At 40.9% G+C, this 72089-nt stretch overlaps 2 protein-coding genes across 2 annotated transcripts; one reads left to right on the forward strand and one right to left on the reverse strand.

Moving 5' to 3' along the window:
- The first annotated feature begins 11278 nt into the window (after nucleotides 1-11278).
- Nucleotides 11279-29041, forward strand: LOC149314625 (astacin-like metalloendopeptidase). Its single transcript, XM_089523124.1, has 11 exons — nucleotides 11279-11362; nucleotides 11766-11790; nucleotides 14084-14143; nucleotides 15590-15730; nucleotides 18639-18756; nucleotides 21908-22086; nucleotides 23616-23700; nucleotides 25233-25360; nucleotides 25698-25822; nucleotides 26364-26589; nucleotides 29007-29041. The coding sequence occupies exons 1-11, from the start codon at nucleotides 11279-11281 to the stop codon at nucleotides 29039-29041; spliced, it is 1206 nt and encodes a 401-aa protein (XP_089379250.1).
- A 3309-nt stretch (nucleotides 29042-32350) lies between these two features.
- On the reverse strand, nucleotides 32351-55319 carry LOC149314626 (astacin-like metalloendopeptidase). Its single transcript, XM_089523126.1, has 11 exons — nucleotides 55245-55319; nucleotides 55091-55115; nucleotides 52046-52186; nucleotides 50536-50653; nucleotides 46363-46541; nucleotides 43536-43617; nucleotides 42587-42714; nucleotides 41746-41861; nucleotides 37718-37943; nucleotides 37157-37275; nucleotides 32351-32578 (listed from the first exon to the last, which is right to left on the reverse strand). The coding sequence occupies exons 1-11, from the start codon at nucleotides 55317-55319 to the stop codon at nucleotides 32351-32353; spliced, it is 1437 nt and encodes a 478-aa protein (XP_089379252.1).
- Nucleotides 55320-72089: the final 16770 nt, after the last annotated feature.

The following is a 72089-nucleotide window of genomic DNA, read 5'->3' on the forward strand; positions in this document are numbered from 1 at the left end:
ATGCAGTCTGATACTACTTTAAAGGTCATGGCTCCACCCTAAGGAATCCTGTGATTTGTAGTTTGTTGTGACACCAACAACTGATATCTCACAGAACAACAAATCCAAGAATTCAATATCACTGAGTCATGGCTCAATATCCCTGAGGACAGGATCAAAATTCAAAGTGACCTTAATAGATTAGAAAGCTGGGCCAAAGCTAACAAAATGAATTTCAACACGGAGAAATGTAAGGTACTGCACTTAGGGCAGAAAAATGAAATGCACAGATATAGGATGGGCGATACCTGGCTGAACGAGACTACGTGTGAAAGGGATCTGGGAGTCCAAGTAGACCACAAATTGAACATGTGTCAACAGTGCGATGCAGCAGCTAACAAGACCAATGCGATTTTAGGCTGCATCAATAGACGTATAGTGTCTAGATCAAGGGAAGTAATAGTGCCACTCTATTCTGCTCTGGTCAGGCCCTACCTGGAATATTGTGTCCAGGTCTGGGCACCACAATTTAAAAAGGATGTTGAGAAACTGGAGTGTGTCCAAAGGAGGGCAACTACAAGCTGGGGGGCTGGGGATGTTTAGCCTGAAGAAGAGAAGGTTAAGGGATGATATGATAGCCCTGTTTAAATACTTGAAGGGATGTCATATTGAAGAGGGAGCTAACTTGTTTTCTGCTGCTCCAGAGACTAGGACCTGGAGCAATGGATGCAAGCTCCAGGAAAAGAGATTCCACCTCAACATTAGGAGGAACTTCCTGACAGTAAAGGCTGTTTGACAGTGGAACAAACTCCCTCAGAGTGTAGTGGAATCTCCTTCCTTAGAGGTTTTTAAACATTGGCTGAATGGCCCTCTGTCGGGGATTCTTTGATTTAGATTTCCTGCATGGCAGGGAGTTGGACTGGATGGCCCTTGTGGTCTCTTCCAGCACTATGATTCTATGGCAGTTAAAGCAGTGTCAAACTGCATTAATTCTGCAGCATAGATGTAGCCATAGCTTGCCATGTTGGGGAAGACTTCCACCTGTGGCCAGATGATCTGTGAGTGTGGTCAAGTGCTGACACTTGTTTTGCAACTTCCAGCTACTTGCTCCCCCTTTTCATTTTTTAAAAAGTCTTTCAACATTCCCCAGCATATATAGCCATTCAAACAGAGACACTATAGAACTGCTGTTGCTGTTAATTTTATATATACACCATCTTTGCTCTAAAGACAAGACTCGGTGCTTCTTGTGAAAGCCCTTGAGATGTTTTTTAAAACCACAACCTGTCCTTGGTGAAGAAGAAGATATGGCCACCCTATCCTCAGTGGCATCACTAGCTGGGACCAATGTGGAGGGTGTCACCCAGGAAAGGCATGTGTTTGGCCCTCTTACACTTCTTTTGCCAGGTTTTCTCCCCAGGGAGAAAGTGTGGCAACAGAACAGCCAGAAAGGTTGCAATCTGATTCCTTCTGCACTGAAGAAAGAAGAGGGCCCAACTAGCCACCTCCTCTGGTGTGTCATCCAGTGTTGTCTGCACCCCCCACATCTCCCCCCCAGTGATGCCACTGCCTCTATTTGCTTGTGCATCTCTGAACCCAGTTGTCACAACATCCTGTGGGAAGAGAGGGGAAAGGCAAAGCTTAGTGCTTCTTCTCCTTCAAAGTCAGCATTGAGGGGGGCAGTATGATTCTCAGAATTCCCTTGGGAATATTTGCATTCTTTTTTCATTTTCTTGGGGATCCTGTGTTCCTAACCCCAGCCAATGACATCATTTTTGTTCCATCATTCTAGAATAGGAGACAGTTGTAAAAGCATTTCTTTTAACTTCCAGAAATAATCTGGTAATGATCTCCATTAATGCTTATGTTATGCTCTAAAAGTGGAGAAGTTCAGTAGCACTGTTTTGCTGATTTTGGTTGGCGTGGTCAGTGGACATGCTTTTGGTGGGGAAAATATGTAGTGTTTTAATGCCTTATTCAGTTTACCACTGCTTTAACCACCAGAGTTCGACTCCCTGCTCAATCATGGAAACTTACTTGGTCTGCACATGTATTGGAGAAATAATCCAATTTAACACTACTGTAACTGCCATGGCTCAAATGTTATGGAATTCTGGGAGTTTTGTGAGATTTTAGCCTGGTGCCACAACAAACTACAAACCCCAGGATTCCATAGCATTGAGCCATAGCAGTAAAAGCAGTGTAAATTATGCAGACCATTTTTTAGCTGCTGCAGCTCAGTACTATGGAATCCTGGAATTTGTAGTCTGTTGGCAATAGAGCTCTTTGACAGGGAAGGCTAAATAGCTCACAAAATTACAATGCAATTAATGGGTATTAAGAACATCAAAACAAAATCTTTTTTGGTGGCTGCTTCCCCTACGGCAAGACTATTTGATATAATTAACAGGGAGAGAAAAAAGATTGCCTTAGATGCTGCTGCAAAAAACCACACAACACCAACTTGGAAGAAAGGCCACAACTTTATTAGCAAGCCATTGGTATGGGTTGGCACAAAGCATGAGGTCAGGATCTGCGAAATCAAACAACCCGATGTTGTCTGATTAACCAACCTGGCACCCACCAGGCGCTTGGGATGACCTAGGGGCTAAGGAACACAAATTGACCGCAAACCATGCCATGCGTTCACATATTCACTAAGCCCCTAGTCACCGGGAGGCGCACCCGCGTTATGGTCCCCACAATGGCCATACGCCTGCCCAATTCGCCCCCGGGTACCTAGTGACTCCCAGACCAGAGCACCATGGCCCTGGTACCTACACCGTGCCGATCCTGGCCTATGCTGCCGCCCAAAGTTGTGACAAAAAACCCACAAGACAGCGGTGGGTGGGCGGGGGAAGCTACTCCAGTCTTCCTCCCTTCCTTCTTGGCTCCGCTCCATGCGAAGCCAAGCGCCGACTGAGGGGACAGGGCCAACAACACGGCCTAAAAAAGGCCTAGGCCCCGCCCCCTCCAACGTGCAGTGCGGGGCTCCTCCTCCAGGGCAGCCCAACCAATGAGCTGCCCTGGAGGACCGGAAGTCCCGCACCACAAAGTCCGGCTCCCAGAGCGTCGCGGGGCGGAAGGGCCGCCCCTTCCGCCCCGCGCACCAATAGGGAGCCGGGCAAGCCCCAGAGCATTCTGGGGCTTGTAGTTTCTTGCCGATTCTTCGGCAAAACGGCCTGCCCCGCAGCGAGGCGGCCGTGATTTGTCAAGCAATGGCTCACCAAAAAGGTGCTAGCAGCAAGTCACATATACACTTTTTCTGAGGTATGTATGGCCCATAAAATCATAATGGGTTCTGTGTTCCTTTAATACCAGAATGCAATCTCTTTTCTACACTGCTGGCCACCTCTTTCAAAATTGCAAATACATTGTAATCAGAATTACAATGCACCTCTTTCTGAATTACAGTTACATTGCAGCACAGCATATGAGCTATTTGTCTCAATTGACCAGCTATTATCAGAATCAAGAAGGTGAAGGGAATAATTTGATTTCAATCTACCAAACTATATTACTTTGACCCTATTTTTAACACCAACCCTTCCTCTGTATATCAGCCTCCCATATCTCAAAGTGTTAGAAGAGAGCTGTGGCATAGTTATGTACAGAGGTGAGATACCCAGTAGATTATTATTTTATTTTTATTATTTTATTTATTTATATCCTGCCTTTCTCCCAGTATAGAGACTCAAGTTGGCTAACAAAATTTAAAACAGTACAAGTTAAAAACAATACAAAGCATTAAAATGTAAATACAAAGTTTAAAAAACAATTAATCAATTTTAAAAGTTAAAAACATTGTACATTAAAGTTGAAAATGTTAAGGAAAATGCAACATGGGATATACAGTGAATGAAATAAAACATGTATGTGAGAGTCAGGGTGACTCAGCAGAAGCAAATTAAGAGCCACACAGGTGTAAAAGGTAATGGAATTAGCAAGTCCTAAATGCCAAGGACAGAAATGTAAAGTGGATAATTGAACACACCTGAGAATTGTTAAGTGGTCAAGGCTGAAATGATGAAATCATTAATTGTGGGTTGAACCAAGAGAACCAATGAGAGTGGATGTACACGCCCACTGGGTGGAAACAGACAACAGTGGGTGGGATTTTGCAATGACTATAATAAGTGCTATGAATCCCAATGTATTTTGTGGGTAGTATTATTGGAGTTGTGTTGGATAGTTTTGGAGCTGTATATAGTAGAATAAAGTAGATCTTTTATATAAGACTACTGAGTTGTCTGGTGTCTTGGGTGAAGATACAAGAGCCAGCTGGATCCTGAAGAAGTGTGAAGACTTCTGTGGAAGCAAGAGTGAGAAGGCTTGGAGAGTTTGTCAGGGTCTTCAGCCTATTCTCTGTAACTCTGCTGCTTTAGAGCAAAGCTTTAACCACTGGCCAAAACTGGTCAGCGCCGGTGCGTAACAAGGTGGTGAGTTCGAGCCAGAGGTGAAGAGCTACAACTCCCATCATCCCTGACAGAAAATACATAAAAGAAACAAAGAATTCAAACAACATTTGGTCAGGAATGCTTTACTGAATGTTTGGACCAAATATAAGAAATATTTGTATATGCAACTGCCTAGAATGGACCTCTTCACAAGAGGCATTCCATAAAGGAGAAAAAAAGTTAACAACCTAGTGGTTGAGGTACGATGATATCTTTAAAAAATCTGCTCAGACTGATGATTTATAATTAAAAGAGGAATTATCGGAACTGGATCCCCAAATTAATTGGTTCACATATTGGCAAATCAGGGAGGATTGGAAAAGAGATTTAGCTAAAGTTGGTATAGAACCAAATGAGACAGAATTTGATAAAATTATAAAGGGGAGCAGGAAAAAGATGATTAAAAAACTTTGCCAATTTCTATTAAGCATGGAAATGATAGAAAAGACAATAAAAACAAACATGATAAAATGGTCCCAAAATATTGGAAAGGAAATAGCTTTGACCAGCTGGGAAACGGTTTGGAAAAGGAACCTTTGTTTTACTAAATGTAATGATTTGAAAGAAAACCACTATAAATTGTTTTTCAGGTGGTACATGACTCCAACTAGACTTGCAAAAATAAGCAATCATAATAATTCAAACTGTTGGAAGTGCAATCAAAAAGGTGCCTCTCTATACCATACCTGGTGGCAGTGTAATGGTGTTAAAAAGTTTTGGAAACAGATACATAAAAATATAACACTCACATTAAAAAAGAATATACCATTGAATCCTGAATTGTTTCTGTTAAACATAACTGATGCAATATCCGATAATTTAGTGCAAGATGAGTTGAGTGTTTTACTTTATATGATTACAACTGCTAGAGTCCTATATGGTAAATATTGGAGATCCCCAACTGTTCCAACTACAGAGGAATGGAGTGTGAAACTGATTAGACAGGATTTCTTTGTCAAGAAATGAAAGCTCTGTACAGCAGGGGTAGGCAACCTTTTTGAGCCGGGGGCCGGGTTGCTGTCCTTCAGACAAATGGGGGGCCGGAGGCAAAAAAATATATAATTAAATGGTTTTTGTTTAAATTAAATAAATAAATAAACCAGGACAAATGTAGGACAAAATTTTCAATTGGAGGACACTTTTAAAAATGGAGGACATAAGAAAAAATTTGTTGATTTTTTTAAAAAAATGTTAATATAAATGCATGTTTCTGAGGCTTCTATAGACAATTGCCCCCTCGCGTGAGAGGCCAAAGGCCCCAGCGGCAATCGGCGGCAGGACCGGGCTGGGGCCGGTCCCAAGACCTCGCCAGGCCGGATTCGGCCCGCGGGCCGTAGGTTGCCTACCCCTGCTGTACAGCAATATGATGAAATGTGTAAAAAGTATATTTGAATTATGGGAAGTTAAGAGTAAGAGATAATGTGGCAATGATGGAGACTACATGACTGTATGTTTGTATGTTTTTCCAACTGTAAATATAATTTTTTTAAAAAAAAGCACAAAAATAATTGAAAATACATTTAAAACCCTATACAGTGCACCCTATTCTGAAAGCTGTACTGCATGCGCCGGAAGAAGTAACGGCGTGCTCACCACACCATGCCACAGGCACAAGTCCCATGTTTTTAATGGGGCTCCATCATACATGGTGTTTCCCTTACACAGGTGGGGTGTGTGTGCAGAACAAATCCCCCACATAAGGGAAGGGCCCACTGTATAAAACTTTATACAAATCTTGCACAGCATTTAAAGTCCAACACTTGTCAGTCTGAGAAAGCCTGGGAGCATAAGAATGTTTTCATCAGCTATACAAATTCAAAACTGTATACAAATATGTAAGGGAAGTAATTGTTGTTATTGTTGTTGTTGTGTGCCGTCAAGTCTTTTCCATTTATTTTTGTCAAGATTAGTTCAGAGGGGGTTTGTATTGCCTTCCTCTGAGGCTGAGAGGATGTGCTTGCCAAAGATCACACAGTATGTCCTAGGCCTAGAGGGAATTTGAAACCTGGTTTCCAGAGCTCTACTTCAATGCTCAAACTAGTACACCACACTGGCTCTCAAAGGAAGTAATAGTCCTGCTATTTTCTGTAATAATAATAATAATAATAATAATAATAATAATAATTTATTTATAGCCCGCCCAATCACAAGGAATCTGGGCAGGTTACATCAATAAAAATATAGAGAATACAATAAGATAAAATACAAAAAAATAAATACAATACAATACAATAAAATAAAATAAAATAGAGAGCGACATGAGTTACAGTAATTCACAGTTAGGCCTGATGGAAATTGGGCCTGTCTTTTTTCACTCCCTCCCAGGTCTGATGATGACAGTTGGGATGAAAGGAGGGCTTTTCTTCTTGAGACAAGAATATAAGTATTTTAAGTATTAGTCTGGTCTTATCTGGAGCACTGCATTTAGTTCTGGGTACCTTATTTTGAACAGGGCACCTCATTTTTGAGAAACATACAAACATATTGGAGTGGGAAATCAAAGGCTTTCATGGCCGGCATCCATAGTTTTTTGTGGGTTTTTTGGGCCACGTGGCCATGTTCTAGAAGAGTTTATTCCTGACGTTTCACCAGCATCTGTGGCTGGCATCTTCAGAGAATGAAATATCAGGAATAAACTCTTCTAGAACATGGCCATATAACCCAAAAACCCCACAAAAAATTGGAGTGGATTTAGAGATGTGCAACAAAGATAAGAGGTATGGAGAAAGGCTGAGGGAGCTGGACATTTTTAGCCTGGTGAAGAGAACACTGAGGAGGTGACATGACTGTACCCTTTAAATATTTAAAGTGCTATCAAATGGAGGAGGGGGCAGGTTTGTTCTGTGCTGCCTCAGAAGATAGGACCAGGTCTAATGGTTTTGTGTTACAGGAGGGCAGATTTTGATTGAACATTAGAAGGAACTTTTTGATAGTAAGAGCTCTTTGACAGTGGACCAATTGCCTAGAGAGATGATGGGGTTTCTGGACATCTTCAAAAAGAAGCTAGATGGCTATCTGCTGGGATGCTGTAGCTGGATTTCTAGTATTGAGCTGGGTTGTTGGACTTGATGGGGACACTATGAGGTTGTCTGCACTGGCAAAATCAAATGGCTTTAAACTGACTTGAAGCCATGCTGTGAGTGGAAATTGGATGGAAGCCATGCTCCTGCGCTAAAAATCAGATAAAAAAGAAGCTCGAATACTCCACCTTAACATGGAAAATATGCATCATCGCATATACATATAAACAGCATGGTGCCAGTATGGGACTGCGGGAAAGCAAAAATGAGAAAGTATGACAGAGTCATGCAATAGATGTAATTACAACATACATGAACCAGACAGTCCAACAGGGGGCATTGGGTGAAGGGGGAAAGAGGGCATGGATGGGAGGCCTCCATGATTGCGCTTTGTCAATGTGTTACTGTGCACACTGATGCACTCTACAGGTGGTGTATCACAGCTGTGCAACCGGTCACATGGGTGTCCAATGCCATGGCAGCTGGGTGGGAGGGGGAGATAATTGGCAGTCATAGATGGTGTGTTTGTGCAATGGTGCACATGCATGGGGGGAGGCAGAAAGAAAATAACTGAGTGGCATGGCTTGATGCCGCATGGTGCAAACAGCCTGTGGATGTTGAACACATCTTCGGAGTTGGCCGTGTGTACAGCAGGGCTTCCACCCACTTCCATAAAAATCAGTATCAGCTCAGCTCTTTGTGCCTGACTGCTCAGGCCCTATAATTCTATGATTCCTGAGCTTTTATACAAATATCTCCTGACTTCAAAGAATGGCTTACATGATGTCTGGCTTCTAGAAGAGAGAATTTGTACACAGGATTTGTACATATATGCAGCCCCTTTCTGGACCATTGAAAGAACTTCTGATTTCCCCCCTGTGTATATGTAGATGTAAGAGTTAAAATTTGTCCTAATCAAGGTATTGCCCAACTGTTTTTTTTTTTTTTGAAGCAAGAAAACTCACATATGTATGAATACCACAAAGAACATTTGCTTGTGAGCAGCATATCCTTGGTGTAATACTACCACCAAGAGGTGATAAATAGTAAATAACTATTCTGCATTTATTTAACACTGGCATCCTCTAGTTATAAAGCAGAAGTAACTATTCTGAATCCTTGTAGTAAGTCAAACAGGAAAACTGAATTTTATTGTTTCAGGAAACACCTGCCTTGGTTTCTGAAGCCCCTAAAGCTTGCATGAAGACTTTGTGCTACCTGATTCTCTCTCTCTTTCTCTCTCATGAACACACACATATGCACACATACAGAGAGATATGAAGCAGGAGATGATTTCATAAATGAACGAAACAATCATAATCATAACAATCTATACTGAGGCTGCATCTGCAGCAATGAAATGCAGTTTGACAGCACTTTACTGGACATGGCTCCATGCTATGGAATCCTAGGATTTGTAGTTTGCTGTGGCACCAGAGTTCTTTAACAGAGAAGGATAAATATCTCACAAAACTGCTAACCTTAGAATTCTATAGCACTGAGCCATGACAGTTAAAGTGGTGTCAAACTGCATTATTTCTGCAGTGCAAGTGTAGCCATAGATCTAAGAAAGACAAATGGAGAAAATACCAGGAGCTGCCTATTGTGCCTAAGGCCCAGTATAGACCGTGGAAAGGGGCAGTCTACAGCCTCCCCTTTCCACGGAGGATTGGGGCCAGGGCAGCCATACAGTAGCCCAGAGGCCCCAATCTGGTACTTTTCCAAAATGCCGCTTCCCCGTGGCCTGGAAAAGGGGTCTATTTGGGGCTTCATGCCCCTGGACACCCCGGGAGCCAGAGCCATGGGACAAAGGGGCCGCTCAGCCCCTGTCTCCCTGGTGTCATGCGGGAACCATGTGTGCACCCAGAAGGAGCACCATTTTGGAGCTCCTTCTTGGGTTGCAGCCAGGCTGCCATAAGTGGCTTGGAGCGGTGCGAAGACGTCACACACATGCCGTGCCATTTGAACATGGCATGTGCATGACATCATAATGGCGCCACCTATGTACACAGGGTGCCGCCATTATCACACCACTGGCATGTATTAGGATTAAGGAGCATGTATGTAGTGCATGCTCCCTAACCCTAATACCAGTACTGGTACACCGCTTGTTGACAGTCTGTACTGTGCCAAACTTATTGATTTGTACCAATCACACCAGCATTTATTGTACTTCTATCATGACTAATACCTCCTGAAGCATCCTATATCCTTACAACAGATTCATTTTCCAATGCAGATTCTTACATGCAAGGGTATAAGCAAGCTCAGTAGAACCTCAAGTCTGGTAGAAATTAAAAATCAAATCAAAACAAAAAAAATTTCCCTACAGTGGAGAATCTCCCAAGAGCCCAATAAGTATGCTTAGCAGCCATGAAAATTCCTTGGAGGCACACAACAACAACAAATGCTGCTTTTCAGGTTCAAACCTTATTCATTCCCTACTCCTGTGCTTAAGGCCATAATGATTGCATGACAATGACTTGAAGATAAAACAACACATAAATCAAAGAGCCTCCAGTCTGGAAAATGCTCCAGGCTCAGTGTGGCTGGTGGGAGCCAGAAGGGCTGTGGAATGGATGCTCCAGAACTGCACTTTTAACCTGATTAGCAATGACTCTGTTATATATGTATTCACGGCATTAGCTCTGATATTCATGCCCTCAAACAAAACCCCTGCCTTCATTTCGCCCAGCTGCATAAGTAACAATAGCTACAGGACTTTTTAGATTAGAGATTGGCTGGGAACGTGAAGTCAAACTTACTCCTTTATCTTGAAGTATGAACCTTTTATCTCAAGCTTTTCCTCTTTGGGTTTGAACTTTTTCATCCTTGATCTAAAGTTCCCTCATAGTTGCCACACTGAAAAAAACAGGTGAGTCTACAGCCAGTGCTTCTAAAATACTAATTCAACATAAATAATAATAATCAAACACAATGGATTGCTAAAGGGGTACTAGCTGGATCTGTAGCTGCCTGGATGGTGAACAAAGTCTTGGTTTTACTTGGTTTTACTCCCTACAGCTACTTTGAATTGAACCAGAGGTTTTCAATTGTGAACTTCTGAATGATAGGCATGTAACACTGTGCTGGAGAGTTTATTTGAACAAAGGGTCCATGAGACTAAGTATTTTATCATTACTCCGATATCATTTTAATGAAATAAGAATTTGTCCTTATCCATGCTATGAAATGTAGACATTTACATAGTTATAATTTAGAATCTAAATTATAGCCATCCATTTCACACTGTAATTACTACATAAATCTGTGTTTGCTGAGCTGGTTTAATATTTGGGCATTGCGATGAATGCCAGATTCATGGTTTTCTCCTTTATACAACTGAACAATTTGAGTTAATTTAGTAATGATACATTGTTCAGTTCTTTAAAATTGCAGCCCCGAAGCCTTATAATAATTCAGAAAGGAATTATTTACCCATGCAAAATTTGGCTTTATTTCTATAGTCTAGCACCAATGCAATTTCAGTATGTAAATATACAGAGTATGGGAACCTTCCTTTCTTCTGTCAAAAGTGGTGCATTCCCCCAGGGAGAATCCATCAGGGGATACATGGTGCCAGTAGGTAGAGCCAAAGTGTCCCTCTACATCTGTATGTCTCCCCCTCCTCACTAATTTCCCACCTGGTGGGTGGCCAGAGGCAGAACAGGTTGCTCTTGCAAGGGGCTTGGTTTTATAGTTTTGGAGGGCTTTTGAAGTTAAACCAAGGAAATTAGTCCAAAGGCCATAGGTAACCAGCTCCTGATATAGAGGGAGCAGCTGAAAAATCTCTTGGTAAAAAGAAGACTGCAAGCAAGAGCAATGGCAAACCTGGAGATGCATCTTAAAACTGCACTTGCCCTTTTTGTATTCCATCTTTATTTCACTCAGGGGAATCCTGTTCAGGTAAAAGGAACATGTTATATTTGGGGGACAACTGAACCCGGAGTGATGATTTGGCTTTCAAATGAGCAAGGTCTTACTGGGAAGAAGGAAATAATGAAGAATGACAATAGTGATAGACTAGCTAGTATTGAGATTCCTACTTGACACACAAATTATTAAATGGATTAGTTTCATATTATTGATGTTCACCCATCAGATTATACTTTCACACTTTTACATGTTCAGCCCAACACAGAAATTTTAGGTACTAATGAGATGCAGAAGCATTTCTTTGCATATGAAATTGATTGTTCTTTTTTTCTTTTGTGAGTAGGGAATTTGAATGGCTGTGAATTTATGTTTGTCCTAAAATTTTTCCAATTGTATGAATATGTATTAGTTTGATTTTTTATTATTCCTACAGATCTCTGAAGAGGAGGGTGAAAATGGTATGTAAATTTATTAAGTCTGCTATAAATACAATGTAGATTATTACATATATTATAGATTATTATACAGTGGACCCTTGTTATATGCTGGGGTTCGGTTCCAAGATCCCCCACGGATAACAAAATCTGTGGATGCTCAAGTCCCATTAAATATAATGACATAGCAAAATGGTGTCCCTTATAAAAAGTGGAAAATCAAGGTTTGATATTTGAAATTTATACTTTTTTTGAACATTTTCAAAAATCCGTGTATAAAAAATCCGTGTATAAGAAGGGCTGACTGTATATAGGAGCTCAAAGAGGTATCAGTTTAAATGTATGGATAAATAATAAGATTATTATTATTATTATTAATAATAAAGATATAAGATGTATCTCTTCCATTTTCAAGATTAACACAGATGAAGCCCCACATGTTACAGCCCTGTATAAAATGCTTCTTGAAGTTCAGGACTGCATTGATAATGATGACACCTCTCCAAGACTTCCCCAACTTCTTGGCTTGTAATCTCTTTCATCCCAGTTCATGTGTCATAGTGGATGATAGGACTTTTAGTCAAAAATATCTGTAGGGCACCAGGATGGGAAGGGTGTCCTGTATGATTTTATTAGGATAGCTGGGATGCATCCAGAATGACATTAATCAGTTCACTCATACTGTATGTTGTTGGGCTAAATTATGTATGGAAACAGCACAACACGAGGTTATCCTAAGAGATAGTGCTTGCCTTGTGGGAATGATTTGCATTAATCCCTGATACTAGTTGCTCCAATGTCTAATATTTTGTATGTGAAATGTAAGGTAGTCCATTTGTGGGGATGCCTCTAATTACTAAGAAATACAAAACAAAATAATGATCACAGTTCCCCTTTTTTTCATAAAAGTCATAATGATGTAGTTTCCAAAACTGGAAGCTCCACAATGAAACAATATAAAAACAGAATACTGTATGTTAACAAGAACATACAAAAATGGAAGAGGCAAAATTTAAAACCCAACAGAGCAAACTGATTAGACAAAATAATTAGTGAAAAGATAAAAGTTTTCAATCAATATCTGAAAAGAACATCAGATATGAACAGAGAAACTGGTGTCACCAGTCACCCCAATACAGTTTGGGTTTTAAAACAGGGGTAGGAATCATTGATTCCCCCAGATATTGTTGAATTGCAAGTTCTAGGAGTTCTATCCAGCATAGTCAATAGTGAAGGATGCTGGGAATTGCAGTCCAGGAACATCTGAAGGGTCACATGATTCCTGCCTCTGCATTATAAAAGTTGCTGTTGTGTGCCTTCAAGTTGTTCCCAATTTATAGTGAAACTATCATGGGGTTTTCTTGGCAGGTTTCTTCAGAAGGATTTGCCACTGCCATCCTCTGAGGCTGAGAGAGTGTGACTTGCCCAAGATCAGCCAGTGGGTTTACTTGTCCCAGCCAGGATTCAAACTGTGGTCTGAGGGTGTGTGTATACCCTGAGAAATGTGTTCCAGGCAGTGGGCACAACATTTTGGATCAACTGAAGCTTTTCAACTGCCTTTAAAGGCACTGCTCACATTTTTAAAGCCATAGACAGCATTGTTATTATTCCATCTGGAAGAAAGTAGGACATAAACAATTGGAAGCTAGGCCTGTTATCTCTAGTTAACATCTGTCAAACCAACTGAAGACCTAACTTCAGTTGTTACTTTCAATCAGAGTAGACATACTAAATTAATGGAAACTTAATAAGGTCAACACTTATATAACTGTATATAAATGTTTTTTTTTTTTTTTTTAGCTGGAAGTAACAATCTGTTTCAGGCTGAAGTTGGTCAAGGCATTCCATCTTTGCTACCCACCATAATCTAGAACATGAAATAAAATCTGGTTTCAGAGACATTGCCCCAAACGCACCCCCTGAAGCCCTGGTGCCACAGTGGTTAAATGCCGGTACTGCAGCAACAAGGTTGTGAGTTTGATCCTAGAGGCTGCAAGGTTGACTCAGCCTTCCATCCTTTCATAGGTTGGTAAAATGAGTATCTAGCTTGTTGGGGGCAATTGGCATACACATTGTAAACTGCTTAGAGAGCAAGGAGTTCACTATTAAGTATTATAGAAATTAAATATTTGCTGTGGCAGTTAAAGTGTGATCATAGTGCTATAATTATTTAATATGAAAATTTCCCCAGTGTGGTCAACTTGTGTAAGCAGAATGCAGACCAGGCAGTAAAATATCTTCCATTACCTTAGTGTGGGTCTTCCATATGTTCACTGAACATAATGAATTGAGCTGACAGCCATTGATTTTTGTGCAGAACCAGAACCAGATGATGAAATGGAGACTGCTTTTGACCTGATTCTGAAAGCTAATAAAGGTAAGGTGGCAGAACTTTCCCATCTTCAGCATGTTTACTGGGTTTATTAAATGCTGTCATGTGAATGCAATTTATCAGTTCCTCTAGGCAATCTCTGAACAAGCCGCAGGGACTTAGGAGTGTTATGTTCATGCCCATTAAAATGTGACCTGCTTCCATATCCCCAGACATTCTAAAATGGTAATATTCTGCAGACGTTGAAAAAAATGACACTTTCAGCAATGATGCAGTGTGCCTTCATTTGTCCTTATTGTTGTTGTGTGCCTTCAAGTAGTTTCTGACTTATGGTGACCCCATATTATGGAATTTTTTGGCAATTTTTTTCAGAGGCAGTTTGCTGTTGTCATCCCCTGAGTCTGAGAAAGTGTGAAATGTCCAAAGTAACCAAGTGGGTGTATATGGCAGAGATGGAATTAAAACCCTGCTCTCCAGAATCATAGTCCAATGTTCAAACCACTGTGCACAATCATTAAAAAAAACACTAATATTTTACTTTAGCCAACTAAAACCTATTTGCTGAAATGCCATGGATATACCAATCACCAGGAAGGCGTTTTTACATGTATTCATATTAAGAGCCAAACTGGACATGATATTAAGAGCCAAACTCATCCATTGTATGAAAAGCATTTAAGTAAGTGCTTCTCCATGTGGAAATTGCTACTCAAAAGCAAATAAATACCAGAAGACAATTTCAGAAGACAGATTTTCCTTAGTAACACAGAATGGGAAGAAGTGATACATTTCCGGTAATCATCACTATATCTCACAGCTGCTATTTCCATTTTTAAAGGAATATTATATACAGCTAAGTATATAACATCACATCTAGTCTAGCCCAGCTCAGCATTGTTCTCCACAACTTCCCCTTCCTATTCCTTTTCTTGTAGCTCAGACTTCCCCAATCAGATGTGTTATACTACAACTCCCAATATCCTCAACCAGAAGGTTCTCTGAACTTGCTGGCAGGGGGGATGAAACTTGTAGTACAATAGATCAGGTGAATGTCAGGTTAGAGAAGGCTGCTGTAAATAAAAAAAAAAACTATTTCTCTCATAACTGTTTCCAGCTGTTATTCAAAGATATAGCCATGTTAGTCTGTAGAAGCAGTATGTAGAGAGATCTTGCAGCACCTTTGAGACTAACTGAAAGAAAGAAGTTGGCAGCATGAGCTTTTATAGACTTCAGTCTACATCCTCAGATGTGTTTAGTGGAGTGGAAACCAGGAACAGACATACCTCATTTCATTTTTGCAGACAGCAAAGGACTTTATAGTCCAGCTTGTATGGAATCACTCTAGTCTGAGATCTCTGTCACTGAACCCTTTCTCCTGTGTTCAGTTTTCCCTTTGTCTGTTTGCTCTTGGTGGACAAAACATCTATCTTTTTCTCATTCCTTCCATTTCACAGTCACATTTTGTGGCTTCTTTCTCCTGTATGCACCCAGGGAACCGCCAGAAATTGATGGAAGGTGATATTGCAGTGAAATTCAGCCGCAGTGCAATCGTCTGTGCTGCTAACCCTTGCTACTGGCCACAATCCAGCGATGGAATAGTACGAATCCCCTATACCATCTCCTCTGATTTTGGTGGGTTTACCTTCCTTTGTCTTCCTTTTTCCTCTAAAGGGATTATTTCTGGATTTTTCTGGTTAAACATAACTGATAGCCACATGTACTCTTCATTCTTTCTCATAGGTACATATTGGGTTGGATCCAGACTTAGGGGTTTGACAGACCGCCCCAAAGGGGCCGTCTGGAGCTGCCCATTTTTCCTCTACAGGGAGCCCGCAGCAACCAAACTGCATGGGCTCCCTCCACACCAAAAAGAACTCGCTAAAAGCGGGTTCTTTTTGGCAGACACAGGTACCGCCATCAGTGTGCCATTGCACACTGTGTTGCGTCAATAATGCCAGCCTAGTGTCCCGTTGTGTGGACGTACCACCACCCTTGCATCATCACGGCGGCCCCCATATGGATGTGAGGCCGTCATGATGGCGACATCTGTGCGGACTAGGGTTCGGGAGCGTGTGGTTGCTGTGTGCTCCCGAGCCCTACAGCATGGACATGCCCCTTCCAGCCCATCTGTCTCAGGCCTTAGTTATATTTGTTATGTGCCTTCAAGTGAATGTCAACTTGTGGCACCCCTATCATGAGGTTTTCTTGGCACAATTTAGTCAGAGGAGGTTTCCTATTGCTTTCCAATAATAATAATAATAATAATAATAATAATAATAATAATAATAATAAATAGTTTTTATTTATATATTTCCTGCCTCTCCCTGCAGATCAAGGTTGGAGTACAACATTAAATTTAAAATTACAGTTCTGTTAAAATTCATTTATGTAACATAGAATCCATAAAAACACAACAATAAATTTGTGGGCTGAGAGCAGTGGTTCTCAACTTTCCTACCACTATCAAAAATATGTGTTTTCTGATGGTCTTTGGCAACCCCTGTGAAAGGGTCATTTGACCCCCAAAGGGGTCGCGACCCACAGGTTGAGAACCACTGGGCTGAGAGTGTCTGACTTATCCAAGGTCATCCAGTGGGTTTCTGTGTCTGACCAAAGATTTGAACTCTAGTCTCCTGAAGTCCTAGTCCAAGACTTACTACTATAATGTATTCATGCTGGCTCAAAGGAACAATCATACTTTGATCACTGGGTCAGTTCTCAGCCTAGGAGTCATGGATCCTTCCCATGAAATGAAAAGCAACAGTTTTTACATATGAATATATTTATAATGATCAATGGCTTAGAAATGCCAGCAGCAGCCTGCAGGCTTTTCCTCATTTTAAAGCCATCAATATGTCTGGCCACCAGCATAGAATGAGAAATGGGTGGAAGATGGGATAGAATAATATAGAGCAATTCACCTTTTTTTATTTCTATTAAGGCTGTGTAACTAATTAACCATAGTTAGGAAATAACTCATCGTTCTTCTAATGAACTATTTTAGTGACAAGTTACTTTTTCAGAGCTGCTTTTTCCAAGAGTGGCTTTTTTGTTGGAACAGGAACATGTTGCCTACCTGCTCCTTATTGTTGGGGGAATGTGGTGACTCAGTGTGGCATAGAAAGGGCCTCATGTGTGGCTGTAGGCTGAAGGGATTGTTTTGTCATGTCTTGCATTTTTCTCAGAATTTCCAAGTTGCAAAGTTGATTTGCAAAGAACATTTCTCTGTATTTTCCAAAATAGCACTGTAACAGCAACTTCTTAGTAATGAGTAACTTGGTGTGCTACCTTTCTGGACTGCAGTAGCAGTGATTAACAATGACTTTTTGTGTTATAAGACTAATTAGTAAAATGAAGTTTGTTGTTGTTGTGGGCCTTCACGTTGTTTCTGATTTATGGCGACCCTAAGGCAAACCTATCATAGGATTTTCTTGGCAAGTTTCTTCAGAGGGGGTTTGCTATTGTCATCCTGTGAAGCTGAGAGAGTGTGACTTACCCAAGGTCACCCAGTGGGTTTCCATGACCAAGCCAGGATTTGGACCTTGGTCTCCCAATGTCCTACACACTCCCTCAGAGAGTGGTGGAGTCTCCTTCCTTGGAGGTCTTCAAACAGAGCCTGGATGGTCATCTGTCGGGGGTTGCTTTGATTGGGATTTCCCCCATGGTTGGACTGGATGCCCCTTGTGGTCTCTTCCAACTCTATCATTCTATGATTATATGATTTTATGATTCTATGTCCTAGTCCAATGTCCAAACCATTACACTATGGTGGACTTTTTAAATGCTGTAAAGTAAGCTAAGTGAAGTAACTCCTTTTGTAAAGTAACCTTTCAAGTGCTATAATTAACAACTGGAATGTTTTTATCTTTGGCTCAGGCTGCTGCCACACTGCAGAAATAAAACAATTTGATGACACTTTTACCTTCATGGCTCAATGTTACGGAATTCTGAGATTTGTACTTTGGTGCGGCACCAGAGGTCTCTCACAGGGAAGACTAAACTATAATCCCAGAATTCTTTAGCATTAAGTCATGTCAGTTAAAATGATCTCAGTCTGGATTATTTCTGCTATGTGGATACACTCTAAGGCATCTAGCTAAACAGATAGACAGCTAAACTGAATGTTATACTAGTGTCGATCCACTGTAGAAGAACTGCAAATGGTGGGGAGAATCACCTACTTCACAGATCTGTTAATAGAAGCAATTCGAGTAGTGCTGGAGTGAAATCATGTTGTTGAACTGAAATTATCACAATGCCTCACCATTGGCTGTGCTGGCTAAGGCTGGTTGGAGTTGCAATTCAATAAAGTCTGGAGGGCTGAACAATTCCCATTCCTGCATTAGTGGAAATACTTGTTGGATCCTGGCCCTGTCTGTCTTTCTGTCTGTCTGTCCATCCATCCCATTTAGACTGAAGTTCTCAATCAATCTTTTGGGGAAAAAAGTCTCTACATCTAACTAAGCATATTTCAGATTAAATTGAAATGGTTCTTCTTGGGAGAAATCTAAAATAATGTAATTTCTTTTGTTAACCCCAGAACAATGGCATAGAGATTTAATTCAAGAAGCCATGACTGAATTTGAAACATTGACTTGCATCAATTTTGTGGAGCGAAAAGAAGAAAATGACTATTTAAATATTGTGCCTGGTTATGGGTAAGTCCCACTACAATATTACCTTCATGCATATTTATGTAGGCATATTTATGAAGGTCAAGAACATTGGTTAACATTAAAATACTGATTCTACTAGAGCATTCCAAGCACAATTAATATTAAACATTTAAAAGTCAGACACATCGTACCAAAATTATTGCCTTCCTGCTTTAACAAAATTGTTGCTTTCTCCACTCATACCGTGGAGTGGACATACTTTGCATTACATGTACAATATTTGGTTTCTTTGTTCAGTTTCCATAGACTGTTCTGTTCGCTTCTCAGAATGATGGAATGACTCATCCAGACAATGGGATTGTGTGCTGCTGTTTTTTGCCCTTGCATGCATCTTTTCCAGTGACTCCATTCTCTTCCTCTCATTCGATTGCCATATCCCTCCCACAAGAGCATATCTGCTACTACTTTAACTACCATGACTTCATCACATGGAATCCTGGTATTCATATTTTGGAAAGGTATTTAGAATTTCTTGCTAGAAACTAGAAACACAAGAGCAGAGGATTCTAAGTGCCACACGAAACTACAGAGACCTGGATACTGTAGATGGAGCCGTGATACCTAAAGTGGTATCAGGCTGATATACCGATGTAGTGTAGATAAATTTTCAGCCTCTTTGTATTTCATTCCAGTTCTTATTGGCCATGGGAGAAGGAGCCCACTATGTTTACAGTTTTTACTTCTGAAAAGTAAAGGGGAGTGAGGGGGAGATGTTGTTTTGACTCTTATGTGCCCTGAATGTGGGTAGATATGAATAAGGATTAGAAGGAATGTTTGCTTACATCAAACCTAGACTAAAAATAGCAGTTTAGAGACATCCCTACTTTGATCTATCAAATCGGAGCTTTAATCTATCTAGCTCAGTATTGCCCACACTGGCAGCACTACATTTTCTAGGGTTTCTGACATGAGCCTTTTCTGGACGTACTTATGATGTTGAGAATAGAGGCTGAGATCTTCTGTAGGCAGATATTCTTGGCTATTGTTCTGTGGCCCTTCCAAGAGACACACAGGATTATAATGTGTGGCGTTTTGTTTTGTTTATTGGTATGACTTGAAGTGAAAAGAGGGACATATAGATGCACCTGCTCTGGCATGAAGCTTACTGCCCATTAAGATTAACCCCTGAAGCTGTGGTCTGATAGTCTGTTCCTTCTGAAATGAGTGTCCAGAACTTAGGTGTCCTGGGACAGGGGCTTTTCTGTGGTAGTGCCCTATTTGTGAACTATTCTTTCTAGAGGCTTTCATTTAATGTAGACTTCTTTCTTTTAAGCACAAGGATGAGTTTTTGCAAATCTGGCTGAACAGTTAATACTTCATGCATTTAATATTTCTCTCTGTCTTTCATTCTGTTCCTTAAGGACTATATTTTACTACAGTGTCAATTAAATTTTAACAGTTTGATTTAATATTTGATTGTTTTAGCCCTTTGTAAGCCACTTGGGAGGCTTTCAAAGGAGCAATATCCTATATCAATAATTTAAATAGATGATATGAACCTTGTGGCAGATGCTACTGAAAACTTCTTTTAGCTCCATGCTTGTACCAAGTACTAATTAGTTTTGGTGTTGTTGTTGTATGCCTTCAAGTCATTTCTAACTTATGGTGACCCTAAGGTGAACATATCATGGGCTTGGCAAGATTTGTTCAGAGGAGGTTTGCCATTGCCATCCCCTGAAGCTGAGAGAGTTTAACTCACCCAATATTACCAGGTGGATTTCTCTGGCCAAACTGGGATTTGAATTCTGATCTTCAGAGTCCTTTTCTAATGCTCAAACCACTGCACCATGCTATATCTCATAATTAGCACTAATCATGCAGACTACTGCCTTCCAGATAATCCTTGACGTCAGGTTCTTTCACACTTCACAATTGTATCGCTATAATTCCACTTTTGATGGCCATGGCCACACCCTATGGAATCTTGAGGTTTGTTGTTTGGTCATGGACTAGGACTGTCTGTCTGACGATTCTACATACCTAAAGTACAAATCCCAGCATTCCATAGAATGGAACTATGGCAGTAAAAGATGAATCATAGTCCTATAACTGTATAGTGTGAAAGGGTTGATCATTTTCATATTATTATTAAAGACCTCTATTCCTAGGAGTATATCAAACAGGAGGAATTTCTTTTAAATTCAAATGAAAAGAAAGTGGGGCCAAAACACATTCACTTAAAGTCACTAGTTTCACGCAATTACGTGAATACGCACTGCACTCGAACTGGCTCCCCATTGCCTGCATGTGGCAGTCTATCACGCAATAACGTGAAGCCACATGATTGTGTTCGGACCGATTTCTCATTACCCGAATTTGTGTGTAGTGGGTTATCACGCAATAACGTTAAACACCATGATTGTGTTCAGATTGCCATTGGATTATACTTCCAATTCCCCTTGTCTGATAAACTCCATACTCTCATAAAGAGTAAAAAGGAAGAAATAAGGGGCAGAAAAAAGACTAACTCGTTTTTATTTTAGTATGAGCTTTTCTGGATATAAACCCACTTCTTCAGATGCTGTACAGAGTGAGTCTCATACTCTCTTGAATACAGGTTGGAATAGATAAGTTTTTTGAAACAAAGGGGCTTTCTACATTGCCATTTGGGACGTCCTCCGGACGTCCCATTTTAAAAAAGGGGCGTCTCTTTTAGACGCCCCATGGCCTAGTACGGACTCCGTCCGTACAAGATGGCGGCGCCCCTTCTACATGGGCGCCGCCATCTTTACGTATCGGACGCACAGCGTCCAGACGCGTCGCGCCGCTGCTGACGTAGCGAGCGCGCCCCTGGCGCCTCGCTACGTCGCAAACGCGACGCAAAAAGAAGCTCCATTTTGGAGCTTCTTTTTTCGGTCCGCGCAGGAGTCGGGCCGTCTGAAGGCTCCGGCTCCCCCGCGGACCTTCTGGCGGCGGCGGCAGACCGCCGCAAAGCGGCGGTCTGTACCCCGCCAAAGTCTCACAATCCCCTACCCAATATAGACAGTTGTGTTGACTGGTTTTTGGGAGTATTTGTAATCCAAAAGAGTAATTTTTCCCAGTTTCGGGTTTAAAATTATGTTGAAAGCAACAACAAAAAATTTCACTGTTATCATTATTTTCTGCTTTCTTTAACAAACTATATCTTTTTCAGCTGCTCATCTTTTCCTGGAAAGATTGGAGGTGCTCAGACAATATTTCTTTCAAAGACACTGTGCATGTGGAAGGGAGTTGTTGAGCATGAACTGGAACATGCACTAGGTTTAATCCATGAGCACAGCAGAAGTGACAGAGACAAATATGTGAAAATCATGTGGCAATACATTAGTCCTAGTAAGTACTTCTAAATTATTCTGTAATTTAGGACTTATTTTATTCACAATTTAACTATTTTATTTGTATAAGCATAAATCATGTGTTGTGGTTAATTAGCAAGTGTCTGTTTCTTCCTGGATTCCATAAAATGGTTGAACTGGGGGTTAGGCAAATAGCCTGTGTCCATGAAATGTGGTATAAATAGTGATAAAGGGCTGAAATGAATAGTCATAGGGAAAAGGAAGAGCCTAAGGATATCGATGCGTCCTTCCCATATGATTTGTTAAGACTTCTCTATGAAAAAGAAAAGCCCAAGAAAGCTTCTTTTACATTTTGCAGAAAACTAGTAAGAGTCTAGGGGATATGTACACTGCATACTTGATCTCACTCCCCCCCCCCCCCCCCAGGAATGAGCAACTGTACCTACCACCCAACTGTCCCAGTTTGGCAAGGATCATCTCAGTGAATCTTTTGTTGCCCCACTTTTTCAGTTGCTTTAAAATGCCCCAGTTTTTCCTCTCATCCTCGCACTTCCCCCCTTGTCCCAACTTATTTCAATTGCTGCAAATTGAGTTCAAAGTGCAAAAGTAGTATACAGTTAATTAACTCAGCAGTGGGAGAAGAGAAGAGGGAAAGAATCTTGGCTTTCCCTGTAGGCTCAGGCAAAAGCAAACTGCTGCACCATCTCTTAGCTTTTCTATTTTCCTCATTAATGTCTTTTGCCATCTTGACTGCACTCTGATATTGCTTTGTCACTGATATCCCAATTTTCAGCTGTGAAATGTTTGTGCCTATGACTGTGTGGGAAATATGGTCAATTTTTCATATACATCCATGGATCATGGCCACCCATCATGTCTCCAATAGCCTCTATATTCATCTGTATAATGGCCAAAATGACTATGAGCAGTAACATGACTTCCAGTCTATGTTCTAGATCAGGGGTAAGCAAGCTTTTTGAGCCAGGGGCCAGATTGCTGTCCCTCAGACAACTGGGGGGCCGAAGCCAATAATTAAATAATTTTTTTAAAAAAATTAATTAAATAAATAAACTGGGACAAATATAGGACAAAATTTTCAAATGGAGGACACTTTTTTCTAAAAAATGGAGGACACGCAAAAAAATTGCTGATTTTTTAAAAAATGTTAATATAAATGCATGTTTTGGAGGCTTCGATAGACAATTGCCCCCCTTGCCCGCCTCCTCCTGATAGGCCAAACGCCCCACGCCCTCATGCAAGAGGCCAAAGGCTCCGGCGGCAATCGGTGGCAGGACCAGGCGGGGGCCGGTCCCAAGGCCTTGCCGGGCCGCATCCGGCCTGCGGGCCGCAGGTTGCCTACCCCTGTTCTAGATGAATACAGAAGTACTTTGCGGAAGAGTCTAGGGAAGTTCTGGGGTGTGTGGGAAAGTGTTTCGTATCCATTTCTGTATGATTTGGCACACAAAAATTGTACCAGAAATAAAAATGGGGGACTTGTGGAGCCACAGAACTGGGACTCTAGAGCCATATGCCCCTGACTCAGAGATTTTACATTTTATTTCACAGACCATAGAAAGAACTTTGAGCTTAATCCAAATTCCAACAACTTGGGTCTTGAATATGACTATGCTTCAATAATGCATTATGGGCGGTAAGATGGCATGAAATCTTATTCTTTCAAACTAAAGATGGTTAGTCGAAGGCTTTCATGGTGGGCATTCATAGTTTTTTGTGAGTTTTCGGGCTATGTGGCTGTGGTCTAGAAGAGCTTCTTCCTGATGTTTTGCCAGCATCTGTGGCTGGCATCTTCAGAGAATCAATTCTCTGAAGATGCCAGCCAGATACTGGCGAGACGTCAGGAAGAAACCCTTTCTAGAACATGGCCACATAGCCTGAAAAAGCCACAAAAAACTAGAGATGGTTAGATAGCTTGTCTTTTGAATTATATATTGTTAGAAGATTACTAGAGCAGTAGGAACTGGTGGTTGCAATGTCAATTGGGTAGTTAATTTATTCCAGGTTTTAGTGCAAAAATTAAAGGAGCTATCCAAAGTGCCCAGTCTATTTAGGGTTTAGCATTCAGAACCTTAGATAGCTCCTGTAAATGAATTCACCAACATGCTGACCTCAGGGCTGCCAGCTGCCATTATATCTGAGTAGTGCAAAAAGAACTGTCTTAGAAGGTCTGATCCAAAACAGTGTTGCATCAGAGTTTGGGATGTGAACACAAAAGAGTTGTGGGCAATGAATGACAGGTTTATGTTGATGGTTTTGGTTCTAAAACCAACCTGAAACTTAAAAAGTTGACAGCTTTGATTCTAAAATCTCTCTGGAATCTTGTTTCTTTCTTTCTTGAAAAAAAAGTGATACATCTTTCCTGAGGCCTCCTTATTTGAACTGTACAACTCTGACAGAGCAGGAGGGGAGATATAATTAAAAGGAGGAAGTGTGAGAGAAAGTAAGTGTGAGACAAGGCCAAAGAAAACAGGAGGATATCCTAGTGGAAGTGTGCAAAAAATGATATAAGAGAAGACAAATTATTAGTTAGCTTTATATCATTCATGACAGAAAACAAGAGAGGAAGAAGGCAAACTGCATTGCCAGTCATAATTTACATCAGTTATCTTTTAAAAAAACACATACACAAACTGAAAAATAGATGGAAGCTATCTTGCCACAAATGCTGACCCAATCTGAATGTCTGCTAATTTCCCCACACTCGCCATTTCACCTTAAATCTACACATTCTAACCAACTTGACTTCAAAAATGTTTTCCTCCCTTTTTCCACCCCCACTACCGTTTTGTAAACTTTAGCTTGAGGAAAAGATCTGGACATTCCAACTTGTTATGCCTAAGATACATATTGCACTAATGTGGATTTTGGAACTATTCTTTGGCTGCTGCCACACTGCAGAGGTGATGCAGTTTCACAGTGCTTTAACTGTCATGACTCCATCGTATGGGATCCTGGGATTTTTAGTTTGTAGAAGGCTGAATCTTGTAGAAGGCTGCAGAGAACTCTCTGACAGAGAAGGCTAAATAAAACTGCAGCCCCCAGAATTCCACAGCATTGAGCCGTGGCAGTTAGAGTGGCGTCAAACTGTATTACATCTGCAGTGTAGATGTAGCCTTCTTCGTCTTCTAAGAAACCATTTGCGGAATTATTTTCTTGTTTCTGCAGGAGAACTTTATCTAATACTTCTGGTGAGGCAACTATTATTCCAATTCCAGATGACTCTATAAGGATTGGACAGTTTAGTGGAATCAGTAACCTTGATGTGGCCAAAATTAACCAGCTGCATAACTGCAGTAAGTAGCACACCCTCAACGGGAATGTTTGTTTCCACAGAGAAAATCAATTGAACAACCAATCACTTTATTTATACCTCAGCTTTTTCCTAAGACTAGGATTCTTTTCAAAAAATCCCACAATAATTTCTGAGCCTGGTTTAGGAAAACTCTTAACATCCTTCTATAGGTACTAGAATGAGAAACCCATGCATATACTTGAAGGTGGTGTATATCCAGCCATGAATATATGGCAATTCTTAAAAAGGCAAACTGAAGAACTGAAAACAAGTGCAACTGCTATTGCACTGCTGATGTGCTGAGAGACTGTAATAATACAACTGCAATTCTTCCATAGGTCGCTGCAGTAGCGTGCTAGTTGCTTCAAACGGATCACTGACTTCTGCCAATTATCCGTCAAAGTACCCCAATGGTGTGAACTGTCTTTGGCTTATTCGAATACAAGGACCCAGCTATAGAAAGGTGATTTTGAACGCAACAGTGCTTGCATAATTAAAATGCAGACTTTGCACTCAATTCTCCTATGTTTTTTGGTTTGTTTTCCCCTCTTACCATCTTGAGGAGTTTGTAGATGGTAAGCATCAGGCTATTCTTTTGGTATATGAAAGTTACTTTTTGAAATTGAAGGTGGCTTATGTAGGGCTATCCTCTTTTATGGTCAAAACTGTCCTAAAGTGAAAATCCTGGGGCCAATCAGGATGTTTCATGGACGGATACAAGTTTGAACTCATTTCCAATATAATTCCCATTTGGGATTCAATCACATACCAAATCAGCAATTTAACTACTACCTCCTCACAGCCACTGGAGCACAAGCAAGTGAATCATTCTGCACACTACAAGGAAAAGGAAAGAACATCTCTGAGACTCCAAAGATAACTTAGATTAATCTCCTACCCACTTCTACATTTTAGGATTGCCTAGGCCTTATTCTAATAGAGAATATCAATCAAAGAATGGTGAAATGCACTGAAAGCACCCATTTCTTCTACCCATTAAACAGGTACAGCTGAGGTTTGAGGTGTTTGACCTGCAGTCCTCTAAGGACTGTACAGCTGACTATGTGAAGGTATATGATGGCATCAGCAAATCAGACAAGATGCTACTGGACAAGACATGTGGGGCAACAGTGCCCCCATCTGTAATATCTTCTAAAAGCACCATGTTGGTAGAATTTGTCAGTGACCATCATATAGCAGGCATTGGCTTCAAGGCATCTTATACAACAGGTATGTCTGAACATCAGAATATCCTAATAAAACAGAGCCCTTTCAGGAGCAGATAGTGGGGTTGGACATAATTTAGTAGTGACAAAAACAAATTATTAATTCTCATTTGTAATATTTAAAACATAGCTAAGTTAACACTGTAACTTAATGTAAAATAATGAAGGATCACTTCCCTTTTGCACTGTAACTGTTTTAGCTACTTTTATAGTAGCAGGGTTTATAGCCTCAATACTTTAGATATGCTCTGTACCACAGCATGGCAGGTTGTAGCATTTTTATTGTTTTCAATACAAATGGAAAACTAACAATTTTAGTTGCATTTCATTATAAGAACATAGTTACTTTTAAAATTGTAATTATAAAGGCTCTGGGGCTTTGAAATAGTAACTAATTGCTTGTGAAAATTAATTTTCTACACCCTGATCCATTATATGAAGAAAACCTATTTTAAAAAGCAAAGAACATCCCCAAGTTCTTTGAAGGGAAAACAAATTTTAACTGAGTTTTATCAAATTTGAACTCAAAAAGACAGGTGCCAAATTCAGGTGTCTTTAAAAGGCTTGCAACTGATGTGGACTGTTTAAATAATTTGCTTGAAAAAGTATTTTGAAGCATCTGACAAAAGCAGATTTTGAGTTCTTTGTTAAAGCAGCTCCCATGCATCTTAAATAAATATATAACAAAGCAATAGCAATGCTTTCAGGTAGCTGTTTGGTCGGTAGCTATGGAAGATTACTTCCAGATCCTATCTGCTCCTGAAGTGTTGATTGAACAGGGTATTATTATTATTATTAACCTTTATTTATGAAGTGCTGTAAATTTACACAGCGCTGTACATGCAATCTTTTTAGTTAGATGGAGCCCTGCCCTCGGGCTTACAATCTAAAAAGACATGACACAGAAGGAGAAGGGAGTGGTGGAGGGAAAGGGTAAGAGGTCCAGCAGTTCCTCTCTACCTCCGAGGCCTGGACCAAGGAAGATGGACTGGAGGGAGGGCTTGGATTCATAATGGATGGTTAATCTTCTTCCAGGGAAAATACATACTCTCAAGTAGGATAATGCATATACAGTACATAGCAATACAGGAAATGGTTTGATAAACAGGCACCAAAAGAACATCAAGTAGTAAGTGACAGTTATGCAATGCCTGGGAAGGCTTCTCTGAACAGGATGGTTTTCAACTCCGTTTTGAAGCTGGTTAAAGAAGTGATGGCTCTGGTACACAACTATGAATGCATAGTCCAGACTGTCTTACTAGGCAGGGAGATCATATACATCATATTAATTTGTGTATCTAGATAGGAACATAAAAGGGGTTTTTAAATTGTAATTTTTAATTGTTTGATGTTTTATTTATACTGTTGGAATCTGCTCTGATTCCTCTGTGAAAAAGCATAATAATAATAATAATAATAATAATAATAATAATAATAATAATAGCATAACCTTTCTTCCATATGTATATACCCAATTGCATTGGGAGAAGTGTTCATAGTTTCGAGATATATATGTCTTCTCATGTTTTCTGCAGCACACACAGAGCATGCATTTAGGTGGGCCACATTACATGCAGTGCTAAACATGTACACACATCTAAATATAGCTTTTGAAACTACAAGGGAACTGTGTCCAGCACTGAGCAGGAACAGTGCCAACATGTGTACCTGGGAGATATTTAAAGCTTTCTCCATAATCTGTTTTTTATCTAAAAATATGCCTCCCCTGCATGGTAATGAAAAATAGGGAGGAAAAAGAACCATTGAAACTAATTAATTTTTTAAAATCCCTGTGAGGAGAGGCAGGATTGTTTTATTTTTTTTCCTAGGTAAATTTTAGGTATTTTAGGCCAGATGGAGAAAGGATTAAACTTCTCCCACCTGTGCAGACTGGGGGTGCATTTACTTTAGAGAGAGAAAATATGGTCAACTGCATCCTGTGTGTTTAATGTAGCATGTAATTTGGTCCTGAGTAAACCAACATTAACTCAGGCATTTGTAGCAGTTCTTAAGTAAACCCACATCAATTTAAGCATGCTTAAATTAAACCCATATATCTAAACCTCCAAGTTTAGGATGTTTGGCAGTCTGTTAAATATTTGGTACTCTCTTTCCCACACAGACACATTTGTCAGTGTTAGGAAAGTCAGCTGTAGCCTTGTGAGTCATGCCAAAGAGCCAGTGTTTACTTGTTACTGATGTTTATGCCAAATAAAAATTGTTAGTCTTTACTGTGTCACAAGACGCTCTTGGCTGCTTTCATGATTGCTGTTGTTCTGACTGAAAAAGAAACATGAGTCAGATAAAAGTTTGTCCATATGTCCATAAAAGTTGAATTATTTGGTGCAGACTGCAAAAAAATGCGAAGAGTCCTAGCACCACTAAACACTATATTGTCTCCTTTATTCTTCTTTTTTACAGTAAGATATCAAGTCTTAAGAAACCCAACAGTGTGATGAAGAATGCAAAAACCTTCTATCTGTTGTTACCTAAGTTTGTTCTTCTGCCTGTTATTTCTTAATATCTGTGACAAACAATGTTTGTTTTGACAGTACCAACAAAACTGTTCCACCCACACAATTTATTAGTTAACTAAATATGAAATTCAACATCAGCAGCCTGGTGTTGGTGGAGACCAGGGGAGCTGCCACACTGAGGAATTAATGCAGGTTGACACCAATTTAACTGTCATGACCCTATCCTACAGAATCCTGGGATTTGTAGTTTGTTGTGACACCCGAGCTCTCTGTCAGAGAAAGCTAAATATCTCACAAAACTACAAATCACAAAATTCCATAGCATTGAGCCATGACAGTTAAAGTGTTGTCAATTTGCATTAATTCTACAATGCAGATGTAGCCTAATTGTGCCAAAGAAGTTGTAGCATAAGCTTTCATAGATTTGATCTACTTCCTCAGATGCAGCTCTTCTGCAGGTTGTTCTTAATGATAGCACAACTGTAACGACAAATCAACTTTGTTACTTGGGTTTCTTCTCATGAAAACTATGCTTGTGGATTAAAATGGTCATCCCTAGACCAAATAATACAAGATGGTATTTTTATGTTGTAAATATCTGTATCTGATGCTGAAAGTTAGTTGTTGTTTTTGATGCTGTGTTGCTCCAAACACAAAACTCAGGCCAAGTTTTAATGGTGTACATTGTCATATCACATCTTCAGCATCCAGTACTAGTGAAATGACTTTATATCTCTTCCTCTCTCACCACATTTCTCCTTGGCACCAAAAACCTGCTGCACAGATTTCCCTAGGCTTCTAGAACAGTGTTTTAGGGGGCTGGGAATTATGGCTACTGGGAGAAACAGCAGGATTGATAATTGACAAATGACCTCACTCATTAAAGTATACTTAAAGATCTTGAGAAAAATATTACAAAAAGACCCAAAAGAGCATATATAAATTTCCAGTTGCCCTGTTGGTTTAAGGAGTGTTTCCTAAAGGAAATCCTATATAATCCAAGTCCAGTGGCAGGGGGAAAGCCATATGTTCCTCAGTAGCGGTACATACATTCTGCATTTTGTAAGCACTCAGTTAAAACTGAGGCACCTTATGCAGTATGATTATGCAAGACCTTTAACATATATACAATGATCATATATTTATATGTAGTAAACACACTGCAGTAATACTATAAAACACAATACATAGCAAAATGCTATAGTAAACTATATATCCCGATCTATGTCCATTCTACTAATGATAGTCACTGTAAGATTCCCCATTCCGACCTGATCCTGTCCCGTGCACGCCCAGGGCAAAAATGGCCATGCGATAATCTCCTATAATACATTAATTTTTTTTGGGGGGGGGGATAATGGGTATTTCAAAATGTTACTTTTATATTCAGAGTTTGTTGGAAAGTTTTTGGAAAAACTGCATCTTGGATATTGATTTTTGGAGTTGATCCTTAGCTGGAATATACAGTTCACTTCTAGTGATGAAAAAATATTGAAGCGGCTTAAAAAAAACTCGGGAAGTAGTTGTCTTTCCACTACCATTGCTATCCATTTACTATCTACAGTTTCCACAATCTGTTTACTGTATTGCTGCAACTATTAATGTGTGGACTATTGCCTATGACTTCTGGAAATATATTTCTGAATCAAGGGTTGTGAAGATCTGAGAGAGTACATTCCACTTTCATCTGTTACCTGTCTACCGTTTGTGGAACAATTTGCCATTAATGCTTGTGGAAATAATTTCACTGCAACAGAGGTTGTCAGGACCAGAGGATGCACATGAGCATAGTTTGGGATATATAGTTCACTATAGCACTCTGTATTGTGCATTCTGTGTTTTATAATATTACTGCAATGTGATTACTACATATAAATATATGATAATTGAATATATGTTAGAGAATATATGCTATTGTTTTGGTACATTGTTGTGATAAAGTTCATTATATTGTCAGTTTCTCCTTGCTATTCTTTCTGTATTTGTTGTGAAATCCTCCTGTTTTGTGTTCTCTGTGCAAGACCTTTGCATGAGATTTTGAAGAAGTTCTGCTATTCAGAGAGAAGATCAGTTCCATTATCATCAGTTCTATTAACTTAAATGATAAATGATACAATCAGCATCTCTCTATATAAATGGCAGTAAAATGATGGAAATGCTTGAAATGATTAGAATAGGGTTGGGGAGTAAATTGTGTTGCCTATGACAGTAGAAAGACATGAGATTGAGATTGAGATTATCCTTTATCACAACACAACATACATGGGCAGGAATATGTGTCCCCAAGGTCATTTGGAAAGCTCCACACCGCCTTCTGATTTTTATATTGCAAATGTTCCCCGGTGCCTCCAGATTGTGTGGGAGGCAATTTTGCCACCTTCCCAGCTGTTTTAGAAAGTAAACCAGAAGGGGACCACAGTTCTCATTACAGCATGGAAGGTACTTGGGCCACATAAGTGTGAGGCAGGTTCACATTCAGGACCAGTCACCTCAGGCAGCTGGCGTTTGATATCAGATTATTGCCTGGCAGCCTATTAATACTGTCCTATGTCCTTTTTGGTTGTTGCAGAGGGATGACTTTTTCAAAGCTAACTACCCCCCTCATGTAACATCCCCCCTGGTCCTTCAATCCCATTTTGCTCCTGTGAACCCTCCCTCCCATAGCCATTTAGTGACTACAGGAGAGTGCAAGAAGCTGAAGACGCATCTGGCTATGTGCCCATACAATGAGGAAGGGTATTTCCCAGGACCGGGGGGGGGGGGGGTCTTTCAGAAGTCCTATATATTTTTGAATGCACTAAATACAGCTCACCAGCACATTTAAAGCCTATGGAGGCTGGATCTCTGCAGAGGAAGGTGAATATTGCAGGAGGAGAGACAGGGCACAGTTCTGCCTCGGAACACCTTTTTGCTACATCTCTCCATCTAGTATCTTATTACCATTAATAGGTTAGAGAAGATGAACATGTGTGATATTTAGGTCAGTGGCTACTAAAGTAAACTAATCAAACTTTGCAGGCATCTCCGACTCTGCTGTAGGGACCAATAAGTTGTAGGCTGGCCAAGTAGACATTTGCATCCTTGGTTACTTAATATTCCTAATGTTGTTTCACTTTATGCATTGTGTCAATGTAGATAGTTTAGCAGAGTTTTTTTTTTTACATTTGACCATACTTATGGTTACAAAATGACTCAGAAATCCTTCCAGACAAAGATGTTGTAAAATAATTCTCTTTTTTAAAAACCATTTTTATTAACACAAAAAATGTCATCCATTAGCAACAGTACTTAACTGATTGAGTAGTCCAGTCTGAATCCAGAAAATTCAAATGCGAAATCAGCATAAAATTCTATACGCAGAAAATTCCCACTAGAAATGAAAGATGGGATTTTCATCTTTCCACAGAAAATGCCCACAAGTGGAGAGTGATTTTGGCCACCATCACGAAGGATAAGTCTGTCGTATCTGCATCCAAAGATATCTTCCAGTTCAAAGAAAGCTGTTCTTAGGAATATCTAAGGAAACCACAAAGGGAGATATGGTTATCTAGTTATAGGATTTTCAAGAAATATAATTATCTAAATTCAGTATTGTAGTAGGTATTAATACCAGCATACATTTAGCTATCTCAGAATCATAGAGTTAGAAAAGATCTCAAAAATGTCACCTTGTCAGATACAGGAAAATCATTGTCAAGGTTGTAGTATAACAAGACAGATCTCAAGCATTTTGAATGTAATTATCTAACCCATTATGTCCTAAAGCAGTGGTTCCCAACCTGTGGTTCGGGACCCCTTTGGGGGTCGAATGACCCTTTCATGGGGGTCGCCTAAGAAAACACATATTTAATTACAATTATGAACTAGCAATAAAAATAATTTCATAGGTTTGGGTCACCACAACATGAGGACCTGTATTACAGGGTCGTGGCATTAGGAAGGTTGGGAATCACTGTCCTAAAGGAAGATCGGGTGCAAACAATATTATTTCTACAAACAATGAGGTCTTAATGCATCTGAGAAAAAGTACCACAAATGTATGTTTCAAAGGAATTCCCATTTGGCATTGGGGTCACCCAGCAATCATTCTGCACTATCAGGCTAACATTGGCGGGGTACAGACGGGCAGGGGAAGACGTCTTGGAGGTGTATTCTGCTGAATACGGAGCCTCCAGACCGCCTGCCCCGGGGGCGTGGCTCAGGTGATGGGGCTTCCACATGGGGGGCAGTGAAGACGCCTCACCTGGGGCCGTTTCTGACCCGCAGTTTCCATACCGCCGCCTCGGAGGACACTGCAAAGAGAGAGGCAGCTTCTGCATGGGCGGCCAAAAACGGGGCTTTTTTTTTCTTTTGCCGGCTGGTGGATGCGCAGCTGCGCAGCTGCGGCGCTCAGCATCAGTGGCAGAAAGCCTATGTGCACATTTAAAGCGCCCAGGCCCCTTTAAACTTTTTCCCTCGCCCTGCCCAAGAACAATGGTGCTCTCCTGCCAGCTGGTGATCAGCTGGTGTTGGCATCCTTGTCCGCTTGCACATTGGTAGTGTCACCAGCATCATGGATGCCTCCTCTCCTTTGGTCCCCACGCTCTTGCTGAATCTGCAATGCACAGCCACAGCTGTCGCTGCTGCCACCACTGTCCCCCTGCCATCCCCCATCACCTCCCTTGTACATATGTAAATATTTAAAGTTTTAGGGGTTTTTTATTGTTAGGTGAAAATGGCACAGGAATGTGTGTAGGGGTTCACTTTAAATTCCAAACTTTCCCCAATTCTAGAAGCGCATGCGTACATGTTGCTCTAGGGTTAGGGTTAGGGTTACGAGCATTAAAATAGAGTGCAGCTGTACTGCAGCTTCCACATCTGCATGGCATCTGACGCTCTAATTAGAGCCTCGGTGCAAACTGCGCATGTTCTAGGACCACGACTCATTATGCGACGCAGCAGACACGGAGCTTTTAAATGGGCAACTTAAATTAGCGGCGTAACAATTCTGGCGTACCGATGCAGCAGCTTATAGACGGAGCTGCGCAGCTGCGCAGTATATAGAAAAGAAGCGGGGAAAAGCAGCACCTTTTTAATGCCGCTTCTTCCCGCTTGGGGCGTGCGGGGGGCGTGTTCATGGCGGCATTCAGGTAAGGGCCGTCTGAAGGCTATACCTTCATGACGTCATGAACACACCCCTTTTTGCCCGTCTGTAACCCGCCATTAATTTGTTTAATAGTGTAAAAGTCAGCTCTGAATATCTTACATACATACTTTTCCATCAAGAATAGAGGCTATTTGAAAAAGAATCACTGTACATGAGATTGATCTTTTTTTCCTGTTACGTGTTGAAAATTTTATGTCCTTGGATTTTTTTTTAAAAAAAATATCAGATCCATATGGATATTTCAAAGTCATCTGTCTTTTCTCTCCTTATGTCAGCCTTCCTTGTCCATGTATGGACAAGACTACATTTTCACAGACACCTTCAGGATTAATGGGAGGCACAGTGCCAATTTAACCCCTCCCCCCAAAAAACACCCTTCGTTACTGCAGCCTGTGGCTTTGTGTAATCCAACTAACACAGCCATTTCTCCCATGCCATGCATCATTTTCAGTGAGAAATCATGTGGTGAAAAGAGTAGCTGTTTATATGACACAACATGTACTGCTCCAAAATCACTTTACCTGGGAGGATTCCTACTGAGCTTTGTAAAACTGCTTACAAATGAACACTGATAAGATATTACTGTGAATTTTTGTTTGTAAGTGGGATATGAAACAAAATGTTTTCAGAGTAGAGTGCTCCTGTGTCAAGTTCCAGCCAGCTGGCTGTGCCCTGTTCCAGGCTACTCCACTCTATTCCCCCTCCCTTTGGTTTTTGAATTTTCCCCTTCTTAACAGCCATCCAGTCTTCCATGGTGACTACATAGTCTTGGTCTTTTCTAATTGGGTTGTTTTTGGGCTCACTCCATGTTATTTTATACATTTTCAAACTGGTGGGCTTCCACGATGGTTAAGGGAGACTCAACCTGTACCACCATCCATCACCACATGAGGCTTCTTCTACAAAGGTAGTTTCATTCTGAATTCTGTCCAAGATCCATTCTGACTGAGTTTGCTATTAGTATGTAATTTGCATCAGCTGTGTTTAAAGAGATATTGAGAGGCAAAGCTGGGCAATAATTGTGTACAATGCACAAAGTTAATTTCCCCTGAGATATGGGGCATGCTTCGATGACATTTTAGAGAAAAATGACAAGCTGCAGACAATTTGGGATAATTATTCTAGCCAGTATTCAAACACATAGCCATGTTCATCTTTAGCAACATACAAAGGAATATTGTAGCACCTTTTGAGTTGCAGAGAAAGAAGTTTGTAGCATAAACTGTTTTAGAGTCTTATCACACTAGACAAATCCCAGGCAGAAATGTGGGATGTTTTTCAGACGTGTTTGTGCCAAAGAGCAATAATGCAAAAATGAAGCAAATGGAAAGTCGACAAAAATGACACCTTTTTAATTTCGGGAAGTTCCCAAAGGTAAAAAGGTGTCATTTTTGTTGATTTTCCATTAGCTTCATTTTCGCGTTATTGCTCTTTGGAAGAAACGTCATCTGAGAAACATCCCACATTAGCAGGTTTTTTCTACTTTTAAATCCGGTTTCTGACAGGGATTTGTCTAGTGTGATAAGGTCCCTAGATTCAAAGCTGTTTTAGAATCAATCTATTTAATAATAATAATAATAATAATAATAATAATAAAATTTATTTATATTCGACCTCTCTACAAAAGGCAATCGAAGCAGCTTACAAGATTAAAATGTACAGTCCGAACCCTCAACCCACCCACCCTTAAAATACAATTAAACAATGTAGAAATTAAACATAAAACATATTTAAAAACAATATATTAGCTGTGGTGAAGTCAGAAGTCAGCAATTAGATTTTCCTTCTATTAGCCGGAGAACTATTCAGGAAAGGCCTGCTGGGAGTGATCCGTCTTTATAGCTTTTAAAAAAACTATTTAGAGTGGTAATGTGACGGATCTCGTCCAGCAGGCCATTCCACAGTCTTGGAGCAACAGCTGAGAAGGTCCTCTGGGAAGTCGTAGATAGCCTTGTTTTACAAAGCTGTAACAAATTTTCCCCCGAAGATCTAAGTGTGCGGGGAGGATTATATGGAAGGAGGCAGTCCCAAAGATAGGTTGGACCCAAGCCATTGAAGGCTTTAAAGGTGATCACGAATACCTTGTACTGGGCCTGGAAACTGATGAGCAGCCAGTGGAGTGATCTTAAGATTGGTGTTATATGGTCTCATCTGGATGCACCAGAGACTAATCTGGCTGCCACGTTCTGGACTAATTGAAGTTTCTGGACCAAGAACAAGGGTAGCCCCATGTAGAGTGCATTGCAGAAATCAAGGCGTGAGGTTACCAGCACATGTACTACAGTCTTGAGGTCCCTGACTTCCAGGACAGGGCACAGCTGGCGTATCAGCCGGAGTTGATAAAAGGCACTCCTGACTGTCACATTCACCTGATTTGTCATGTGAAGCGACGAATCTAGGAGCACCCCCAGACTGTGAACACAGTCCTCTGAGGAGAGTGTGACCCCTTCTAGGACTGGAGGTTGTATCCTGATGCCTGGGTAAGGAGCCGATACCATAAGTACCTCCGTTTTGTCTGGATTCAGCTTCAATTTGTTTTCTCTCATCCAATTCATTACTGCTTTAAGACAATCATTTCATTAGGTGTGTGGAATGGAGTTCTAGAGGCAGACATGATGTGAGAAACAAGGATGTGCATAGTAATATAAATGTAAAATGTGGAGTGACAAGTTCAGATTCAGTGATGATATGGTCCTAAAAGCTAGTTAGAGATCAAAGGTAGGAGACTGGATCTACTTTGAGCCCTGGTGGCACACTGGTTGCACTGCCTGTACTGCAGCCACTCACTCACAAACCACAAGGCTGTGAGTTCAATATCAGCCAGGGGCTCAGGGGTAACTCAGCCTGGCATCCTTCCGAGGTTGCTAAAATGAGTACCCAGTTTGTGGGTACTCAGTGAAGTGTTTTTTTTTCTCTGAAATGCACACCCCCACTGCACTGCCCCTTACCCTGCTTCCTGCTGGAGCACTGATAATCCATCGACAAGCTTGGTTTGGTGGGTATCTTCCAGGAAATTCTGGGGAAGTGACTGCTCCAGAAGTGTTGATGAATGTTCCTCCACATTTCACTGTGACAAGAAGAAAGAAAAGCTACAAAGCTGCTGCCCCATGGAACTAAATAAGAAAGAAAATAAATCAGGGAAAAGCCAGCAGAGTCAGTGGGGAGTGATAATGGGAACTGCAGCCCAACAATATCTAAAGAGTTGCATGTTGGTCAATCATGCTCTACTAGACAATGGAGTTGAGATGTTATCTCCTTTTAATTCAATGGAACTTACCTTTGAGTAAACACACTTCAAACAGGGTTCTGAAATGCAAAGATGAGCACCTAATATGCATTTTGATGGGGTTGGACCTGACAGCAAATGGATTAGGGAAATTTGGAGAACAGAACATCAGAGAAAAAGCCCAAAATTAAAATGTGCTGGGGACAATGTTCTACTAATAACATTTGTTTGTGTCTCACGCACTAATAATTTTAGTTAGTGATCACCAATGAGTTTTTCATACCATGGGTATAGGAGGCTCTGAAACCTGTTGCTGTAGTATCCTCATCACTCACAAATTCCACAAGCATTGTGCTTCCAGAAGCCATAACTGCAGGCAGTTGCCCTATCCCACAAAATCTATCAACGAGAACACGGGCATTTCTATTGATCCCATCGTAAATGCGAACATAGTCAGAGGAACAGTTTGGGGATGACTGGAAATCAAAAACATGAAAATTCAGAAAGACCTGAAAAGAGAATAAGAAAATTGTCTTTTAAATTAGTTTGGCCCTGACTCTTCTCTTTCATTCTTACATGGTCTTGAGCCAAAGGCTTTTGAATATGCTTCCTTTGCCATAAGGATATTGCTGAAACACAGCCTGTCAGTGAAATAATTCCCATTTCATACATTCCAACTGTTGGCAAAGACAGTCCTGATTGATCCGATGTCATGCCACTTTTTTTCAGCTGCTTTTAAAATGTTTCAATTTCTTTCTCTCCATCCCACTTTCCTCTTTTGCCCTCAACGTTTTTCAAGTACTGCAAGGTGAATTCAAAATGAAAGTTTAGTTTGCATTCAGTTAACTCAGTAGGGGAAGAGGAGACGAGGGGGAGGAATCTTGTCCTTCACAGTAGACTCAGGCAAAAGCAATCTGCTGCAGCTTCTCCTAGCTTGTGTGTTCTTCCTAATTAATAATGTTTGCCATCTTGATCATATTCTAATGTTGCTTGGCCATGTACAGCCTTATTTTCATGCCTCAAATGTTGAAGGGCATGCCATTCTAGTTGTAACATACATAAGAAGTACTTGCCATGTAGCTTTAATATCATGCATGCATACAAGATCACCAGCATTGTGGCCTGAGGATGTATAGATGTGTAGAATGTCAGGATAATGGCAGGCTGGCCAGAAATAATTATCTTCTGTACTACTGATCGTTATACTGTATCTAGCTTCAAAGTCTATTGACTGCAGTTTTTAAAAATTCAAATAAATACAGTTAAAAGGATGTGAAAAGTTGTTGTTAAAATGCAATGAAACTTATTGTTATTATGTGCTGATTTATAATCCATTCATGACCATTCACACACAGAACTGCAATGATAAACTAAACCTAGCTGTTTGTTTTTGTGACTCATAACAATAGCTTGTTAAATTACTAAGTAAAGTGGCAAAACAGCAATATACTATTCATGGCAAAGACGACATCAAAACAAACAATAAATGCAATTAGTATAGTTCTTGCACAGAATGTGTTGAGCATAGCAATCTTTCAATAACTGTTGTCAACAAGAGCTGATGTGTCAGATAATTCAAAACAGAGGCAGTAAACCTTAAATGGGGTAAAGAAAGAACACTGAACAGTATATTTTAGAGTGAAAATTAATGCTGGAAAATAAATTCAAACAAAGAGTAAATTGCACTTTGTTAGGGAAATTATGTCTGTGTTCTTCTTTGATCCTCTCCATTTCCACCCTCAGTAGCCTCAGTTATAGACACTGTTAGAATTAGACTCTAGGAAAGTCTTGCCTCCAAAGCACACTGTGCACATTTTCAGTTGTAAACTGTGTTTCTAGCTTGCAGTGGCTCACCAAATATCCCCCTCTTTCACAAATCAAATCAGTTTAAGTGGTTTAAAACAATAATGAATTTTAACAGGTTACAAATATATACATGTACGTTTGGGCAAAAAAATAAATTAGGCCACAGGCTTCAGTAAGAAGCCAGGTTTTAGCTTGGTTAAAACATGATGAAAGAATGGGCCTCCCAAGATGAGGGTTTTCCCCAAATGAGGTGTCACAGCAGTGGAGGCCCTCCCTTCTATCCCACAGTGTATTATTCCACAGGTGGTAATAGAGGAGGGATCTTCCAACAGATTTCAGTCCTTGGGGAAGGGTATATAGGGAAACCTGCTCCTCAAGCCAGTGGCATCATTAGAGGGTTTGGGCTGCACTGTGTGACACCCAAGTTAGAGGGGTGACACCTGGTCAGGCTCTCCTGCCTTCACTGCAGTGTCCTAATCTACTCATGAGGATTGGGATACTGCAGTGCACCCCCCCAGCAGCCCCAGCACTTCAGCATCCCAGCACCACTACCTCAAGTATAACTATCCCAAGCTGTTTATGGCTTTGCATTTCATCCAATACTACCTGAGGTTCCAACCAAAGGCTTATTAGCCACAAGTGCAATCATTTCAGATCGGTGATACGTGGTCTCTATACAGTGCTCTGCTCAGCAGTCTCTCTGCAGAGTTTTGCAGAAACTGCAATCTCCATGTTGCCTTCATGGGCAAACCACACAGAGTAAATTTCAGTACTCCAATCTGTAAATTACCTGCACAAAGACTACTCAGAATAGATGATTCTGAAAGTATGGAAATGGTACATAAGGGTGTTACTTAAGGGTGCAATGTAAAATGGAATGATTGTTTACTATGCTCTTACCTATACTAAAATTATACATTTTACAAGTGAGCAAAGGAGTTATGAACAAAGCCCATGTTTCTGAGAAGGTAAATAAAAACTGGATAAATTCTGGTACTAAAATACATTTTAAAATGATTAAATTAGGAGGTATTTCACCTTAGAGTAGCAGTTACCTCCTTTTTTCATTGATCGTTAATATTCTAGTACATGATATATCATTTGTGTGTACAGAATCATAGCTTCATCAGACTACAGTCCTGCTCCCCCCCAATGTGTCAACAACAAAAACAAAGACTACCTTTTACCCTGGATCAGAACCTGGATTAACCACGAGAAGTTCATATTCACCTCAAATCTCTCACAAGCGAATCTGAGGCTTTCACATCAGTTGAGGGGCAAATGCCCCTTAGCGTGGGTCATTTGGAAGCAGAGTAAAAGCTGTATCTTTTGGAAAAAAACAGGTCCAGCAAATATGAACTTGTCCCCAGTCATGATCGGGTCAAGTTCAGGGGAGGGGTTTAGGTCAGAGGGAGGGCAGAGGGTGGAACATGCCTCCCCTTCATCAGGGTGATGGACGAGGAGGAGGATGAAGCTGGGGGAAAGAAGGGGGCCATGGAGGGCAGCATTGGGTGACGGAGGAGGAGAAGGAAGGAGCCGGAGAAAGGGTCAATTCAGGGCAGGTCAAAGGGAGGGCAGGGAATGGAGCAAGCCTCTGCTCTCGCAGGCAGCTTTCTCTCTCTCTCTTTTATTTTTTTATTTTTGACAGACTATGTGCATGCTTTTTGCTACAGGTGGATACATATATAGATAGAATGTGTGTCTGCTTGTGCTACTTTTCCTTTCATTTCCTTGCTCCCAGCATGGCACATTGCAAAAGGCTTTTGTTCTAAATTATTTTTATATGCAAATGCTACAATGCGAATGTTAAAATGTTTCTCTTTCCATTTGGCAAATTGAGACAGAATGCTTTTGCTACTGTATGTGTCTGTAAGGAATTCTAGGGTGACTGAGGGAAAGCAAAGGATGCAGAGATGCCATTTGGGGTGAGGAATTATTATTATTATTAATATTATTATTGTATGTGTATGAAGCATTCTGGGGTGGCAAGGAGGGGGATGCAGAAATGGCATTAGATTGCATTTTGGGGTTGAAAACGGAGGCAGGGGAAGATCCATAATCTGTAGTGACCCAAATACACACAGCACACACATACACCTGGAAGTTTTCAAATTTGACAAAATATGCGCACACTCCCGCCTATTTTTTTTAAAAAGGGGGGGAAAGCACACATCCGATTGCCCAATGGCTGTAGGAAATGTCACCTTGACGAAAGCGGAACTGAATTTGAATCACAGCAAAGGCGCCTTCATTTTAAACCAGTACCTGCAAATGTGAACTCTCTGCAAGAGCTGCAAGGGCATTCAGGGTTTAATTGCCCTGAGGTAAATTTTTAGTGGGCACTTGCTCCTGGAGGGATTCGGGGGGGGGGGGGGGGGAGACCCGATTCTGCCCAGTTCCATCCAGTGCAAATAGGTGAGTCTGAATGGGGCCGTCATCTTTCCCCAATATCTGTATCCTATATTCTTGGCACATTAACGCAAGACCTACTTTGAATAATCTTACCTTTTCTTCTGGAATTCGTATCAGCCATAGGCATATGATATTGTTAGGGTATGATTGTGGGTAATTTTCAGAAGAGAAACTGCCACTTGGCTTATGTAGCACGGTGCTACAGGCATCTAGAGAACAGAACAAAACAGGGATATGGAACATGAGATGTGCCAAGGAGAAAACATACATATAACATCCTGTATTGAGAGGTTAATCATTGGACCAAAACACACTGCAGAAATAATCCAGTTTGAGACCACTTTAACAGCCCTTGTTTAATGCTAGGGAAACCTGAGAATTGTAGTTTGTTTGTGGCACCAGAGTTCTCTGACAGAGAAGGCTCACAAAACCACAGTTCCCAGAATACCCTAGCATTGAGCCAAGACAGTTAAAGTGGACTCAAACTGGGTGCAAACTGGATTATTTCTGCAGTGTGTTTTGGACCATTATTCACATAAATCAAATTCACCTAATAGCATATCTGTGGTATAACCTGGAATCATTTCTAGAGTTTGTGGATTATAGTTCCTAGATTCTCTCAGGCAACATGGCCCTTGGTTATGTTAACTAGAAATTTCTAGAAGCTATAGCCCATAATGTTAACTTTCCAATGCTCTGGACTTGTAACTGCAGGTTGTTGCCACCTCTGAAGGGTTAAGGCTTATTGATAATTGTGAAAGGATTCCAAAAATGGTTTTTTGGAGGAAAAAAAAAGAAACAGGTTAAATGAGGTGTCAGTCACATGAGAGCCAAATGGCTCAATAGGCCTGACAGCAATAGCTGGTGATTCCAAGTGCTTTAAAATCTACTGTACCAAATGAAAAATGAACTATAAAGTATTTATTTTACTCACTGCAGCTATAGAGCTTGTTTATTTTTTTCACATCAAGATTGCTCAGCCCAACTCTCTGACCAATTGGTACTGATGCATTAGGGATGGGGACAATGGTTGGCTTTCCAGCAGTATTAGAAAAATCATACCTGCGGAAAAGAGGAAAAGATGTGTTCATTAGATCTCAACTGGTAATTCTATTCTAGCAAATATTTCAAACAATATTTGCATAGCAACCATCCTGAAAAACAATTGATTACTGGGAACATGCAGCAAGAAAAAAGATCACAGAAAGCAGATTGTCTGTATATAGAGAAGTCATTTCTGTTCAGCAACAAAAATGTACCTCTATTCTTTCATCTAAGTAATTGATAAAGATGTTGAATAGCACTGGTCCCAGAACAGAACCCTGTGGCACCCCTCTGCTCACTTCTCTCCAGGATGAAGAGGAGCCATTGCTGAGCACTCTTTGGATATGGCCGGTCAACCAATTACAAATCCCATCTGCATTGTGTAGCCCACATTTCAATAGCTTGTTTGCAAGAATGTCATGGAGAACCTTGTCAAAGGCCTTACTGAAGTCAACTTATGCTATATCCACAGCATTCCTTTCATCTACCAAGCTGATTATTTTACCAAAAAAAAAAAAAAAAAAAAGGTCAGATTAGTCTGGCATGACTTATTTCTCTGAAACCCATGTTGACTTTCTGTGATGTTTAACAATCTGCTCTAGAATCTTTCCTGGTATTGATGGCAGACTAACTGGACAATAATTATTCGGATCTTGTTGTTGAGGAGCATGCATGCCTTGCAGAATTGTACACATTGCTCCAGAAAGTGACAGATACAGATAAATTAAAAATGTGCATAAGAGCAAATGGGTCTAAATTTTCAAAAATTGACCTTTTCCTTAAGAATAATTTTCCTAAGCAATTTAGTCTGAGAAGAGATGACCTTACACAGGACTTACGGGGCATAGTGCATCACTGAATCATAGTCATAGGGGAGATCCAGATTGGTGGAGTTCACTTTCTCAAAATTCCCCCATTCTTCTATAAGAGATAAAAATAAATAAATTAGGTAAAAGAAACAAACGCATGGAGAGAAGATAAGGGAGGATTGTTATTTAAAACATCCTTATACCACCCTTAATTTTTAAGAAATTCAAAGATACTGTAGGTTATAACGCAAAATAAATGAATAATAATGAAAGAGCAGCTGATGATAATAAAAAGTTATGACCCTCCAAAGGTTCTCTAATATCATCGTCAAGATCAAACTGAAGGAGGTCCCAATACATGTGGGAAAACTCCATTAAATAAAACATTGAAGCATTGACAAACTGTTGGTGAAGAAACATTTCTTTTTTGCCATTATTATTTCTTTGCTATTTTTAACTTACCAAAAGTAGGTATGATAAGGAGCTACTATCTGAATCTGATTAGATCTGCTTCAGGACTTTGGCCATTCACATACTACTTCTCTCACAGACTGATGTGTGTCTCCACAGAAAATTAAGTAGCCAACTGGAATCCAAGGGGATGTTCTTTAGATTCCACAAGTTTATAAATGCAGAACATTGTTCATGGCTTAGAAAAATCTACTTTTGGGGTTAAAACTTTAAATATCTGAAGCATGGTAGGCACCTTGGTGACTACAATTCCCAGAATATCCTAGCAAGCATGGCTGAGCTATTCTAGACACTATAATAGAAAAATAAAATTTCAAGTTCTGGAATGTCGTATTGTGCATCAGCCCTGCAAAAGGGAGTGCCAGCCCTAGTTCCATTTAGCAGTTACCCCAGCTTCAAAAACACTACAAATCTGGTTTTCTCACTGTGACCCAACCTTTGTATACAATCTTGCTGCTGGAGCAATTGCCAGGAAGACTTTCTCAATACTGAGCTTGCAACTGAAGACACAGAGAGCTACAGGTTACAGCTGATACAGAACTGTAGATGATTGATTTCTGAAAGGGTAGTAGACTGACAGAGAACATCATGGGCATCACCAGTATAATATTAAAAGACAGAAGGAGTCTTGAAGAATTTTTAGGATTAGGACTTTTAAGACTAACCAAGACTAACCAATTATTTCTTCACAAACAAGTCCATTCTTAAATTTGCCACAAGACTCTTTCCTTCTTTTTATATTTGGCCTTCCTTATTCGTGGCTTCTGAATCTACAGATTCAACCAACCACAGCTTGAAAATATTTCTGGAGGTGGAAGTATTCCAAAAAATGAATCTTTTTATATTCATCATTTTAGATACTGTAATTCACACCATTTTACTTTGCCATTTTATATAATGGGACCAACATCCATGGATTTTGGTATCAATGAGAGCTGATACCAAGGATCTACTCTATAGTGAAATGGATTAACAAAGCTATCTCTTTGAAAATTTTATTGTACCTTCAGATTGATTCTGACATATGGCAACCCTATCTTAAGGTTTTCTTGGCAAGATTTGTTTAGAGGGGGTTTGTCATTGTCTCCCTCTGAGACTGAGAGAGAGGATTTGCTCAAGTGGCTGAGGAGAAATTTAAAACCTGGTCTCCTGGAGTTGAAGTCCAGCACACAAACTACTGCAGAACACTGGCTACCCTGAAAATTATTGTAATGTATTCAGATGCATTAGTTTGTCAATTTCATCAGTTGTTTTCCCTGCCTAATTCAAAGGTCTAGTTTTAATCTATATAGAGCATAACATGGCTCCTGCTTTCAGTACCACAAGGTGTTTCTTTTCCCATATAAACCTTCATGCTTATCAACATCTCAAAAGAGAAGAATCTCCTTTAAGCATGCTGAGAAATATGAGATAGTTGGACCCAGTACTTGGGGATTCAATACCTAAAGGAATTCTATCCATATGACTCCTGTCTGCATTTTCCCCCCGGGAAAAGTTGTGAAACCTTTACATGTGGCCATAATGTTATAGCCATACCTTATAATGTTGCATAGATGAAAAGCGGGTCATGGTTGGCCAAATACCATCAGAGAGTGGTCCAGATGACAAAAGTTATTAAGGTGGATGAAGAAATAAGCGAGGAGAAGCTGCAGCAGTTCACTTTAGCCTTAGCCTACTGGGAAATATAAGATTTTCCTCTCTCCTCTCCTCCCTGCTGAGTTAATTAAATACAAACTACATTTGCACTTTGAACTCAATTTGCAGCCATTGAAGTAAGTCAAAGAGAAAGGGGAGAAGTTGGAAGAGGAGAGAGAATTTGGGACATTTTAAAAGCAGCTGAAAAAGTGAGACAACAGAGAATTACTCTGGATTGTTCCTGCCAAATTGGGGCAGTGGGAGGATATAGAATCATAGAGCTGGAAGAGGTCACAAGGGCCATCCGGTCCAACCCCCTGCCATGCAGGAACTGTCAATCAAAACATCCCCAACAGAAGGACATCAAGCCTCTGTTTAAAGACCTTCAGGGAAGGAGACTAAAAATTATATTATTAAACATCTCTGCTTAATCCTCTATTCCTGTGCTGTGAATGAACTGTGCATGTGTGTATGTGCACTCACATCACCTATTAACTTACAACAACCCTATGAATTTCATAGGTCTTTCTTAGGCAAGGAATACTGAGAGGTGGTTTTGCCAATTCTTTCCTCAGAAATAATTACTTGATGTTATTTTATGTATATTGTTTAGCCATTTATGTTTACATTGTTTTAATGCATATAATATCCAGAATGGTTTGACAGATAAAAGAGAAAAGATAGAAATAAATAAATCGAAATGTATGCCATTAAAGAGTTAGAATTGTTACTTCAGCACAAACTGACATACCTGCTACAACATACTCCCAGTTGATTTTAACATACTTATCTCGGTCACTTCGAGCATGTTCGTGTAGGAAACCCAGTGCGTGATTGAGTTCATGCTGAATTAATCCTTTGTATATACAGCCATATTTTGCCAAACCCAAATGCTGTCTGCCTCCAATTTTTCCAAAGTAAGACCAACATCTGAAATAGAAAAAAACACAAAGTAGTATCTTCACTTAAAGGATATATAATATATATACTTCTTGGAATGGCTTTTAAATGTCTTTAATTTTATAAATATTTTAATCCTTTTTTTAATCATAACCTTTTTGTATATTTGTTTTACTTGTATTTCTTTTTGTCCTGTAAACTGCCTTGAGTCTCAACTTTGAGAGAGTACAAATAAGGTGATGATAGATAGATAGATGATAGATAGATAGATAGATAGATAGATACATACATAGATTAAAGATGGTGGGTAGGTAGGTAGGTAGGTAGGTAGGTAGAGACCCAAGAAGAATCAGCACCTGCCTAATTTGTGCTGGTAGAGAATTTACTAGGCTTTATTCTCAGTCACCATGTGTCCGATTAATTTTTTAAAATGAAATAATTCTAAACATAATAATATGGAAATCCTACGCATATATTTACTCAGAAGATATTTCCAGCATATGCAGCAGGGCATATTTCAAAATTAGTGTGCAAAGGACTGTGGCCTAAATGGTCTTGTTTGCCAAATTAAGCAAGGCTCTTGGTTTAATTAAAGAGAACACACCAAAGGGGAGGCAGAAACAAGAAGAAATCCAAAAGGTATAGGAAGCTAATAGAAATCTCAATTTGTACTAAGTAATAAACGCAGGAGACTGTAAAACAAATGCAAAAAAGTGCACTTTCTAGTGTTATTTCATAATGGATTTTATTTAAAAAGTACTGAATTGCTCCTACAATATCAGCAATTTAAGCATGTTGTTTGCTGTGTGTTTGTAACAGAAGTCTCTAAAATAGGGGTAGACAATTGTGCCTGGCTTGGTGGCAATATTCTGCTCCTGGAACCTTGCCAAAAAATGCTCCCTTCCAGTTCACTTCTTTTTCCCCCCAATGGATATTATTTGATATTTAAACAGTATGAGTAGTGCCTGCAACCTGTTTATCATTTGATTTGCTGACTAAAAGGGGGAGAGACTTTGGGGACTGCATGTGGTCCCAGTGTCATATTTGGCCCATCCTTGCTCTAGACCACTGAGATATCAGAATCAAATTTGGTACACACATTCAAAGCATCATTCCTTATTTCAAGTTCAAATACTGTCTTGATCCAAACACTCATTTTCAACATGGAAAGCAAAATAAAAAATCTATTACAATACAATATCTGACTACAAGATAGTGCTATTAGAATGAGAGTTCACATGTAAATTTATAACACTGTGCTGTATTTTGATTGCCAGCGTTATATAGAGGCTGTAGTGTTGGACTATGGTTCTGGAGATCAGGGTTCAGTTTTGGGTGAGTTACACTCTTTCTGCCTCAAGAAGCTGGCAATGGGAAACCACTTCTAAAGAAACTTGCCAAGAAAACCCTATCATAGGGTCACCATATGTCAAAAATAACATGGAGGCACACAACAACAAATGCTGTCTTTCAGGTTCAACCCCCCACCCCACCCCACCCCATTTCCTACATCTGTGTTTATGGACATAATGTCCAAATGATGTGGACTGCAACTCCCAACAACTCTCCCTATTGGTAATGCTGGCTAGTGTGTTGCTGGGTACTGCAATCCAACATCATCAGGAGGGCTGCCTAATTCTCACCCCTTCCGTAAAATACAATATCATACAACATATCCCTTGAGCATTGCAACTGTTCTTGTGTACCTTCAGATCATTTCTGACTTATGGAGACCCTAAGGCAACTCTGTCATAGGATTTTCTTGTCAGGATTTGTTCAGAAGGAGTTTGTCTTTGCTTTCCTTTAAGGCCAGAAGAGTGTAACTTGTCCAAGGCTACCCAGTGAATTTCCATAGAATCATAGAATGATAGAGTTGGAAGAGACCACAAGGGCCATCCAGTCCAACCCCCTGCCATGCATGAACTCTCAATAAAAGCATCCTCGACATGGGATAAGACATGGATGGTGAGCTTAGAGAGTCCAATAGGACAGAGGCAGGAGGCAAGGTCAGAAAACAGACTGAAATCTAAATACAGCAAGGCATAGTTCCAGGAGTTCAACGGGCCAGAGGCAAGAGGCAGATGGCCTTATTACACGTGGGGGGTTTGCAGCTTAGATCCGTAGTCACGCCTGTTCTAGCAATGTGAATTCACGTTAAAATGTGATGTTTTACCACACCTGGTTGCTTTTCCGTTGCCCTTCTGAATCGAGGGGGAAGCGGAGTCTGTTCGATTCCAGACAAGTCACGTGATGCGGATTCAAGCAAAGCATGGTGAGTGCACATTGTATTACCACACCGGAACATACTTTGAGGGTTCAACGATTTGAATGGGCACCCTTGCGCATGCTCAATGGGGCTCTGAATGCTGTCCTCCTTCCCTGCCCCCTCCTTAGCTGTCATCCTTCATCAGGGTGAAGGAGCAGTCAGGGGATGATGGGATAGGTGGCAGGGTGAAGGAGAGGGGTAGATTGGGGTGTAGGAGCAGGCAGGGGATGATGGGATAGGTGACAGGGTGGCAGAGAGGACGAGATGGGGGTGCAGAAGCAGGCAGGGGATGATGGAATGGGCGGCAGGGTGAAGGAGAGGGCAGATCGGGATGTAGGATCAGGCAGGGGATGATGGGATAGGTGGCAGGGTGGCAGAGAGGATGAGATGGGGAAGCAGGAGCAGGCAGAGGATGATGGGATAGGTGGCAGGGTGGCAGAGAGGATGAGATGGGGATGCAGGAGCAGGCAGGGGATGATGGGATGGGTGGCAGGGTGGCACAGGGGACGAGATGGGATGAAGGAGGAGGAGGGGGTGAAGGAGCAGGATTCAGGGGGCCAAGGGGGGCAACATCGGAGTGATCTTCCACACCAGACCAATCGAAGTGAGCTTAGAAGCAGATTTTGGTGAATTTGCTTGTTTCTGAATTCATCAAAATGAGGAGTCAGTGCAGATTGAATGCGGAAGCACCTCGTAAGAACCCCCCATAGAAAGCAATCACATGAGATAACACATCACGTTTTAGCGTGAATTTGCATTGTTGGACCCGCAGTCACGTCAGACCTGAGCTGCAAAAAGCTCCCAAAACCTCAGTGTGATAAACACCAGGGTCAAAAAGCAGACCAGGCCTAAAGACAGCAAGTCAGAGTTCCAGGAATGCAAGGTGACAGAGGCAGGAGACAGACCAAGGTGTAAGCAAGAAGACAAGACAAAATAAAACCAGAGAAGCTAATGCAGCCCTTAAATGGCTATTCATGCAGCTACTCCAGCTGCCCTGCATCAGATTGAGCCTGCTATTCCTGTTGGCTTAGCCCTGATCCTTCTAGGACTCTGGCATCTCAAGCTGGGTCGTGCAAAGACTTTGGCAGTAGGACTCAAACAGGCAGAGATCCCATCCTGTGATGACTTACATGGGCGGACCCTTACGGAATGTCTTTGTCTTTCCCTTTCTAGCTATAGGGCCATAGCCAGACACTTCTGGAGCCCACTGGTCTCCAACAGCCACTGATGGCCATGGAGATGAATGCCCTGCAGCAAAATGCCAAAAATAGTTAAGCTGCTGTTCTGCAGCACAGACACAACCTTGGCTGTGCTAATTAATAGCCAAGTGTAAATCAGCACAACTGGCCTTTTTATCCTAGAATTTTCCTCTTAAGGCAGACCATGTTCTTACCTGTACTTTTGCTGTTTTAGTCTGACTCTACAAAATCCAAAGTAACCTCCCCTCCCTTCAAAGTGAGCATGTGATGGTCCTGGCACTGCTTCCAGGGTAGGACTGCCAGCCTCCCTTAGCTCTGTTTGGAGGCTGTTATCTCAGCTCACCTTTCCCCCTTATTGAGCTGAGAAGGCCTCCTCCAAGTAAGACATGACATTGTGCAAATACTGCAATCTATGTAAGAGGGGGTTGGTGCTTCTGGAGGATCAGGACTGGATCAGAATTTCAAACATTTACAACTATCCAGTTTGTGGGATCTATAGAAGTCAGAAGGTGCATATTTCTAAGCATGAGCAGTGGATATCAGGGAAGATTAAACTTACGTATTTCCAGTGATAATGTTTATGTAGTCATGTTCTGTTGTGTGGTTGATAAACCGGATGCATGTCAGTGTGACAAATTCTTGCATAGCTTCCACTATCACAAGCCTCTGTTCCATAGCTGAAAAGAAATATTATAACAGAGATGAAGGAGTAACTAAAATGCCTTGCATTACATCAATACAGAAAAAACTCCCTCCCTTTTTGAGTTTACCCTAATGGTATAATGGTATATGTGTTATTTGCTATCGCTCCCCCTTTATTTGAGCAAAGATACCCAGGTATAGCATACACTGAGCTGGCTTATTTGCCTTATATACATCTGAAAACATTTGTTGTCTTTCATCCATTTGATAAATCTCTGCAGTTTCTTGCAGCTGGTGCCACCATAAACTTGTTGCCTTTAAGGTGCTACCTGGCTCTTTGTTGTTCATCTCAATTAATCTGAAAAATGTCTAGTCCTTAAGATGACCTGTCTGGTGCTGAACACAAGCAATATAACAGAAGTCAACAGAGATGACATAGTCATAATTTTTTGTTAGCATTTGATGGCAAATGATGGTTTGTTTTAAACCTTCAGCTGAATTATGTTGTTCAATTGTCTATGGCTGCATCACTGATGTTTTAACTTTCAGGTAGTAGCTGTATTAGTCTCTTGCAGCAAATTCCAAAAGGATCTTGTGGCATCCTACAGATAAAAAAGTTTTATTCATCACACACTTTTGTTAATGGCAGCTCCTTTTTAAAAATTGTAGGCTTATATGTTTTAATAACAATAGCAATTGCAAGTACATTTCTATACTGCTTCTCAGGGAACTCAGCAATCCCTAAGCAGTTTACAATGGGTAAACCAATTGCCCCCTACAAGCTGGGTACTCATTTTACTGACCTACGAAAGATGGAAGGCTGAGTGGACCCTGGAGTCCTGCAGGACTGAACTCACAACTTTGTGGTTGTGAGTGGCTGCAGTATGAGCATCTAAACAATACGCCACCAGGGCTCTTTCTTTAAGATGATATTGATTATTATTATCCTATTTTTAATGTGTATTTCTTTGCCGCTTTAAGTCTTTTTATGAAAATGTGACTCAGATATAAAAACAGCAGAACTTAGGAGGTCTCACAGACCTAGGATTTTTTTTTTTAAGATATCAATTAATGTGGGCCAGAATAGTCACTTGAGATCCCATACCTGGGATCATCATGGTGTAGTAGTTAGAGTGATGGATTGAGACTTAAGAAATCCAGGGTTTAGTTTAGGTTCTATAACTTGCTCACATTTTGGGCCAGTCTCTGACTCTCAGAACTAACTTTCCTCACAGGAAGGCTATATGGATAAAATGGACAGGAGGAGGAATAGCATGTAAAGAGCCTTGAATTCCTTCCTTCATGCTTCATCATTGATTATGCTAGAAGTTGAAGTTCAACAACATTGGGAGGATCACAACAGTTTCAACCCATATGTAGAGTTTAAATGTGCAGCTTGTTTATTGGGAAGCTTAGAAGTGACATACAAAACACTGTAGAGATTTCAACTGGAATGCTGACCAGTCCATCTGGTGATCGAGGCCAATAGCACTTCCCACTGCATCTCATGGCACTGCGCTGGATTCTTTTTCTGTAGACTACATCATCATGATGCAAATCCCTTTCTCCTGCAACAAGAAAGTGGTAGAGGGAGAAAATGTGTGTGGGGTGTGTGTGTGTGTGTGGGGGGGGGGTGTTGGGTAATGAGAATTGAAACATGTTTATTATTCATTTATTTATTTTATTTATATGCCATCTGTTACCAGAACAGGATCGAAGGCAGCTCACAAAAAATGCTTAAAAACAACAGCAGTCCTAAACACACTTCAGAAATAATCCAGTTTGAGACTGCTTTAACTGCACTGACTCAATGCTAGGGAATTCTGGGAACTGTAGTTTTGTGAAGCATTTAGCCTTCTCTGTCAGAGAACTCTGGTGCCACAATAAACTACAATTCCTAAGATTCCCTAGCACTGAGTCAGGGCAGTTAAAGCAGCCTCAAACTGAATTAATTCTGCAGCATGTTTTGGACCAACAATAAAACAGAACAAGTTTAAAGCACAATGAAAACACCACATTCAATATAACAGTCAAAAAGATGAAATGCTTAAAAATACTAAGTTAAAAATGCAGTATAATACCATTTAAAACATTTCAAAGCAAATACCCCGATAAGAAGCTTCCTTGGGCGCAATTACAGATTAAAAGGCTGCTTAAAAAGAAAAAGTTTTTCCACTGACTGTTTTTCCTAACAGTTAATCAAAATGTTATTTATTTGATTAAAGTGGCCCAAAGCCCCCAGAATCCAGTAGACATGCTGGCTGAGTACACTGGGAGATGTGGTTCAAACAATACATTTCTCAATATGTTAACCTATTTAAACTAAAACAGTAAGCCATGATGTTAAGCTGGGCTTCATCACAAATAGAGTGGGGAGGACACAAAACACCAGATATCAATATGTGGAATACTGCATCCAGAGAAAGAAAGAGAGATTGAGAGAGTGGGGTGTTGTGGTTTGAGCTTTGGACTAGCAAAGCTCTAAACACCAAATCCTTGCTCAGTCATGGAAACCCACTGGTTGACCTTGGCCAAGTCACTCTCTCTCGGCCTCAGAGGAAGGCAAAGGCGAACCCCCTTTGAAGAAATCTTGCGATTTCTGTCTCAGTGAGTGAGAACTGCAGTTCCCATAACCCCTTGCCATTAACCATGCTGGTGGGGCTGATGGGAATTGTAGATCAAAACATCTTGAGGAACAAAGGTTTGCTGCCTTTCCATAGCTCTTATGGCACCATCTTCTCAAATCTGTCTTAAGGTTCATTGCTCCTTTCTGATTTAGACCAGAATTCACTTGAGCAAAAACACATTACATGTAGCCAGCTTCAATATTATTAGAAACAGGGACGGGATACAAACCGCCGCTTCGCGGCGCTTCCCCGCCGCTGCCGTTTGCTCCGTGCGGGAGCTGCAGCAGCCAAACCGTGTGGCTCCCGCGCGGAGCAAAAAAGAAGCTCCAAAATGGAGCTTCTTTTGGAGTCGCGTTTGCGACGTAGCGAGGCGCCAGGGGCGCACTCGCTACGTCACAAAGGACGCTACGCGTACGGACGCTCAGCATCCGATACGTCAAGATGGCTGCGCCCGTATGAACAGGGCGCCGCCATCTTGTACGTATTCAATACGTATTAGGGTTAGGGGGGTGCGGAAGCACCGCCCCTTCCTAACCCTAGTACGTATTGATGACGTACTATTTGGCAGTTTGTATCCTGCCACCAATAAATAATTAATACAAACCTCCACAGAATCCTTCCTCATTATGATTTACTTATGAACAAACAATTTTCATGAAGTAACTAAATACTAGAATTCTTAAATTCTATATTTTTCCGTCTTAACATGCTTGATAAATTTATCAGGATAGTATACATTCAATAGTGATGACAACTTCACAGAAAGTAATCCTGAATACAACACAATGGCGGGATACAAACCGCCGCTTTGCGGCGCTTCCCCGCCGCTGCCGTTTGCTCCGCTCGGGAGCTGCAGCAGCCAAACCGTGTGGCTCCCGCGCGGAGCAAAAAAGAAGCTCCAAAATGGAGCTTCTTTTGGAGTCGCGTTTGTGACGTAGCGAGGCGCCAGGGGCGCACTCACTACGTCACAAAGGACGCGACGCGTACGGACGCTCAGCGTCCGATACGTCAAGATGGCTGCGCCCGTATGAACAGGGCGCCGCCATCTTGTACGTATTCAATACGTATTAGGGTTAGGGGGGTGCGGAAGCACCGCCCCTTCCTAACCCTAGTACGTATTGATGACGTACTATTTGGCGGTTTGTATCCCGCCAATATTTTATTAAGATCAGCACCTTTTATTAAGATCAGGGTTTTAAAGACTGTAAGGGTAAACTTTGGGCTTTTCTCCTCCATGGGTTCCACTGAAGTGAACATGAACTGGGCAAGAATGTTACTATACCGTGGTGCAGTTCCCATTGATATCAACAAAGTTTGTGCTGGAGAGAAACTGCCAGAGCAAGAAATGATGGCCCTGGTGCATTAAGTCTGGAGCACAGATGCACAAGTCACAGCATAAAACAGAAGCAACCTACAGTAGCCCTTCTATATTCAGAGGAGATCCGTTCCAGACGCCTCCCTCAGATACCAGAATCTGCAGATGCTCAGGTTCTGTTATCCCCGGCTTGCATGTGGCCGCACCACCATTAGGGATAGCACCAGTTATCCCATGGCAGCATGTGCATGCAACCACACTGCCATTGGGGACTACATAACGTAATGGCACTGAGGCCACATGCATGCACCACCACAGGACAATGGGAATGTTCCTAATGGTGGTGCAGCCACTTGCATGCTCTGCCATTGGGAACAATGCAGGCATGCCATCCACAGATGCTTGAATCCATAGATGGCAAGTCTGTAGATTCTGAGGGCTGACTGTATTCTAATTTGAGGACTACCATTATGGCACTGGAACAAACTGGGAACTTAACAACTTATAAAGTTATTATAGATAAATCTTACCTATGTCACTGTTTTCTTTGATTCCCTGCAAAAGAATAAAGATATCCTTAGTAGGTAATATCAATAAATGATGTTCAATTATAACAAAGAAGCAGAAAGTGATATCTTCAAGTGAGAACTCTAGATAGCATCTTCAGCTACACCAAGGACATACCTGGAAAGGTTTGCCTACTGTATGTGTCTGAAAGAACACCAGTAATATAGTGGTTGACAGGCTTAGAAGTTTCATCTTTGGATTTCTTCACAGGTGCTTGTAGGTTTTCAAGAGCTCTGCTTAGTCAACCCTAGCTAGCATATTTGCTACTTGAATAGTGTTTTTTGTATGAAAACTGCTGGCTTTAATCAGCATAGAACAGCTAGATAACAAGATATATTTTCACAGAAACAAACAAGCTGTGTGAATTCCCAGCAGAACTGACTCAGTATCATCTTGTGCTACTTTTATCGTTAGAAATCCAAAAATGTGTTGTAATATGAGCAATACTGCATAACTGGAAATGAACTTAGTGAGAAAATTGTAAATAAGTGAGGAGTGGAAAAATATTCTTTAATACTAGGATGGGGAACCCATCTTCTCAGCATGTGTATCTGTGTGCCAAGTATTTTTTTTCTGAATTAATCCCTTTCCCCCTGAATCTCCTTGTAAGCTAACAACAAGAAGCTGCTCATGCTGCCCACAGCCCAGTTTCTTCTCACAGTGATCAAAGTAAGCCTTGTAGGCACGTATTCCACATTCATCAAACATAAACCAAAGGTAGGACTTTCACTATTACAGTCATCAAGTCATGCAATCATAGAGTTGCAAGAGACCTCAAGCGTCATCATGTCCAACCTCCTGCCATGCAGGAATACACAATCAAAGCATCCTCAATAGATGGCTACCCAGCCTCTGTTTAAAACCCTCCAAATAAGGGGACTCCACCATACTCTGAGCTAGTTGTTCCAGCTCTTACTGTTAGGAAGTTCTTCCTAATGTTGAGATGGAATCTCTGTTCCTATATTTTGCATCCATAGCTCTGTGTCCTACTTTTTGGGGCAGCAGAAAACAAGCTTGCTCCATTTTCAATATGACATCCCTTCAAATATTTAAACAAGGCTATCATATCACCTCTTAACTGTCTCTACTCCAGGCTAAACATACCCAGCTAGCCAAGTCACTCCTGGCATGGTTTCCAGACCTTTCACCATTTTGGTTGCCCTCCTGGAAATGCTCCAGTCACAAACATGCATTTATAAACACTTGTGAAAAGTAATGGCTTCGTGAGGCAAACTGCAGCCTCTGACCCAGATGTTAAAAATGACAGGCATTTACTATCCACAACATTCCAAATTAACTAATGATGCCAGGTGTGTGATCTGCTGTCCCTCTCTGTGCCTCAGGACTAGTGGCCCTGGATATAATTCTTTGCCTCTTTCTGGAGAAAACCTAGTCTCATTCAGACAGCTGTGGCAAAAAGGAGCATAATACAGCCTGTTCTACTATTAGTTACTGTCAGTCAGGTGGCTCCAGTGGCAAATGCTCATGAGAGCAGTCTGGGCAGAGCTGGATGTCTCATGTGGCCTGCCTTTCACTCCCAAATCTTCTTCTTCATAGAGTTGAAAGAGACCACAAGGGTCATCCAGTCCACCCCCTTGCTATGTAGGAATACACAAAGCACCCCCAACAGATGGCCATCCAGGATCTGTTTAAAAACCTCCAGAGAATGGAACACCACCACTCTCTGAGGCACCTTGTTCCACTGTTGAACAGCTCTTACCAACAGAAAGTTCTTCCTAGTGCTGAGGTGGAATCTTTTCCCCTGTAGCGTGACTCAGTTTCTCTGTGTCCTGGTCTCTGGAGCAGCAGAAAAGAAACTTGTTCCATCCTCAAGATGACATCCCTTCAAATATTTAAACATGTCTATCATGTCACTCCTTTACCTACGCTTCTCCATGCTGTATATACCCAGCTCATAAGATCCTCCTCCTAGGGCAGTGATGGCAAACCTTTTTGGGGCCATGCGTCCCAACTAAGAATTTTTCCAGCAGTGGATGTAACCTGGTGCAGGGGGCAGGACTTCCACCCTCCAGGACTTCTCCCCCCACCCTTTTCACACCCCCAGCTGTCTCTGAGAGACAACTGAAGACCAGGAAAGGTCCAGGAGGAGGAACCACAGGTACACGTCTGTGACTCCTTCTCCTGTTGTGCTTTTCCAGGCTCCCAACTGTCTCCAAAAGACAGCAGAAGGCCAGGAAAAGTCCAGGAAGTAGAGCAACTGGTGAGCGCACACCTATTCCTCCTTCTCCCTGCTGGGTGCCAGGCTAAATGGTGTCATGTGCCACTTTTGGCACACATGACATAAGTTTGCCATCACAGTCCTAGGGCATGCTTTCCAGACCTTTCACCATTGTGGTTGCCCTCATCTGGACAAACTCCAGTTTGTCATCATCCTTCTTGAATTGTGGTGACCAGAACTAGACACGATAGTCAAATGAAGTCTGACCAAAGCAGAATAGAGTGGTACTATTTCTTCCTTCCACCTAGACACTATATTCCTCTTGATGAAGCCTGGGACCTTTAAAGAGTTTGACTGTTCCCTGTCAGAAGTTTGTTCTTTATGAGCAGGTTGACCTGCTTCAGTGTTTTTTACTACCAGACACCAGCTGTTGAGCAGCCCTAGCAGCTTAGTTTGTTTTGTTTCTCTTGTTTATATTCAAGCTCAAGTACTATTAACATGTAAGGTCCTTTTCACATTGCCTTGTTTGATCTTTCTCACCAGCTGTTCATTATGTACCAGGCAGGTTTCCCTTCCTTTCCATGTTACACTTTCACTTCAAGACCATGAAGTATATTTCTATTTTTGTTATAAGATCCTTGTCTCCTCTTTTTCCATTCATCCCTATCCAATCCTATACAGGCAAGCCTCCTTCTGACTTGTGTAAAGTATTAAACTCCTTGAATAAAAAAAATCTAAACCATGCTGGCTGGGGAATTCTGGAAATTGCAGTCCAGAAAAAATTAACACTTTCTCTTCCAAACATTGTCTATGGCATATCCTCCAACATTTCACAGATGAAAACTGGGACACATGTGGCCAGGCAAATTGGGATAGTTGGAGAGTATGTCATGCACAGAGGATCCTGGGGTTGAAAGGAACCATTTATCTATAACAATTGATTCTCCTGATCCACTGAATTGTATCACTGAACCACAATTTAAAAGAAATTAAGCAAGAAAAACATTATACTCATTGCAATAAAAACAAATTACTGAAAACATTACAGGAATAAATGTGTACCTTCTGTGAACTATACAGCACCTACCACAGTATTGATGGACACTGGGTACAGGACTGTGTGATATGCATAGAGTGTACTGTATACCACCTAGCACACTATTAATGCTGGATATCAGCAAAAAACCTACCATATATGGGCTGAGAAATCCCTGAGGTGCAAGCTAGATTCAGGAAAGGAAGGGGCACTAGGGATCACACTGCATGCATAAGTTGGATAAAGAACAGCCGGCGGACTTTCCCAGGAGATTGCGCTGACCGAAGAGGCCCTGCCGGGCCTAATACGCCCCAGCATACTTTGCTGGGGCCAAAAAATCATCTGATTGGCTGTCTGAGGGGCCAGGGAGGAACTTCCTGTTTTGGCCACTCTAGGCAGCTCAGAGGACCTCTCTATGGTCCTGGTTTCCGGTCCTCCAGAGAGCTGATTGGTCAGCTGCCCTGGAGGGGAGGAGTGTGCTCCTGGCCCCTCCTTCTTTGCAGTGGCCTATATAAGGCCTTGTTGCCCAGCGTTCGGGGCCATTTTTGCTCGGCTCCCCACCCTCCCTCCCTCGGGTTGGTGTGGTTTTTGTCACAACTGAGGGGCGGCAGCATAGACCATGATCTGCTGAGAGTGGTTTCCAGGGCTATGGAGCACTGGAGAGGGAGTCCTTTGGACCCGGGTATATTGAGGGCATACGTTATGGCCATTGCGGGGGCCATTACGTTATTACGTGACCCGGTGACTAGGGGCTTAAGGGATAAGAGGCAATCAGAACTTCACATAGCTGCAAGATTGCGTTCCCTAGCCCATAGGTCATCCCGAAATTGCGGTCATCGATCAACCGGGGTGTTGTTCGATTTTACAGATCATGACCTCATGCTTTGGGCCAACCCTACACTGTTTTAATGTTGAGTTAATAAAGTTGTGGCCATTCCTCCAACTTTGGTGTTGTGTTTATTGTGGCGATGCCCCTCCTTGGCAATGGAGTGCAGCAGGGAATTCCAGAAGAAAATCATCATGTGCTTTATTGACTACAGCAAAGCTTTTGATTGCATAGGTCATGAAAAGCTATGGCTTGCACTAATGGGAATAGGAGTGCCACAGCAAGTGATTGTCCTGATGCGTAAATCAGGTCAAGAGGCTGCCATCAGAACAGAATATGGAAACACAGTATGGCTCCCAATAGGCAAGGGGTTCAGGCAAGGCTGCATACCATCACTCTATTTATTCAACCTATATACAGAAAATATAATGCACAGAGTGGGCTGGGGCTTGAAGATAGGGGGAAGGAAATTAACAACTTAAGATACACAGGTGATACAATACTACTAGCATAAACAAAGACCTGGAGCAATTACTGAAGGTCAAGGAGTAACATGCCAACATTGGATTAATGCTGAACATTAAAAAACAGAACAAAAATAATGGCCATGGAAGTTTTATAAGAATTCATCCTAGACAACAAGAAAATTGAAATTGTCAAAGTTCTCATATTTTGATTCAAACGTCGATCAGAATGAAGACTGTAATCAAGAAATCAGAAGAAGTCTAGGATTGGGAAGGGCAGCTATGAAAAAACTGGACCAGATCATAAAATGTAAGGACATAACTCTGAGCACTAAAGTGAGGACCATCCAAGTTACTGTATTCCCCATCACCATGTACAGATGTGAGAGCTGGATGGTTAAAAAAAATCTTGATAGGAAAAAAATAAACTAATTTGCAATGTGGTGCTGGAGAAAAGTACTGAGAATACCATGGATGGCCAAGAAGACAAACAAATGGGTTCTGAACAGATCAAGTCTGAGCACTCTCTAGAAGCCAAGATGACTAAATTGAGGCTGTCATACTTTGGCCACCTCATGTAAAAAAAATGAATCATTAGAAAAGATAATAATGCTGGGAAAGATAGAGGGCAGTAGAAAGAGGAGAAAACCACATGCTAGATGGCTGGATTCAATCAGGGAGGACACAGCCCTAGGTCTGAAGGACCTGAGCAGAGAGGCGATGACAGGGGATCTTGGAGATGTCTCATCCACAGGGTCTCCATGAGTCAAAATTGACTCAAGGGCAGTTAACAATAATCAGAATTTTGTAGTTGAAGGCTTTCATGGCCGACATCCATATTTTTTTGTGGGTTTTTCAGGCTATGTTGCCATGTTCTAGTAGAGTTTCTTCCTGATGTTTCGCCAGCATCTGTGACTGGCATCTTCAGAGAATGTTTGCCTGGAAAGGACTTGGCTATATATATTGTGTGACCTGGGAAGGCAGGAGTGATTTGCATGTATATTGTTAATGGCAGGCCTCAGGGTGTGAGGGTCTCCTCTTGTGCAGGTAAATTTCTGGGAAGAAAGAATTCTTTGTGTGTGTTCTATTGTTGTAACATCCAGCACATTAAAACTACAAAACTATATAGTAACCACTTATTCATCTCTTCTCCAGCCGTGAGAAGGAAGGTGGACCCAGCGCTTTCCTCCCGTCTCCTGCCCAATTTCCAACAAAAGCCAGCTGAAGGATGCCATGGCAACCGAGGCTAGGACTTAAAAGTCGCAGGGCTTGCCTGTGAAACATCTCTTCTCCAACGGTAAGAAGGAAGGGGGGCCCAGCGCTCTCCTCCCGTCTCCTGCCCAATTTCCAACAAGGGCCAGCTGGAGGAACTCGCCCCCCCCTTTAGAGTTGTTTTAATTGTTTAATTTATCTCAATCTGTAAGGAATGTTTATTGTTAGTTTTCTTTTTACTTGTTTTGCTTTGTTAATTGTTATGTATTTGTTAATTTTTTTTTGCTGCTGTTGATTTGCTATATATTTTTGTTTTTGTTATTACTGCTATTGTTAATTTTTATCCTATTCATTGCTGTTATTTAATATACTGCTATGTTACAACTTTTTTTTATTTCCTGTTTATTGTGATTGCTTTGTATTATCCCCTCTGTTTTAAGCCACCCAGATTCCCAGTGATTGGGTGGCAGCATATTAATAAATATTGTTGTTGTTGTTGTTATTCACTTTTCCTGTAGCACTGCTATCTACACAATGTCATATTCAGCCTTGTAACAGGCAAACCCAGAGCAATGCCTGAAGAATTAATACCCTTGTTATGGTAGTTCTAGAAATGTGTGGCTCAGTATGATACTCAGTAAATCACCTTCAAAGAAGACAGAATCATATTTCTACAGCTGCACATTATAAAACAACAACCCAACTAGTCTAAATCATTAGGAAAGAAAAACATCTGGAACAAAAGCCAGGTCACTGCATGGAACACTCCATGTGTCATCCTTCCCAGCTGAGCCCTGGACTGGTGAGGAATTTAGCTCTGTCTTGGTTTTTCATTGGATGAGTCTGTGGAATGCAATTCCTAACCCATTATTCCTAACCTTTTATTGACCTGAGCTTGAACGGGGTTGGGTTTGCTGCTAAAATGAATAACTGGAGTTACATAAATCATTTATGTAGTTTGTGGAAGATCATGAAATCTGAGAAATGTGTCCAAATGAGTTATCAATTAGTCACCTACCATCTCAGAGTACCATAAACAAACATCATTTTCCAAAAGGACTCCTGTTGTGCAATTGTCTCTGCTTGTTCTTTGTAATATTAGGAGTAAGCTTTGGGTACATTTCATTATTGGTTAAAACAATAGGCTTCCAAGCTGCAGTTGAGATCCCATGCTTTCTTGCTAATTTATATTTTTTCCCATTTGGCAATTTTGTACTTGACCTGTCATGGTGATTTACTGCAGTTCATACTTAGTGTTCTCAATGTGATCCTTTAAGATGACTTTAGGATCTGAAAATTAAATTGTGTTACAGGTGGAAGGAATCCTGACATAGAAGATGTGAAGTTACTTTTTAGAAAGACTGTAATGACATACAAAAGCTGAGCTGTAGTAGGATTGTGCTGTACCTTTAGTGTGTTATGCAGGGATGTTGACTCTGGCCACAGTGACACATGCTTTAGTTACTTTTTGGATTACTATAATATACTTTACCCACCCTGAGTTTGCAAGATCTGAGTAGGGCTCTTTATAACAAGGTGATACTGATGTGTCCCAGAAGTCGATTTAATGGCAATTAAGAACAACAATATGCTTTTACACCATGCTGCCTTTTAAGAGTGCTCAGAAACTACAGATGGTCCAAAGAGTTGCAGCTAGGTTGTTAACTGGGACTGGCTATAGGAAGAATGCAATTCCCTTGTTGCAAGAGTTTCACTGGTGAGTGGTCCATTTTGTGGCACAATTCAAAGTGCTGTATAAAGGCCTACACAGCTCAGGTTCAAGCATACCTGATGGATTGTATTCTGCCATACAAACCTGCCTGTGTTTTCAGATCTCCTGGGGAGACCCTCCTCTGCATCTCACTATCTGAGCACATGGATATTTGAGCTTTCTCAGATCCCGAAACCATAATTGTTCAAGTTTCCATGATCTGAGGAAATCTACACTGATATTCATGTTGGCATGTTGTCTTGACTGGCCTCAGAGAGACATGTTGTCAGGTGAGGAATATATAGTTGGTAGTCAGGTGAGGAATATATAGTTGGAGGCAGGGACAGTGGAATTGTCTTGGGGCCCCTTTAATAATTTGACACCTTTTCACACAAGTGATATTTAAGGACAGTTAATACCTTGCCTCTTAAAAGAACAGTGCATACAGTGCACCCTTCCCTTATGCTGGGGATCTGTTTTGGAACCCACCACAAGTAAGGAAAATACTGCATATGCTGGAGCCCCATTGAAAACAATGGGGTTCATGTGGTGCAGTGCACACACCATGGACATACATATCATTTCCTCTTCTGGCATACGGCTTTCAGCATGTATGACGTTGGCACACTGTACTGTTTAAAGGGGGAAGAGACCTTACAGAAGAGAAAATGTTTTCAGTGGTGGCTACTTGCCTTTGGAATCCCTACCCCAAGGCTCCTACCTTCCTGGTGTCTTCATTAGCCTCCTCTAGGCCAATGCTAATCAAAAAGGTGACCTTCAGACTGGTGCTTGTCCTTGAGCCACTGGTTGACAGTTTCTGGTGAGTTTCCAGGAAAGAAAAGAACAGTTGTAGTCAATGGATACAAATATTATGACAGTCCCTGGCACATTGGGAAAGAATTATTGCCAGCTCCACACATCAGATAACCTGAGAAACATTGGTCTAGGCCAACCTCCTGAACCAGCCACCTGCAAGTTCTGTTGGACTACAATGCCTGTGACAGATCCTCTCTCCTGGTTGCTCACTCAGATGTCAACCCATGGGCTCTTGTCTTTCACCTTGCCTCACAACTCCAAACTTGGGAAATGGGAAGAAATTAACAAACTTGGTAATGGGAAGAAATTAACAAAATTTGGGTTCTGGTCTAAAAGGGGGAAGAACTTGATTAGTAAATATAAGGGAGCAAAAGGGGAAATTTGAGCTAAAAATGTAATATTGACGTTTTTATAATTTACAATATATAAAAGGCAAAAAAGAAGCAAAAGAAAATATTAGTGAATATAAGAAGGAAAAGAAATGTTGGTATACAACACAACTAAAGTAGGAAAGCTTTGTAAGTCTTGTTAGAAAAATCTTGCTAAGAAAGCCTTGCTAGGAAAGGTGCGATTAATCTCCACTATTATAGTGCTCGTATCTGTATATTTGCTTATGTTCTGTTTGGTTATAACTCCTTTATGTCAAAAGAAAACAAATTTGCTCCAAATATGAACTGTACAAGAATTAAAAAAATAAAGTTAAATTAAAAAAGAGAGAGAAGAAAACAACTCCAAACTTTTCCCCTTGTTTAGGAACTAGGTTCTAAGGTGACCTCAACACTGGACAAGCAGGTGTAGTTTATGTTGGGTTTGCTTTGGTAAAATGTGTCTAATTCTTATTTTAACCCTTTCTTAAAAGGCCTCCCAACAGAGGTGTAGAACAACCAAAATGCAAAAGATTATTCACTAAAATAGTGCAACTGACAGTAGTGGTCCCTATTCTGGTTCTGATCAATCGTGGTTAGTTTCCAGTAAATTGCAATTATAGTCACTGGACACAAATATGATACCTGTCCCATGCACAGCATTCCCTGTTATTCCATAGCTTGGATCAAGAGATAGGCTAAACATCTACCATGCAGCAAGGTGTATAAGTATTTCCGTGTAACCACTCAGAATCAGTGTAATACCTTTTGCTTGAACTGTCTACTAACACTTCACCAGACTCCTATCAAATATAAAACTTTATTTCATCTCACCCTATCTTGATCTAACAACTGCCTTTCCCTGTATCCTTAACCAGCCCTACCTAAACTTGTCAAGCCATTTTTAAAATATATTCTTCTCCCTGTAGCTTCTCTCAAGATTCCAAGAGCTGTAATTGTCTGACTCTTCTCAGATTGAGAAGCTCCTGACTCCAAGCTGTCTATCATCCATTGTAAACCAATGTTCATGTTACCGGGGATAACAGGCAGTGTAGTCCAACACATCCGTCTGGGAATCGACAGGGGAAGTGTGACCTTGTTGGTACTATTGGACATCTCAGTGGCTTTCAATACCATTGACCATGGTATCCTTCTGGAACGCCTGAGGGAGTTGGGCATCGGAGGCACTGCGCTCCAGTGGTTCCGTTCCTACTTCTTGGGCAGATTCCAGATGGTGCAGCTGGCATCTGGTGTCCCTCAGGGAGCTATTTTGTCCCCCACTTTGTTTAACATTTACATGAAACCGCAGGGAGATATCATCCAGAGACACGGGGCGGGGTGTTTTCAGTATGCTGATGACACCCAAATATGTTTCTCTGTGTCCCCGACTGATGCAGTGACTAAGGATGGCGTCTCTCCTCTGAATGCCTGCCTGGAGTCGGTAATGGGCTGGATGAGGGAAAACAAACTCAGTTTGAATCCAGAGAAAACGGAAGTACTGGTGATAGGTTCCCCAGGCCCGGGGAAGGAAATTTGTCCACCGGTCCTGAATGGGGTCACACTTCCCCTGAAGGACGAAGTTCGCAGTTGAGATGTCCCTGCAATTGACATCTCAAGTAGATGTGACGGTCAGAAGTGCTTGCTATCAACTTTGGTTGATACGCCAACTGTGACCCTACTTGGGCCAAAGGGACCTTGAAACGGTGGTACATGCTCTGGTTACCTCTCGCTTGGATTTCTGTAATGCATTCTACATGGAGCAACCCTTATACCAAGCCCGGAAGCTTCAGTTAGTACAAAATATGGCGGCCAGATGGGTCACCGGTGCGTCCAGGTTTGACCATATAACACCTATTCTGAAAGATCTGCACTGGCTGCCTATTTGCTTCCGAGCGCAATACAAGGTGTTGGTTATTACCTATAAAGCCCTACATGGCTTGGGCCCGAGTTACCTGAGGGACCGCATCTCCCCATATAATCTGCCCCGCACACTCAGAACAACCGGGAAGAACTTTTTGGAAATTCCACTTTCTAAACATGTTATTACTTCCCAGATGGCCACAAATCTGGAATAGTCTTCCCGATGAGTTCCATCTTATCATCCCCTCTGGAAACATTTAAAAAGAGGCTTAAAACCTTCCTCTTCTGTGAAGCCTTCCCCCCTGGAAAATGAAATCGTGTACTCTGATCCATTGACTCTCTACCTCACCCTATTGATTGACTGAATGATTGTTTTTAGATTGTATATTGTATTTAGTGCTCTTGGTTTTATCTATTTTATGATGTGTTTTGTAATTGGTTTTAAACTCTATGTAAACTGCTTTGATCTTTTTGGAAACGTGGTATATAAATAAAATTTATTATTATTATTATTATTATTATTATTATTATTATCTGAAAGACTCTGAGTTGGGGAAGCCAGGTTGAGTCTCCCTTATCCAAAATTTCAAAATCTCAAATATTCCAAAACCCCAGATATTTTTATGAGTGATTAAAAGAGTGACACCTTTCAGACAGTTCAATGTACACAAACTTTGTTGCATGCATAAAAGTATGAAAAATATTGTGTATAAAATTGTCTTCAGGCCATTTGGATAAGGTACATATGAAACATTAAGGGTTTAGACATTTCTGATTTATGGGGTGTTCTTGGCAAATTTCTTCAGATGGAGTTTACTATTGCCTTCCCCTAAGGCTGAGAGAGTGTGACTTGCCCAAGGTCACCCAGTGAGCCAGGATTCGAACCCTGGTCTCCAAAGTCACAGTCCAATGTTTGAACCACTGCACCATACTGGCTCCTACTTTAGTTGTCACCTTAGTTTGTGTATATTATCATTTTCTGTTTTACTTCATTGTCTTTTTTTTTGTTACTCTAGGAACAGAAATGGAAGATGCTGGTATAAATTATGGAAACAAATAATAACCAGCTAGTTCCAGACATCCCTTGTTCAATTGCCTCAGCCAGTGTGATTCCCACATAGCCCACTCCTGTAACCAGTTTCATGTGACAACAACTCAAAATGCAGTCTGCTGTTGCACCCTAGTGGTACATTACATGCTCTGCATTATATGTTTGTTCGCTTTCTGAGAGCGTTAAAAGACTGAAAAAACAAAACTAACACTAGTCTCAGACTTGCTAGTCACAGCCACAGCATGTAAATAAGCAAATGGCCGGAGGTCTATTCTTGAGACCCACACATCTTTAAAAGTTTAGCTGCAGCTGCATGAATATGTGCATCATCCAACATAGATTCCCAAAAAGTCTTTTTGTTTATGCTGACCATTAACCACAAGAGAAGGTGGAATTCCTTTATATTTTATATGTCGATTTGTATTTTATATGCCACTTTGGAGATTAGTAAGTTTTTTTTTAAAAGAAAGTAAATGAGAGCAGCAGGCCTTCTACACAGAACTATCATGCCTTTTATCATACAGGAAAAAAGTGTACCACCCCGCATGGCCACTAGATGTCCTAACCACAAAGTACGACAAGGCACCTCAAAATGTAGGACACTGAAGCAAAATGTAGGACATTACAAAATAAAGGCTAAAAACAATAATTTAGATACCATTCTGTTCTATGGGGCTGTCTATATCAGAACAAAAGGGTTTGGAGGGGGCTCAGATATCAAATAGCCCAGATGTTATTGACATCATGTCCATATTCCTGATGTTACTGAGTTCCTAGCCATAGCACTAAGTGGAGTGCAAGACTTTCATCCCATTTTTCATATTTGCTGGTTTAGCTCCTCTCACTCATACTGAAAAGAGTGAGGAAGAGAAAAGAGAAAATTCTGGGAATGAAATCCCTGATATTAGTAATGGGCATGTATGGCCCTCCAGATATAAACCCTTAGACAGGACCACAATCCCAAGCAGTTTATGGCTTCAAAGATTAAAACCTACACTTTGAATTGGGCTTGGAAAGCAAGTGGCAACCACTGCAGACCTTTGGGTATCAAAGAAATAAGATTCCTTTTAATTAAATGTCAATATCACTGTTTTCCATTGTGTTCCATTTTTTGTTTGTCTCATTTATTCCCATTCCCATTAGGCTAAAATGTAGCAACAAAGCTCATATTAAAAGACTTGGTTTTGCAAAATTAAAAACAGAACATCTATCTAGAGACTTGTAAACTCATGTGAGTACAAAAAAAAAGCTAAGTGGATAAGGAAAGACTTTCAGTGATCTCTGTGGAATATCATGTTGTTTATAGAAAGCAAGGATGGAAATGTATGATTAATAAGGACTCAGTTTAAAGATAAAGCCCTAATTTAGTCCGGTATCCTTTCTGTCTGGGAAGTAATACAAATAGAAAGGAGACAAGCTCCATATGCTGGTAGGTGATGAATATTATCTGCATATCAATAATAATAAACAAATAAAAACAAAAAACTGAAAAGTTGGTATGCACGCACTGCTAGTTTAACATATATGCCCAATTTTATTATAGGTTCTAATTATTATCAATGCAGTTACCGGTATCAACTATGATGGGAAATTTGAACATTCAGCTGACACTTACCATCCCAGGAGAGGAGTATCCAGGAGCAAGAGAGCACTTTATATTGGGAAGATGATCAAAAGACTGCTTGCTCAGGTAACCCAGTAATGCAGGTCAGAGCAATCAATGAATGTCTGGTAAGAAGGATTAATATCAAATAAATTTTGCTCATGGGTCTTTTGTGCACATGGGTTGGGGTTCTTGCTCTACAGAATGATGACCTTGCATACTGAATTTTACATTGTAAACTGGAGAAGAAATTTTAGGAAATCCTGCATGATTCATTATGCAGCTAAGCCTTAAGAGCTGGATAAAATCATAGTCTAAATTAATTACTGACCTCAGTGGCAATGATAATTACCAGCACTTGAAAGTAACTGATTAAATTTAATCAGTTAGCCCTGTTTCCTGTTTCTCCAGTGCAGCTTGATAAGTGAATTTCTTGGTTAACAGTTCTGTGGTGCACTGAACAAAAGGTTTTACCTCATTCATTGTGTGTCTTATTATTTATTGTGGGAGATGGTTCCCAAAAGAAGTAGTGGAGAGGAACACTGGGGTCGTTAGACACTGATGGTGGATTGTACTTGGGGTTGCTGGTCAATTTTGCATGCTAAATGTGTTCTTTGTTGTTGTTGTTCTGTTGTTTCCAGATCATAGTGAAACTAAGGCAGGCAAACCTATCACAGGGTTTTCATGGTATGATTTGTTCAGAAAGGTTTTGTATTGTTTTCCTTTGAAGCTGAGAAAGGGTGACTTTTCCAAGGCCACCCAGTGGGTTTCAATGACTGAGTGGGGATTCAAACCCTGGTCTCCTGGAATCCTAATCCAATACCCAAAACACTGCGTCATGCTGGCTCAAGTATTTTCTCTACCATTTAGCTTTGCAGGTCATGTCTCTTTGTGTTTTGTGAGTGTGACAGCAGCAGGAGCATTTATTCAGTAATGAAGGCAATATGTTCTGCATACATAGACAATTGCAAAATGAATCACTGGGGGTAACAATTACAATTAAATATGCCACTCCTGTAAATCCCATGGTTCTTTTAAAATCCCTAATGGCTTAATTAACAAATTTATGCCTTCCAACATTTCTGATGAAAGCAACATCAGAGTGTGGTCAAGATGACAAATGTTATTAAGGGGAAAAGCACACAAACTAGGAGAGGGTGCAAGAGTTTGCTTTTGACTGAGCCTAATGAGAAAAGCCAAGATTTTGCCTCTTATCTCTCTTCTCCTCACTGCTGAGTTCACTGAATACAAACTATTTTTGCACTTTGAATTCACTTTGCCACAGATTAAGTAATCTGAGGACAAGAGAGAATCTGGAACATTTTAAAAGCAGCAGAAAAAGTGGTGTGTGTATTCGTCCCTTCAAGTCACCTGTCAATTTATGCTGACTCCGGGATTCCACAGTGTTCTCTTAGAAAATGAATTCGCAGAGATGGTTTTGCCATTTCCTTCCTCTGAAATGTAGCCTACAGCACCTGGCATTCATTAGCTGTCTCCCATTCTTGCCCTAACCAGGGCTGATCCTGCTTAGCTTCCAAGATAAAACAGGATCTGGTACTTTTAGAGTATTGGGTCTCTTCCTGCCTAATTGAGACAGTTGGAGGGGGTGAAAATTAATTAATGATAACACAGCAAATGAAATGCTACTCCTTTTCACATTGTTAGAAACAAATTAATTTCCTTATTTCTTGTTACCAGCATTATTTTTTAACCCTGATTTTCCAAGTTCTAGCAATTGCTAAATACAATGACATTAGTTTTAAATGTGTACTTGTTTTACAGCAGTATTTCCCTGTGTTCAGTAAAAGAAAAAGTTTTAAGTGCTATGTAAGTGATGTATAAAATGTAAATGGCATAGTTGCAATCCTGGTATTATCAAAGTGGTGTACACAAAATTTAAAACCAGTTACAAACACATCATAAAATAGATAAAACCAATAACACAATACAATATACAAATCTAAAGCAATCATTCGAAAGGGTGAGCCAGGAAGTTGATGGGATCAAAGTACACTAGTTCATTTTCCAGAGGGGAAGGCTTGATAGAAGAGGAAAGTTTTTAGCCTCTTTTTGAATGTTTCCAGGGGGGTGATCAGGCGGAGTTCCTCGGGAAGACTGTTCCAGATTTGTGAGCTACTGAGAAGGCCCTCTGGGATGAAGCAGCATATTTAGATGATGGAATTTCTAGCAAGTTCTTCCCGGTTGTTCTGAGTGTGCAGGGCGGATTATATGGGGAGATGCGGTCCCTCAAGTAACTCGGGCCCAAGCCATGTAGGGCTTTATAGGTAATAGCCAACACCTTGTATTGTGCTCGGAAGCAAATAGGCAGCCAGTGCAGATCTTTCAGAATAGGTGTTATGTGGTCAAACCTGGAAACACCAGTGACCAATCTGGCTGCCATATTCTGTACTAACTGAAGCTTCTGGGCTTGGTACAAGGGTTGCCCCATGTAGAGCACATTACAGAAATCTAAGTGAGAGGTTACCAGAGCATGCACCACCGTTTCAAGGACCCTTTGGTCCAGGTAGGGTCGCAGCTGGCGTATCAACCAAAGTTGATAGCAAGCACCTCTGACCGTCACATCTACTTGAGATGTCAACTGCAGAGACGAGTCCAGAAGTACTCCTAAACTGCGAACTTCATCCTTCCGGGGAAGTGTGACCCCATTCAGGACAGGTGGATAAACTTCCTTCCCCGGGCCTGGGGAACCTATCACCAGTACTTCCGTTTTCTCTGTATTCAAACTGAGTTTGTTTTCCCTCCTCCAGCCCTCATACTTATGAAAGTATGGTGTGCGGAGTATGGCAGCCTGAAAAGACTTCTCAGAATTTCAGCATCTCCAAAATTCTGTTGAACTTTGTAGTGAACATGCAAACAGATGAAGAAGCTGGCCACCTGTTTAGTCAAACATTTGGCCATGGGTAAAAAACTCAGTTTAGAAACTTCTTTGTTTATACAAATTGGATGAATCATAATTATCTTTGTTTGCAACTCTTTTACATGATTTATGGCTGTTGCAGCATTTGAAGATTCAGGGTTCTGTATTTGTTTTTTAACAGTTCTGTAGAGACTTGGTTTATGATGATTTAAAGTAAGCATCTAGGAAATAGCTATCGAATACTAGAATGACAGAAATTGGCCTCATCTGCCATTGCTTTAGACATGCCAGTCTTTTAAAAGGAATATAAATGTCTACTACTGACTTGACCTATGCGTCTATCATGAGAGCACTTTGACAGGAAATAGCAAACCCGCATTGGTAAGGAAATTGTCACACTGAATGGAGATCCTGGAATAGTACATCCATATTAAAAAGAGGTCATTTTATCTTCTTGTGTCCCAGATATTGGGAGGAAAGGAAAAACTCTCAGATATGTATCATCTGTGACGCATATGTAAAGAAGAAAAAAGAACCATTAATTATTCCAGGAGAAAGGTGGGAATCTTGCAGCTTTTCAGTTCCTGTTGAACTGTAGCTAACATGAGACCTAGCCAGCTTTGGGGCTCAACAGACTGGCAGAAAGGGGTGGCAAGACGCCACCCCTTCCTTCCCTGGAAGCAGTCCACTGCAACCACATGCTGTGGCCTGCACACAGAGCAAAAAGAAACTCCAAAATGGGGCTTCTTTTTGCACTGCAGAACAGGTACCATTGCCGCACTTGCATGCCGTGATGACACTGCTCATGCACCACACTGTTTGGATACAATGCACAAGTCACGTCATTAGCATGCATGCCATTTGGAAGCACGTGTGCCAAAATGGCACCTGGACAGCGCAGAAGGGCTCGGGAGCGTGCAGACGCTCCGCTCTTCTGAGCCCTAATTTTGGCCCCAGGCCA

The sequence above is a fragment of the Sceloporus occidentalis genome, unplaced genomic scaffold (genome assembly GCF_023333645.1).
Source record: "Sceloporus occidentalis isolate IW3139 unplaced genomic scaffold, rSceOcc1.0.p SCAF_4, whole genome shotgun sequence".
Classification (NCBI taxonomy): domain Eukaryota; kingdom Metazoa; phylum Chordata; class Lepidosauria; order Squamata; family Phrynosomatidae; genus Sceloporus; species Sceloporus occidentalis.

Bases quoted from the DNA above. Each gene is read 5' to 3' on its own strand.
- LOC149314626 (XM_089523126.1), bottom strand. From the start codon at position 55,319: ATGAAACTTCTAAGCCTGTCAACCACTATATTACTGGTGTTCTTTCAG. The intron at 46,542-50,535 runs GTAAGTTTAATC...TTTCTATTTCAG, and splicing joins AACATTATCACTGGAAATAC to ATGTTGGTCTTACTTTGGAA. The intron at 37,276-37,717 runs GTATGAAAAACT...TTCTTGTCACAG, and splicing joins CAGAGCCTCCTATACCCATG to TGAAATGTGGAGGAACATTC.
- LOC149314625 (XM_089523124.1), top strand. From the start codon at position 11,279: ATGGCAAACCTGGAGATGCATCTTAAAACTGCACTTGCCCTTTTTGTA. The intron at 11,363-11,765 runs GTAAAAGGAACA...TTATTCCTACAG, and splicing joins CTCAGGGGAATCCTGTTCAG to ATCTCTGAAGAGGAGGGTGA. The intron at 22,087-23,615 runs GTAAGTACTTCT...TTTATTTCACAG, and splicing joins GTGGCAATACATTAGTCCTA to ACCATAGAAAGAACTTTGAG.